General features: G+C 43.9%; 9 protein-coding genes and 1 long non-coding RNA gene across 15 annotated transcripts; 3 read left to right on the forward strand and 7 right to left on the reverse strand.

Moving 5' to 3' along the window:
- Window positions 1-3553: 3553 nt before the first annotated feature.
- Window positions 3554-7151, reverse strand: LOC122612590 (organic cation transporter protein). Its single transcript, XM_043786304.1, has 4 exons — window positions 6956-7151; window positions 5486-5891; window positions 5276-5419; window positions 3554-5213 (listed from the first exon to the last, which is right to left on the reverse strand). Exons 2-4 carry the CDS (start codon window positions 5878-5880, stop codon window positions 4244-4246), a joined length of 1509 nt encoding a protein of 502 aa, XP_043642239.1. The 5' UTR covers window positions 5881-5891; window positions 6956-7151; the 3' UTR covers window positions 3554-4243.
- Window positions 7152-25070: 17919 nt separating this feature from the next.
- On the reverse strand, window positions 25071-25804 carry LOC122613374. Its single transcript, XR_006325684.1, has 4 exons — window positions 25647-25804; window positions 25492-25583; window positions 25304-25436; window positions 25071-25245 (listed from the first exon to the last, which is right to left on the reverse strand). It is a non-coding gene; the product is annotated as an uncharacterized LOC122613374 (long non-coding RNA).
- Window positions 25805-27149: 1345 nt separating this feature from the next.
- Window positions 27150-32229, reverse strand: LOC122613372. Of its 3 annotated transcripts, none has more exons than XM_043787518.1 (4): window positions 32070-32229; window positions 31915-32006; window positions 27379-27511; window positions 27150-27320 (listed from the first exon to the last, which is right to left on the reverse strand). In XM_043787518.1, exons 1-4 carry the CDS (start codon window positions 32155-32157, stop codon window positions 27247-27249), a joined length of 387 nt encoding a protein of 128 aa, XP_043643453.1. In that variant the 5' UTR covers window positions 32158-32229; the 3' UTR covers window positions 27150-27246. The 3 variants fall into 3 exon arrangements, 2 of the variants coding, with proteins under 2 accessions (XP_043643453.1, XP_043643452.1); XM_043787517.1 differs by lacking the exons at window positions 31915-32006; window positions 32070-32229 and adding exons at window positions 27567-27658; window positions 27722-27883; XR_006325683.1 differs by lacking the exons at window positions 27150-27320; window positions 27379-27511 and adding an exon at window positions 31704-31859 and having other exon boundaries at window positions 32070-32225.
- LOC122613371 lies at window positions 29971-31253 on the reverse strand. The gene is made up of 4 exons (XM_043787516.1): window positions 31084-31253; window positions 30925-31016; window positions 30717-30870; window positions 29971-30658 (listed from the first exon to the last, which is right to left on the reverse strand). Exons 1-4 carry the CDS (start codon window positions 31187-31189, stop codon window positions 30549-30551), a joined length of 462 nt encoding a protein of 153 aa, XP_043643451.1. The 5' UTR covers window positions 31190-31253; the 3' UTR covers window positions 29971-30548.
- Window positions 32230-33967: 1738 nt separating the features above from the next.
- Window positions 33968-34488, reverse strand: LOC122613373. Its single transcript, XM_043787519.1, has 3 exons — window positions 34358-34488; window positions 34210-34301; window positions 33968-34156 (listed from the first exon to the last, which is right to left on the reverse strand). The coding sequence occupies exons 1-3, from the start codon at window positions 34437-34439 to the stop codon at window positions 33968-33970; spliced, it is 363 nt and encodes a 120-aa protein (XP_043643454.1). The 5' UTR covers window positions 34440-34488.
- A 1877-nt stretch (window positions 34489-36365) lies between these two features.
- LOC122614653 (dynein light chain roadblock-type 1) lies at window positions 36366-36954 on the reverse strand. The gene is made up of 2 exons (XM_043789270.1): window positions 36825-36954; window positions 36366-36769 (listed from the first exon to the last, which is right to left on the reverse strand). Exons 1-2 carry the CDS (start codon window positions 36843-36845, stop codon window positions 36446-36448), a joined length of 345 nt encoding a protein of 114 aa, XP_043645205.1. The 5' UTR covers window positions 36846-36954; the 3' UTR covers window positions 36366-36445.
- Window positions 36955-40376: 3422 nt separating this feature from the next.
- Window positions 40377-41076, reverse strand: LOC122614050. Of its 2 annotated transcripts, none has more exons than XM_043788512.1 (2): window positions 41034-41076; window positions 40377-40948 (listed from the first exon to the last, which is right to left on the reverse strand). In XM_043788512.1, the coding sequence occupies exon 2, from the start codon at window positions 40937-40939 to the stop codon at window positions 40472-40474; it is 468 nt and encodes a 155-aa protein (XP_043644447.1). In that variant the 5' UTR covers window positions 40940-40948; window positions 41034-41076; the 3' UTR covers window positions 40377-40471. The 2 variants fall into 2 exon arrangements, with proteins under 2 accessions (XP_043644447.1, XP_043644448.1); XM_043788513.1 differs by having other exon boundaries at window positions 40377-40734; window positions 40798-41067.
- A 195-nt stretch (window positions 41077-41271) lies between these two features.
- Window positions 41272-42033, forward strand: LOC122614051. Of its 2 annotated transcripts, XM_043788515.1 has the most exons (5): window positions 41272-41353; window positions 41405-41546; window positions 41594-41688; window positions 41741-41897; window positions 41963-42033. In XM_043788515.1, exons 2-5 carry the CDS (start codon window positions 41447-41449, stop codon window positions 42031-42033), a joined length of 423 nt encoding a protein of 140 aa, XP_043644450.1. In that variant the 5' UTR covers window positions 41272-41353; window positions 41405-41446. The 2 variants fall into 2 exon arrangements, with proteins under 2 accessions (XP_043644450.1, XP_043644449.1); XM_043788514.1 differs by having other exon boundaries at window positions 41285-41546.
- Window positions 42034-42206: 173 nt separating this feature from the next.
- LOC122614565 lies at window positions 42207-42989 on the forward strand. Its single transcript, XM_043789131.1, has 4 exons — window positions 42207-42475; window positions 42523-42617; window positions 42670-42826; window positions 42888-42989. The coding sequence occupies exons 1-4, from the start codon at window positions 42379-42381 to the stop codon at window positions 42956-42958; spliced, it is 420 nt and encodes a 139-aa protein (XP_043645066.1). The 5' UTR covers window positions 42207-42378; the 3' UTR covers window positions 42959-42989.
- Window positions 42990-43089: 100 nt separating this feature from the next.
- Window positions 43090-44070, forward strand: LOC122614559. 2 transcript variants are annotated; one of them, XM_043789126.1, is made up of 5 exons: window positions 43090-43229; window positions 43292-43386; window positions 43447-43597; window positions 43663-43754; window positions 43817-44070. In XM_043789126.1, the coding sequence occupies exons 1-4, from the start codon at window positions 43130-43132 to the stop codon at window positions 43731-43733; spliced, it is 417 nt and encodes a 138-aa protein (XP_043645061.1). In that variant the 5' UTR covers window positions 43090-43129; the 3' UTR covers window positions 43734-43754; window positions 43817-44070. The 2 variants fall into 2 exon arrangements, with proteins under 2 accessions (XP_043645061.1, XP_043645059.1); XM_043789124.1 differs by having other exon boundaries at window positions 43663-44070.
- The last annotated feature ends 23765 nt before the right edge of the window (window positions 44071-67835 follow it).

The following is a 67835-nucleotide window of genomic DNA, read 5'->3' on the forward strand; positions in this document are numbered from 1 at the left end:
AAAAAACGCATTTGGCCTGGCCAACATCGTGGCCCACCTGTTTTGGCCCTGCCGTGCTGCACTTTGTGCCCTTTTCGGAAACTGTTTGATGTCGGCAGATTTAGCGCACGTAGCACATTTTAATATTGTCGACAATTGTCATATTTGTGCAACCAAAAAGGCTGCCTCTGCCACGGATCTGTACTACGCGATCTCTCGCTTTTCACCAAATTGCAGCAATTACTGGTGACCAACATTGGGAACTGTAATCGCCTATGTTTGATAGCAGCTAAGTTTATGAAAAAACACTTTGTTTTAGGATTTCCTATTTATTTTATCATTAGGTGAATATTCAAAGCAAAAACATGCTATTATTTTATTATGCCTTACTCCTTATCCAGCCACTCCCACGACATTCGTCCTCAACTCCCAGACAAATTCATTTTGATTGCCAATTTTTTACATAACCGCCACCCGCCACCCGCAAGTCTGCAGTATGTCATATCAATTGTCAATTTTAATTGCTGGCAGTTGTCATAACTCGGTTGTTAATTTTAAAACTGTTCGGATCCACAGAGCTGTCACTTGATAGCGCCCACGACACATTTTGTGTTCCTGGTCTCTACTTTTGTCCTTTTGCCAGCCATTTGTATGGTTACACAACAGAAAGCTGCGGAATCGCCGAGGCTGTGGCCATATTCGATGATGAAGCCCGGCTACTTAATATGCAACTAGCGGCCATATTGAATCATCTGAGGGGCCGACCGCCCGTGGTTTCTGTCATTAATGAGTTTGCAACTGTGCAGAGGAAGAACTCAGAATATCCTACTGGAATTATGCATCAAAAGACCTATAACAATACATATTTTTGTTTGGAAGTAATCCTTTCCGAGTTTATTTCTCAGCTATTTTAATTTCAAAGATTATTTATTATTACATTAAATTTTTGATTACAGTTTTTGGAAAATAATCTTTCGACGCCTTTTACCTTCAATATTACAGATAGCTGTTACTCATTACTGGTTTGATTTGTATCTCGTTTTTCCTAGTGTAACTTGTAGCTTGGAAATGCCCATGCTGATAAGGCTGAGCCAGAGTCACGTAGATATGATTTAAAAGAAATCATACATTAAATCGCCGGACTGGATGACGGCACGTTTAATTGCGGCCGATAAGGTGTTCCGCGGAATCCTCCGTGTGGAATACCCACACCCATTACCACCATTACCATCTCCATACCCCATACCCCATATCCAATCCAGTCCTACTCTCATTGCCCGGTCGCAATTAGTCAAACGAATTTGTAGCGCCCAGCTGAGGAATTAATCAGAAGTCGTCGCCGTTCTTCGTTCGCTGCTCGCATTTCAAATGCAAAATGCGTACGCTAAATTACGGCGAACTGAGAGCCACAAAAGCCTAGGCATTTTTCAGCATGTAAAGAGCCGGCTCTGCTCGGCTCGGCTCCTTTGTGGCCAAAGAAGTTGGCCCCTTCCAGAGCTCTCAGCTCACAGCTCACAGCTGAGATCCCAGTCCAAGTCCAAGTGTCGTTGCCTGGCAGATGATGATGACTCGTTTTGGCGTCGTGCTCGCTGGCGCGTCCACATTTGAATACTAATTGCATTTGGCCCGTTTGGCTCACAGTCCGCCAATCTCTTTCTTTCCCGGCAGTTGCGGTAAATATGATAAACAACAAAGCGCGTCATTTTGACATTTGCCTGCCTTATGCGCCCACGTTGCCACCACACCGCCTCGGAGTCTGCGATCCGAAACTCCCACGATTCTGCCCAGTTTTCCGCTCTATCCTCTATGCTCATCTCCATCCCCAGCCTCATCCTCAGCCTCATCCTCATCTGGAGCCCAAGCTGAAACTGAGGCTGAGAGCCAGCTCGGCGGTAATCGCAAATAGATATGCCGCTCAGATAATGATCGTCTTGTCGGTTGGCTTGCTTTGAACTTAAATGGGTTTTGTCTCCGTGCTGCTGCTTCTGCCGCTTTGGCCGCTTTTGCCTGTCTGCGGTTTTGGCCCGGCAAATTTGCCATGTGCTGTTGGCCAAAAGGTTGCCTCTCGTTGCACTTTTGAGTGGCAGTTTTGCCTCTACAGCTCCGCTCAAGTGTCGCGTTTTTGAATGGCTGAATATGGCAATCCATAACCCCCGTTGTTACCCTTTGTTTATCAGCAAAATGACTCATTTCCGCGGCCCTTTTAACTTTTAGTTTAAATATTCTGTTCAGAAACGTTATCGCCTCATAACTTGGTATATTTCATTAGGACCCATTTCTTATTTATGTTTTTGCAGCTTATTGACTTAAAGTTTGTATTACTGAATACAGAAATAAATATCATATCGTATTACTTTTCCAAATAAGGATGTGATGGCTTTATTTAATTATAACTTCTACTGTTTGTCTCGTAGGGACGATTTGAAGTCACAGTTGGCCTGGGAGCCGTTGTCTCTTTGTGCTACTGAGGCAATTAACTTTTATGGCATTCCCCTCAGCGCTGTTTGTCGCCTGTTGCTCCTTAATGGCTACCAGAATATCAACAAATTGCTTCCAGTCGATGGGAGGGGAGGGAGCGTTGTGGGAGGAGCATTGGGGCATCGCAATGAATAATCATCGAGCGACTACAGTGGAGCCGCTCTGGCCATTCATTTGGCCACATCTCTCATCTCTCATCTCCCAGCATCAGCGGGCGGCTTTGGGCAGCCACAGTGCTGCAAAAATGCCTGGTAATTATCACTAAGACACGCCGCCGCCGCTGATTAAGTATGCGACACCGGCCGTCGGTTCGAGGAAGCAACCAGCTTGGAAACGGCCAGCCAGCTAGGAGCTCCTCTCGAATTCTGACAGTTTGCGTACTGCTGACATGACAACCTGCCAGCGCCGATGACGCTAAAAACTTGGCCCATTCTGGACATCGCTTTCGGACTGGGAATCGGACCCAGTCCGAATCCGCAATTGGTGTGCAACTGCAGCTCCAGCTCCAGGCTGAGTGGCGATGCAATTTCGAAGGATTGGGCACCGCTTTATGTTGCCAAGTGCCGACGACGGCTAGCTAGATGCACAGAAAGAAATTTCGATGGTGTTTACAGAACATATCAAAGATATCAAAATAAATCAAGCTATTATTATTTTAATCTTCAACAAGAAATTAACCTACATCAGAGTTTTTTGTATTATTACGATACTTATTTGACTATCATTTTGTAACTATAATTTTTTCTTTTGCAACCAAGTACATTTATACCTTTTTTTCATCGTGGAAAAGGGATGTTGAATGAGCAGCGAGGATCCGAGCCGAGAGCCGCATACAAATGAGGCGTGCCCAATGTTGACAATGAATATTAACCTTGAGTGCTGCTCCAGCCGGTTTTTGCCTGGCCAAGGTCATCCCATCTCATCTCATCCCATCGCGATGCCAGAGGATGTGGATGTGGATGCGGAGATGGGAGATGGTGTGATGGTGTGATGAGATGGTTGCCGATAATTGCCTTGGGCATCGACTGGAATCGACCTAATGGCATCGCGGTGAATGTCATTCGCGGTGATGTGTATAATCGATTCTGCGGCCGAATGTTGTTTTCTTAAATGCAATGCTAAAATGCCATTTATTCGACTCAAAATTACATTGTGTGGCTCTTAAACTATTGACGCAACAATGCAGTTAATGTTCTACACGTCCTTGATGCTACAGATTTGGCCGGACTTATGGCGACATCTGGTGCAAATATTCCAGTTTAAAAGCCTCGCTTTTGGCTACAGATAACTCATGAGATGCACTTCTTGTTCGGTTTCCACTGCCGCTGGAATTGTACTATATAATTTCATTGGTCCTAGCTGCTATCGATTGGGTTCACATGCGAAGTTTGCATTACCAGTCACCTGGCGGGTTTGCCAGTTAGCTATTTGGCTGCTTTGCACCTCGACATTAAGGCAGTTGGATTGAGACTGGATGCAGACTGTATCCAACTGTAGACGGTAGACTGCTAACCCAGTTTTAATAATCACGAAGTGGAAGTTACTCCGCGGTAATTACCTTTTGCATTCGCTAGATTTTTCAATTTTTTTCTGTTTCTTTTTCCTTTTGCGCCTTTTGTTTGCGGCACGAACTGCAGTTTGCAGTTTGGCTTTTCGGTGACTGACATATCGCATCGTATAAATCTCAACTTAAGGCGAAATTTAATAATTTTAGAGCCCGGGCAATAGGAGCTAAGCTGGGCCCGAAAATTTTAAATTCTGGCCTTACAACACTGAGAGAAAAGCCCTATGCCTGCGTCTTCTTCTTGCGGCCGAAAGTCTCTCCATCCTCCAGGGTTTCCGGCAGCGGAGATCCTCGCGTCTCCGGCAGGAAAATTGTGGCGACGATGGCCAGAACGGAGAAAATTCCGAAGATCAGGGGCGCCAGCCACAGACCGTAGGCAGCCAGATCGACGATCAGCGGCGCCACAATGGAGCCCACTCGCCCCACCATCGAGCAGAGACCCACTCCACTGGAACGCACCACCGTGGGAAAGAGCTCTCCGCCGTACAAGTAGACATTCGGAAAGGTGACCGAGGCGCCAAAGAGTCCAATGGTGGCGCAGGACACGCGCACCACCTCCGCCTGGCCGGACAGGCAGGCCAACAGGAGCAGGCCGAGAGCACTGCAGGCATTGGACAGCAGCAGGGTCATCTTGCGTCCGAGGTACTTGGTCATGAGCACACAGAGGCAAGTGCCCGGAATGCCCACGCCGGCGGCTATGGCGTTGCTGATGAAGATGTTGCCGCCCAGCGCCGAGACATACTGCGCGGTGCCATAGTAGACCATGCAGACCACCAGCCAGTTGATGGCCATGCAGATGGTCTTCACCCGCATGTAGGGTGTCCGGAACAGGTCCACGACGGTGCCCTTCTTGACCGGCTGACGGGCAGCCAGTGCCGCATAGGCCGCCTCGATCTCCGGCCGAATGGTTTCCGTCGGCGCCCTGTTGCACTTGGCGATCTTCTCCAGAATCTTGATGGACTTGTCCACCCGGCCGGTGGTGAAGAGCCAGCGCGGCGACTCGGGCACCAGCCAAATGTAGATCACGAACACGACCGAGAAGATGGTGATGCTGAACTGGAACCAGCGCCAGTCTCGAATAAAGTAGGCGAACAGGGCCAGAGAGGCGTGGCCGAAGTTGAAGGGGATTTGGTAGAGGATGGCCACCAATTCGCGCTTCTTGGGTCCCACGATCTCCATGATCAGCACAAAACTGCGAATGGGATCGAACGTGTGCATTACTGAGAATCTCCAAGGTAGTGCTAGGGAACCCACCTGGTGGTCATCGTTCCCGCCGTCGCCATAGCCACCAGGAATCGAAAGACGCAGTAGAACCAGTAGTAGGGGGATACGCAGACGATGAGGCCGGTGATCAGCTGCATGAAGCAGCAGGTCAGGAAGGCAGGGCGACGTCCACACCTGGTAATGGATTAGAATCATAGAATGTCAGACATCAGATTTAACCTATCAATATGGGATACTCACCGATCAGCAAACATGCCGAACAGAATGCTGCCGAACAGGATGCCCAGCATGACGATGCTCTGGGACAAGCTGGCCAGCCGCTTGCTCTCGCAGGTGAGATCCCACTCGGTGATGATGGTGGACTCGAAGACGCTGGTGTCGAACTCGGTCTCGGAGCACTCGTCACTGCAGGGATCCGTGACATTCTCCGTCCGGCAGGACAACGGCGTGGGGGCAGCGAGGAAGATGTGGCCCAGGGTGTGCCAGCCCGTTCCGAATTTGCACAGCATGACGAATAGGATGAAGAACAACTGGTAGCGCCGGAGGTCGCCGATCTGCGAGATTATGGGGTCGCCTGTCTTGGTGACGGGCTTCAGTGGCTTTGGGGCCTTCGCATCCGGCTGTCGATCGGTCATGTTGCTGGAAACTAACGATTTTCGGCTGTCACTCAAATGTACGTGTGTATGTGTATTTATTTTGGGTTTTGTAAGTGTGTTTCCCAAATGTCTTTCTCCCAGTGCAGAGGCCTACCAAGCCGACTGCTTTCTTAGTGGGTGGACTTTCTCAAATATTTGCCGGCCTCAGCGCAAATTGGACATATCGGCCGGTGCGGCTCAGTGCAGACTGGCGTGAATTATGGAACCCGGGCAGATCGAGCACTTGGAGATTTCATTTGCAACCGGCCACCAGCAAGGAACCGGTTTTCGTGGAGAGAGAGCTCCAGTCGGTGGCAGCGTGACAAGTTGGAGCTCGAAGACATAGAAACCAACGGGGTTGGGGGCATTAGCACTTGGGGGCCACTTGAAGCCACCGCCAAAATGGCATTTGAAAATAGAAATAGAAATAGCAATAGGAATAGAAATAGGAGTACGGCCTCCATGCGCCGCTGCAGTTTGTCAGCCCAAAAGGCCAAGAGACTGGGGCCGAGACTGGGGCTAAACTTTTACTCTTTAAGTAGGTAAATGAAGTTGGCTGCCTGGTTAATTGAAGGAAGGTGCGCCCGGGGACCAGGCCCGATGATGCTGGGATCTAGCTGGCAGATTAAGCCATTGTCTGCCCGCAGATAAACGAACGAGCCCCAGTTACCCATTAAGATGGCTTAATTAAGGAAGCACTGCCATTGCCCCAGTGAAAGTTGAACCGCCGATGGAGAGAGAGGGAGACGAAGGTCTGAGATTTCTGGTCGGAGATTCCGGGCAAAAGTTCCCACGGCAACGACAACCTGTCTGGCGAAGGCATTTGGCGCAGTCGTCAGTGGCTGGCAAAATTGCAAAATGTCACAACAATTGCAAATACATTATATATGCAAATTGGATGGCCAATGCATGGAATAACCGCTGACAAAACGTAGCGTTATAATACGATCGCCACATGCTAAATCTGGCATTGTCTGCACTCTTGATCTTTGAATGTTGTCCTGCTCATTTCGAATAACATATTTTAACTTATATATAATATATCTTTCAGTAGCGTGAGACAAAAAGCACTTACCCAAACACCCGATTCAAATGGCGATCAGTAGGTCAGCACCAATTCTATTTATAAGTCGCAGTTGGAACTTTCCGGGGGCTTGTCTACCGCCCGAATTATATAACTCAGCAAGTTGATTGATAACACTCGCGATTCGCAATCTCGCACTTTTTGAACCACGTCTGGAGGGCTTGGGTGCCATACTATCAATGGCAGAAAAATCGCATCTCGTCTCGTCGACTGAGAAAAGCAGCTGAGATGGAGATAAAGTCGTGTTGTGTACTTTAATCCCAGATGATAAGAGGCGTTCGACAAGCGTCGCGAATATGACAAATACTGCCAAATGCCCTGAACTTCTTCTCAACTGGTGCGAGATAACACGAATATTTTGTTTACAAGACTATCTCACCTGCAGAAAGCCTTTGGAGAGATGTCAATCATATAATCAGTTGGGCAAACACTCGGCTTAGCCTACCTCGTGTAGCTCCTGTATCTAAAAATAGCTATTTTTATTTATAAATTAATGGAGATGTCTCGCGGCGAGTGGATAGCAGATCACAATAAATTCACAACATAATCACGCAGTGTTCATCAACGTAGCACGCGTTTCTCAAACCTGCAAATGTTTGATTTACTCACGATATTGGAAATCCAAATAACAATAAAGCGAGTCGCGTTGTTGACTTTTTGGCGAGACGATAATTGAGTTTAATCTTACTAATCTTTTTAGTTCTTAAACGTTTCATATAAATAAACCTTTTTTGGAACTTACTAATATGTGAAGGTAATAAATTATCTTCAAAAAGCCATTTAACGCACACGTGATCGATTTTTAAAAGATTATTAATAAATACATTTTTTTATTGAAAATAAATGGGCAAATTTTAACGATGTGCTGTTTATCTTTCTATTTATATGTACGATAAGTGCAATTTCACAAATCAAATGCTATAAATTTAACAGTTTTACTTTTGCAATAAATTAGCTTATACTGTTAAGTATCTTATTTAAAACTAGAACTAAAATTTCAAGGCCCAGCCGATGTGACGTGCATTTGCCAAACTAAATCCATTTAAATGGCCCCATTTAATATTTACATTCGGTGGCCTGACAAGTGTTCTAAGCCGCTTTCAGTGCCCCGAATGGGCCGGCAACCGGACTGTTTGAGCCAGATATTTTCCAGGAAATATATATAAATATATATATATGTATATATATGGCCCGACAACGCTCCAATTAGCACACAAAAGGATTACTGGGGAAATGCCAAATTTCTGGCGCTCCACAGAGAAGCACTTGGCAAGGCCAACAAATGTTTTGGGCCGGCTTTGCAGCGCTTTGCGGTTTTTCTTCCATAATTGCCGCACAGAGCAGGCCAGTACCAAGCCGAGCTGAACTAAACTGAACTGAACTGAAGTGGACAGTGGTCGAGTGGAAAAGTGGACGAGGATTGCGAGGAATCCACTTGAGGGCCAGCGAGCAAATCAAGCAGCAGGCATTTAATTTCGAGCTGCCCCCTCATCCAGACACACCATGGTGCAATCAAAATATTTTATAGGTTGGCCATAAAGAAATTCATAAAGCGAACGGCAGCAGCAGCAGCAGCATCAGCAGCAACTGCAACTCTGGCAATTCATACGAAAATTGCTAACTCAGCGCTCACATATATCATTTTTATGCGCGGCCACGCCCCTTTCAGCTCGTAGTAAATTGACAAATGCAGCGCGCCAAGTCTGTGAGATGTCTTTGCCACTATTTAAGGTCTTCCACGAGGGGATCGAGATGGAGTTGGATCTAGAGTTGGAGCTGGAGGTGGAGGTGGATGCTGCATAGCAATGAAAAAGCGCACCGAAAACTATGAGCAGCGCTTAGCGAAATAAAACTGCTTGTAATATGTAGTTAAAATCCAAGTAAGGCGATTATCGCAAGAGCAAAATGCCGACTGTGCGATGCTCTCCTATGATAACACATTTATTATCTCAAATATGCGGAAATATATAGACATATAGGCAGAGCAAACTTACCTGTGCTAAGAATCGCTCCCTTCAGGATCAGCACTTCACACCTGCCAAGTGTTCGTTTGCAACTGCGAAAAATCAATATACCCACCTTACTTTATAAATGGAAAAATTGCCAAACCACCCTTGGAGCTGAAACACACCTTAAACTACCTGTTTACTTATCGAGCATCTGCCCGTCTGTCTCACTGCAATTAGCTACCTGTTCCAAGGGAAATGCATGGAAGTGTTTGAAAGTAATAAGGTGCCTGTTTCATTGAAAACTATATTATACATTAGGAACTAAAATTGATTAAGTAAGATATCAGATAAGTTTGCTGAAATGCCCAGTCGCAGTTTGCAGGGTATGCATTGTGAGAGGAAGCAGCTAGAAACAAAGAGCCGCGTCAACGGTTTTGGCCCTGGTTGCCTTGGCTTCTTACCCCGTCCTCGGCAGTCGCCCCTTAGTTCTTCTCTAAATCCGCTTTGATTAAGTGCTCAGTCTTTTATGTGGAGATTTTTTAATCGTTACCTCGTCCTCCCAGGAACGAGAAGGACCGCAGTCCGTAGTCCGAAGTCCGAAGGGCGTCCATGTGACCATGCCCCGTAGATTAATCGCTAATCTGTCCCTAGAGGGCGTACTGACATTTTTAAAAACTGCGCACTGCCCAGCAGAGCCAAGGAAGCTGCCTCATGGCTGTCCACTTCATCCCGGGCCATTTGGAGATGTCTTTGGTTTTTATTGTCGGACGCCACTCGGGCACTTCCATCATTCCCATTCTCGTTTCTGTTGCGGATCCGTAGGATGCGCATTCGCACCTCTTAGTCAGTGCCCCTTGCAGCCGCCCTTTTTTGGCTTTATAAATAAATTAATAAATTTAAGCCGGCATTAATTATTATGCTGCTTGGTCGGGTGCGCAGATTAATGTTTTAATTTCACTAGGCTAGGCTTCGATTAATTTATGCGCGCCCTGTTTGCAATTTGTGCGCCGTTTTTTGAGTCATTTCGCCTGGCCGGGGGCGATAAAGTGCATTAACATGGAATGCGGCTGCCGCTGCGGGCAGCTAAAATTGTTAATTTCGAAGCATAATAAAACGCGGCAATATGTTGCAGTTGCAGTTTCGTTGCCGGGCCCCATTCAATTTGCACCGGACGACGAACTAGCCGGTCGTCCTAATGTGTGTCACATAAATCAGCGGATTTCGCTGGTTCGTTTCGGGGCTGTGGATTAATCCCAGAAGCCGGTGGGAATGATGATGAGCGGTCTGCCAACACTTTACAGATTGATGAGTGAGCTGATCATTAGTTGCCGACCAGATCGTTGTTTAGGCCAACTTAAATTAAGTGTCTTATCTCGCTGAAGTCATTTATACACTAATCACTTTCGGGAAAACTATTAACTCCATTAAAAGAGTTTTCACGTAATAAGCTTGATGCCTGCGAAGAATGCTGTTAGAAGCAGCTCACTAGATAGGGAAGTAGAAACAGTATTGCTATTATTTTAGTTTCCTAGAAACTTATGGGTTTTCAAGGCATGTGTAGGTAGGCATTGGCTGTGTTACCTTGTGTTACCTGATTTACGCGTGACGGGCACGCAAATCGAGGCGTTTAATTTCCGCCGCCGACAGCCGTTCTCACCGCAGCCTGTCAGTCAGCTGGGCAGCTGTCATAATACCGCTCAGCGAATCACCACCCACCCACCACCACCCACCCATCCACGACCGCTGATGACCTCCGAACCAGGAGCACCAGAGCACTGATTCTCGGGGCTGTGGCAAAACAGCTGCCACTTGGATGGATGGCAGTAGACCAGAAGGTAAATAAGCGTCGTGTCAGGGCCGCAGCTTTATGCATAATTAGCTTTTGTCGAGCGAAACTGCGGCTCCGTGCGAATGTTGCAAAGTTTTAATTTATGCCTGGGATGGCGGGAGGAATCGGTTCGGTTATAGTTTGCTGTTCAGTTTGCTCTACAAACTGCATAAGCAAACATATTTTAATTTAAGGTTGTGTTTACATGCCGCTCTGTGGCACGCTTCAAGTCACACAACACGGCAGCTGAAGCCACGGCAACAGCAACAGAAACAATAATAAGGTTCTAGGACAACGGAAACAACAGGATCAGCAAGACCACGCTACACTTCGCTACAAAAAGAAATTCCAGCCCAAATCCGAAATAGTTATGGGGCAAGCTTAGATGTTAAAGCAATCTACAGAAAAGCCAATGAAGAAATGTTCAGCCTTCTAAACCTTTTGCTTGCTGATCAGTGTAGTTGCTGCGAGGCCGAAAACGCATTCAGTGCATTATCGCCAGTGTCATATCAGACACAAACATAAATGCAAACAATAATATTTGCTTAAAATTGGCTCCGCCCTGGACACGAGGGGGCACTAACCGATAACGGGGGCGGGGGCGGTATTGCCGATGGCAAAAGAAATAAGGGGCAACATGTGTTTTACATCAGAGAGAGAGAGCGAGCGGAGTTGGAGTTGAGCCACTGGACGACATGTTTGCTGTTCAATCAGTCGTTCAGTTTATGGATCCCTCGAATCCCGATTCACCCGTTTGGCCATTCTACGTATATGTTGCATACTGCATGCAGCATGCTGCATGGGGCTACTGCCCCGAGTGTGCAACTTCACAGCCTTGTTTACTCTCCAGTTTGTTTTCGCTGCTGCCGCTCGGCACACTCTGCATTGCGTATACGCCGCGTTTGCAGTGGCTGCCCATTTTGCACCTGACATTTTTGCACTGCCTTTGCCTTTGCTTTGGAGCTGCTGCAGAACTTTATGCAAATGCAGCCAAATATTTTGAATGGCCCCAAAACGCTTGCCACTTTTTCCCATACGTGACTGCGGGCCCCACCTCTCTTTGGTTTTGTGCAGCGCAAAAAGTACCTACATGTCCGCTTGCAACACAGAATCCAGTTCAAGTGCCAAGGCCTATTGTTGCTTTTGGCCGCTTTAAGCTGAAATTTAATTGTTATGTGCAAAGTTGAACAACACAAATGATATGTTGTCAAGTATGCAGCCTTCTTATAAGCCTTTATTATAAGTAATTTGTTTAAATAATTTATTATCAACTTATGTGCCGTTCCAAGTGGAATCTCTCCACAGATCCATAATTGTTTGCAGCCTTTCTGTTTTCCGTTTTCCATAAATAGGTGCTCGGACAAGAAATTGGCGGAAAGCGGTGGCGGTGCAGCACATGGATGGCAATGTGGCAAAGTGGCAAAGTGCCCAACAATGATTTAATCCCTTGTTCGGGCAAAATGCATTTTAATTACGCGCACACAGCGAGCAGTGCACTTTAGCATACTTAACAGGGCCACTTGGCGAGATTTTACGGCTCCTGGATGCCGGCACTCTAACTATCCTCCTTCTTTTCGGTGGCTGCGGGATTTTAAAATGCACATCATAAATGCATTCATTTGTGACACTTGATGTAATTTGTTAGTGCGGTAATTACATAAAAGTGCAATGGCCAAACAATCACACACTTAAAAGCCTTTCCCCGGGGAAAAGGGGGAAGAAATGGTGATGGGGGCAGGGGCAGGGGGCAGGGAGCAGATTGGGAGCACTTCCGGTGCATGCGTGTGTGCGAAATCGCATTAAAATTAATGTAATTTACAACAATGACCATTAACTTAAATTAGCGATGAAATGCAGTGGCTTCTCCCCAATGGCGTGGCTCGGCTGGGGGCGTGGCCTGCATGGGGGCATTACCGCACTTGTCCTTGCGGCATGTGTGGCATGCAGTCACGTGCATTGCAGTCCGGCATTTTGGCCAGTGTCCCGTTGTCGTTGTCGTTGTCGTCCGTTGTCTGGTCAGTCAGCAGCCTTTGTTTTCAAACAGGCACCAAGGAAACAAATCATTTGCACACACACACACACACACACACAATGGGGACCTGTCCCTCCCCCCAACCCCTCCCCTTTCGACTCTCCACCGACGTTGCCATGGCCAACAAATTAACGACCATAAAGCGATTTTCAGCGGGTGGCAGTCGTCGAGGGCAGGGGGAAATTTACGAGCCAGCTCGCACTGTCTACTGCCGCCCCAAAAATTATAGCGTACATAAATTGTTAAATGCGAAATCCTTTGATTTTAATTACGCCGAGAATTTTTATTGCCAGACATGCGGATGCCGAACTCGGACTTTTGCAGCATTTTCCAGCATTTTGCAGGATTTTCCAGCTTCCGGTGCTGCTGCTGCTGCTGTTGCTACTACTGCCTTTGGCCGAAGATACTTTCCTCTAGACGGGCAAATTAATTTTAATTGTGGTTTGGCTGACGTAATTAATTGAATGTAAAAGAAGGCCAAAAGGAAGCGCAAAGAAATTCATCTAAAATATGCGCCGTGCTTGACGGCCTATCAAAACAAATCAAATGAAACGCATATTTCTGCTTCAATTAATGGAATTAATTGAAATTTAATGAACTTAATTGTTATGCGGCGCCCGTAAGCCTTACCTTACCTTGCCTTACCTTACCTTACCTTTTCACCTGTAGGCCCGACTTGGTTTACTCGGGAAATATGCAAAAACGGTGGAGCGGAAATGGCAATGACTTCCAAAAATGGCGGCGAATCGAAATCAAAGGCGCCGGCAAAGTACTCAAAGCATTTCCTGTGCTGAAAATTTAATAAAGTCCCCTTCGAGGCGCAAAGACAAAATGGCCACGCGCCTGTCAACGATTCCCACAGGAATCCCACTCTTGGAAAGACTCCTCTTTTAGCCCCCTCTGAACCCCCCACCCCTCCAGTCATGTTGCCTTGGCATCTTTTTGCCAGGACCTCCAGCGCCTCGCTGAAAGTATATGTAGCTGCCCCTCGGGTCGCAGGCATTTTTCAATTTCTTGTGATTTTTAGTATGGCCCGGCAAATGACAAAGTCTCAACATTTTAACAACGTATTATGGCTAAGCAGGATAATAACACTTGGACTTCCTTTCCGCCTTTCAGCGCGAGTGTATGTGTGCCAGTATCTGTGTCCTGCCAAGTGTGTGTGTGTGTGTGTGTGAGTGTGCAAGTGCAAACAAAGCTGAAATAAAGATACTTCCGGGCCGTGACCAGTGACAAGCACTTTAGTTGCGGCCAGCGGACAATGGAATCGGATCTGGGAGCCCCAACGATTGGAGCTGGGAACTCGGAGGATTTTCAGCGCAAATTCCCCAGGAATTTGGCCAGCAATTTATTTGGAAATTTACAAGATTTTTGGGAGACCAGAATATCTAAGCAATTTGTATTGTACCATAAATTTGTTGGTCACAGTGTAATGCAATGTGATTCCAGAATGTTAACCTTAAATGCATTCAATAATATTTTATATTCTACAAAAGATTAAAACATAAACAAAGAAATATAAAATACTAAATAGTGATAATACATTGTTTAGTAAAATAAATAAAATGTATTTCTTGTACTTGAACCCCGAGCATTTTCTAATTTGTTGATTTTTTGCCAAGTTCATTGTTTGGCTCCTTTGCGCTTAACTTTTGTTTGGGCCAGCGGAATTCGTAGACGCCAACTTGAGTTGGCCTAACCGTTTGTTTGAGTTGGCCGTAGTGTGTGAGTTTTTTCTTCTCGAGCGTTTTTCCTTTTTTTTTATGAGCTGCCACGAGGATGCAGGACTTTGCTGGTCAACACTACACAAATTGTTGATGTGACCGGGTCCCGTGTCCCGAGTCCCGTGTCCTTTGTGTGTGTTTGTTGTTGTGCGTCATCATCTTCTCTGCTCCTAGTGGTTGTTTGTTGCTGGCTCGTTCATTGTGTTTGCACCATAAATCGCTTCCGTTTATGTTTTAGAGCCACACAATGGCATGGCCAAGTTGGTGGGCAGCGGCAGCGGGAGTGGAAGAAGGTGGTCAAAAGAGGAGCCATCGTCCTGATCACTAGCGTAAACAATAAAGTTTAAAACAACTAAGCAAGATACAAAATGTTCTACGGAATTTCATCTCGGACCGATGCAGTGAAAAAGTCACATCGCTCTTTCACGCACTTTTATTAATTTGTGGCTTACATTACTTAGCTATTTTATTTTATATCAAAAACAAACTATACATTCTTGAAGACACGAAACTTCCTGGGACGTGGCCATTTTGGCTCTTTAATAAGTTAGCTTATAACTATTATTACCCTCCACATTTTTGATTTTCAAAGGTTTTAATTCAAATGCAGTCCCAAATTGTCGCTGGTTATTTTCAGTGTGTCTCATTTCGCCTTTTGTCCTGGATCGCTATGTGTGTGCTTTATAGCCATGGCTCGCTTCACGCTCTTGACCATGTGACCAGCTAGCCGTGTCAGTCATTTTGAGCGCCGTTCCGCTTTTGTGCCCCCGGAGAAGAACAAATCTCATCTTTGTGTTTGCCCCATCTCAGTTCCATTCCCCCCTCCGCACCCCTCCTCCCCACGGAGCCCTCATTGTCCACGCCCTGGACCGGCATAAAATAAGTTAGTCCTGGGCAAACGTCCTGTCCCCGGACACGCAATGGCCCAGCTCATGTTGACTTTTCCTATTTTAAGTCCGTTTATTTCTTTTACACTTGCTCCATCTTTGCGCTCTCCTCTCCTCGCACCTCTGACCTTTGCCCCGCCGTTGTAGTTGGTGGCAAAGTTTTCCACTCGCCTGCCAAGTGCCAGGAAGCAGAGCAGCGGCAACAATGCCGTGAAAAACTGTGTTCTGTGTTCTGTGCTCTGTGTTCTGCATTCGCTTAGCGAAAACTTTTAATGATCCGAGGCCGTGGAGCTGGTTTTGATACCAACCGGATCAGGAATAGCATCTGCTTTATAAAGGGAACCAAGTGCCAGCGACTAATTAATCACATTTGGCAGTCCGACTATTGTTTCTGTCTTAGATGAACCTATTTCATTTAATCCAACAAGAGGGAACAAAGTATGGCTGAACATTTCTTTAAAGTGCCATTTCGAATAGCTATCTGAATTAGACCAAGTTTTTAGCCATGTGAAGCAGCTTATCCCTGGAACCAGCTTCCCATTACTTCGTTCATATCGCCTCTTATGGCGACGGTTTTTAATGTCCTTTTGGGGCTAGGATCGTAAGCCACTTCTATCTGCGCCGTGTTGTCGAACATAATCGAACTAATCAATTTGCGTAAATAAACTGCTCGGGGTTTATTATCGACAAGGTGCCACGTGCCGCACTCGATGGCGTCCCCGTGCAACATAAATCTTTATTTACAAAAGTGTAAACAAAAATTACTCACTCACGCGCATTCACAAGGGGAAAGCGCACAGCATGGGAAAGCGGAAAAGTGGGAAAATGCACAGAGAGGAAGTGTGTAAAAGGCTGAAATGCGAAAAATCAACGACTTCGACGCAGGGATAACAATGGGGGCTAACCCCTCCCCCTCGAACTCTAACCCCCATCGGATGCGAGTGGGTGTGCGAATTAGCATGTGAGCCGCTACAAAGGCCACGCCCACTCGAGCGACCGCCCGCCCCCTTGGCGCCTGCTAATGGCGCTCCCGTGAGTCTGGCGCTCCCGCTGAAAAGTCAACGATTGCCGCGCTGCGGAAATTAACGGAAAATCAGCAGCGGCGCACAAAGCGAACGGAATGTGGGCGACAGAAACAGTAGAGCCTCGCTAAGGAAAACGTCAGCAATTGATTCTTAAACATGTACATCTTCACCAATACTGGAAGTATGTGTCATACCCTGTTTCTTATAGAGTTTTGTTAGTAGCACTGGGACTAACTAGTCTAAATGCTCGAAAGATGTTGCTTTTGATAGAATTCAAATAATTGAGGCAATAAATATCTTAAATAAATAATAATAAATAAAATAAATAACGTCAAAGGATACGCCTAGCAATTGTTTCTTAAACATTTACATCTTCACCAATACTGGAAGTATGTGTCATAGACTCTTTCTTATAGAGTTTTATTAGTAGCTCCAGAAGTAACTAGTCAAAAAGATCCTAAATATACAAAGGGAAGTTTTTTCTTAGGCAGAGTGCAGATTTGAATTATAAATACATGAAATGTTGCTTTTGATAGAATTAGAACATTTAAACCAATAAAATACCTTTTTATGCTTTTTTTCTGCGTGGGTCCAAGTGCCATTCACAGGTGTTCCACTGTAGCTGACGTTAATAGCAACAAATGGCGAAGGATGCTTGATTTAATGTACAAAAGTTTTTGATGTTTCTCCGTAGGTCGATGATGGCGGCGACGCGGAGCGAAAGGACCTTCGCTCCTTTTGCCCTTTGGCCCCTATGTGTGTGTGTGAATGTGTTGGTTAGCAGCTCAGCAGTCTGCTTACTTCAAATTGTAATTATGCCGTCCTTTCGCCAAAGGTTGGGTGTCAGTATCAGTCGCCTGATACTAGAACACTGGGGGTCCTGCGCGCAGGACTCAGTGGAGCAGAATGCAGCAAATCACGGCAGCTCCGGAGCCTCTGTGTTTCGCATAAAATGTATACAAATTATGCGTATTTATCGGGCAAATTCAATGAACTGTAAATGGTGTGGAAGTTGTTCGGCGCCCGGGTGTGTGTGTGTGTGTGTGTGTCGGCCAAGGTGTTTGGTGTGCCATTGTTGTTACGCGGTTGTCTCTCACAACATTAAGACCCGTGGAATGGGTCCTGAGAAAGCGCACAGGTGTGTGTGAAAGTTGTGAAAGGGGGGCTGAAATGGGTTGGCTTGGGATTGGGTTTTTTGGGGTAGGCGTTGTGAATCGAGTGCACACAAGCATTCTCGATAGGACTTGGGTTGGGGGTGCTGAGACAATTTGTTGCCGTTTAATTCCATAACATAATGTAGCCCTTTGGGCATTCGGTTGGTTTTCCGATTCGGTCATTCCACAATTAATAATTACTAATCGCTTTGGCAAGCAACTAGCATGGAAACGTGAAATCACGCTCTATATTGGTACTGATTTATTTTGGTATACCATTTAGTCATTTACCATAAACCACCACCCCGAAGCAGTTAGCAGAGCCGAGTTCATTGACAACCTTGAGCCTTGACCCCTGACCCCTGACCCATTGACAGGTGGCAGGCGCATAAGTATTTTATTGGGGAAAATGGGTAAAAGTTTTATGGCCAACACATCGACCCACTGCCGCGTGCCGGTTATTAGTTAATAACTATTTGGCCTTTTGTTTATTTATAATGTCTTAATTGTCGGAACGTGGGCCCAATCCATCCAGGCATGGCAATTTAATGGTCGTCGCACAATTATTTTCCAATTCACAGCCCAATCGGGCAAGGGGATCCGGATCCGGAGCTGGATCCGTTGGATACGTTCGTCCAATTTAAATCCCCAGTCTCCCAGTTACTGGCCTCTCTTCCCAGCTGTCAGGTTAATTTGCTTGCCGCACAGCAGGTGTTGAGTTTGGCTAATTAATAGGCTGCCCGAGACTGCCTGGCTGGCCCACAGATTTTTAACGACAGGTTTCCAGGGGGGATCGGGATCGGGAGCAGGAAACAGGGAGCAGGGAGCTGGGAGCTGGGGATCCGGGAACGGGTAACGGGTCACGTCCTGGACCGTAAACGCATCCACATCCGCATGGCAAACTATGCGGGCGACAGCTGCCGCTGCACCGGAAATAAATTCGAAATAGGTAGTTTCCACATCAAATTAACATCTCAATCTAAATGTTACCTTTTCCTTACCCTTCTGAAGACGTTTTAGTGTAGCTTTCACTATGAGAAAGACCAATAGATACTTCAAGTTCCCCTTTCTTTCAGTGTGCTGCTCCTTTTTTATGGCTTTGCGTGCCTGGCATCGTTTTGTTTGGGGTCCGCGTTCCCCAGTTATTACTAATTTTTAATTTATGTGCATTTAATTGAAATTCGGCAGAGGCCAGCACTCAGCGACTCTTCCTCTGAATCTGGCTGCTACTCTGACTCTGCCTCTGACTCTGACTTTGACTTTGACTTTGGCGCTGCCCCTGCTGTGGACTGCGGACTGTGACTCTGACCCACTTGCCAGACAAACACGCATCGCATAGCATCGCATTGCATCGGAGGCGGAGGCCTGGCCAAAATCGCGCCTCGAACATGGCCAACAAGTTGCAAACAAGTCGTCGCCAAAATCGCAAGCAACATAAATTTTCGCACATTTTCGGCCAGCGTTCGACGGCCACATGCAACCAGAAATCAACCAGCAGGCCAGAAAAAAACAGAAAAACCGATGAAAAAAAAGGACAGAAAGAGTTGAAAAGGGGAAAGAGTTATATGGCTGCACATTTCTGCTGCCTGCTGGCCGCAAATATATTACGTTAATTAAAATAATTCTTAATTAATCAGAGGCAAAGATGCGGGCAGTGCCACGATGGCCACAGAAGATGACCGAGCCAAGTTCACCGATGGGGCAAGAACCCTTTTGATGTCACTCTTCTTCTGCCTCAGCTGCAGCCAGTTTTGTCTAGTAATGCATGGCGCATCAATTATGGAAGACTGCCCCCATCCCCAATAATATTCCCCCCAACCTCCCCAGTTTTCCACAGCCCACTGGAGACGCGCCCACTTGGCGAGTTTCTCACGGGACTCGCTTAAAAATGTATTTAATATGCTCTTTAGTTGAAGTGAAGGAGCTACGCTTTCATCAGCCACCGTGGAATGAAAGGTGTGGCATACGTTATAAACCTTAGATGGAAAATCAGGATTGATGGAGTTAAATAGTGTTGTAAGAAGTACTCACCATGTCCATAGTTAGTTTTCTAAAACTATTTTCTAATAGAAGTTCTCTCTCCAAGACGTTGTGCCCACTGTACCTCCAGCGAGCGACCAAGCTGCACTTGTCCTCCATTCGCTGCAACTCATTACATTATTTTCGTGTGTTTATTGTTTCTTTGCAGTCTCTTGCCGCCAAAGCAGCAGCTCCACTGGCGCCCTATTGTTCCCTGTGGTCCCCCCAGTCCGTCTGTGCCCCCTTGCCTGTTGGCTCGATGCAGGATTCCCGCCTCCTGGCCAGCAGTTTATTATGCAGCAACGCACCCCCAAAGCGGTTTGGATCGGTCGCTTGGTCGGTTGGTCGGCTGGCAAACAGACAGCGCCTGACAATGAGTTTTTAGTTTGTGCAGCGTTCATTTCGCCGCTTATCTGCGCTCTGGCAATGTTTGCTGTCATTGCAAATTTCCGAGTTTGACAGCTTACAAGCAGCCAGCTCCCCAGCTCCCCCTCCCCCCTTCACCGCTTCCCCGCCCGCCCGACGTCTATGGCATCCTCCGTTCGCCGACCGCAGGCTCAGTGTCCGTCGGCTGTTGGCTCGCCCGCCGGACTCTGCGGCGCTGCTTGACGCACAGCGTCTTCGTTTAAGTGGCGCTATGCGTCGGACGTCTCATCGACCTGGTACACGGAGAGAAAAAATCCCTAGTTCTGCACTTAGAAAGCGCCAAATGGAGCAAGCAGCATGTAAAGCCATTTGAAATTGCGATGGGTTATATTTGCAGTGCATCCACTCCTCGCTCTCATTCGCATTCTCATCGTCGGCGGTTATTAGTTGGCCACTGCGTCGAGTGGATGTGAGTGTGGATGTGGATCTGGATCTGGATGTGGATGTGGATTGGATGTGGATGTGGATCCGTCGTAGATACGTGGATATGTGGTCTTAATGATGTCAGACCGACGGGGTGAACGGTACAGTGAACAATGCCAAACAGCAACGGACCTGATTAGCCATGTTGGCCCCTTTGGGTCTTGGGGACTCGCACTGGGCACTGTGTCTTGGCACCGCATCTCGTATATTGTTTGAAGATACACGTAATTAATGTGGACTTAGCAGTTTGGCACTCGGATAACAAAAGATATTGGCCAGACGGCACGGGTGCTGTTGCGGGAGGATGCCATGTCGGCAACGGGTAATGGGTAATGAGTTCAATATCTTGGCACTGAGTTCCACCCGTGGCTCTTTCAAATTCAAGTTCTGCCATATAGTTTTCCATCCTTAGATTTATTTTATTTATTTTACTTAAGATCCTCAAGATATATCATTTATAATATAGTGATTATCATCGTTATTTGTATCAACAGATAGCTTTCATAAATCCATCTGCCTTTCGAACAAATGTAGATGTTTATTTTACCATTGCTAGGTATGGGACAATTTTCCTTTTTCTAACAGCCTTCAAAACTTTGTGCTAATAGTAATGACCATGCAATTCTGCCGATACTCTTGAAATTTCCCCGGTTAAGGAGTAATCATATTAGCAGCCAGCCTGGCTGCCCCCGAAACCCAAATCCTCGCCCATTTCGCCCCTTTTAATATATACGTCGATGCCAATTTAGCTATTACATAAGTGAGTCAGCTGAAAAGGAAACCAGCTCCAACTCGACTACGAAATGATGATGGAACGCAAGTACAAGTTGGTTAGACGTCTCAAGCTGTGTTGTCAGAAAGTCGGGAAATCGAGAAGCGCACGGAAGGGGCAGAGTCATCATTACGTTGATTTGCGGTTCAAAAATGCATGCACTTATTTGCTACTGTTCATGATTGTAGCTGATTTTCCTCCAGCCGAATCGGGATTGGTTCGGTCAATTCCCTCAGGACTGGCACATTGACTGACTGACTGGCTGACTGAATGACTGAGTGACTGGTCCTTGACTTGGTGACCCAGTTGGCCTTTGTTTTAGCCACGCCAATAATGTTTGCCCGCAAGATATTTATTTGCCTTGCTTTTCCATTTGGAATTTCCAATTTTTCTGCTGCTTCGTCTGCCATTTATTGCTCTTGAGATGTTTTCACTTGGGAGCTGGATGACGACGGGTTCTCCAAAGGTCATCCGTTGCAGCAACGCAGCAACACAGCAAGGCAGCAACAGTTCCGACTTCATCCATCCTTTGCCAGTCATCGAGATCCCCTCCACCAACTTTCACATTAGTTTGTGTGGGTCGACGTGCTCTATCGTTCATCGTTTATATTATCGGCTCGGCATCTGCATCATCAGCATCATCATCATCATCATCATAGTCGTCATCTAGCCCGTCATCGCTTTTGGGCCATGGCGCTGTGTTGGCCTTATCCGCTTGGCCCAATCGCCTCGCCCTCTCGCCTGGCCAATTCCTTTGATTACCGCACCCTTTTCGGTCTTTGTTTGGTCTTAGGTCATCATAAATTGTTTGCTTTCAAGTCAATTATTGATGTAGGATTTGCAGCCGTGATTAAGCTGCCTCTTCCTTATTGGCTAAGTGGGTCAGTGGAGTGCGGAGTGTGGCCATTGGCCCGTTTGGGCCATTGTTTTAGGCCTTCGTCTTCGTCTTCGTTACGGCGAAAGTTCAATGCCAACGCCAAAGGCGACTGCACGCCAAGTGCATTAGCTGCCCCCATAAACATTGATAAGCCAGCGATAAGGAGGCAGATACCCACTCTTAGACCCAGACCCATTTCGATCCCATTACGATCCGCATTCTCGTTCCCCGGCAAATTGTAGCACTCATAATTTGTTTTTGATTGCCTGGCACTTTGGCCGCCTCCTCGGACCTAAGCAAACCGAAATATAAATCCAAACAAGTGCTCTCTGAGCCGTCTAGGGGACACTCGAAGCGCCGGGGCAAACAAAACAGGACCGGGCACAAGGGTTTTGGAATGGGCAATGGGACAGGGAATCAAGGGACAGGGAATCCGGGACCGAAGTCCAGACCGTCAGACCCTCAGAACTCAGACCATCTTTTCCTGTTTTGTCGGCATCTTTTGCTCCACACTGGCGCTTCCGTCGCTGCAACGAGAGATGCAAATGGTAATGTCTGGCCAAATACGCTTAGAGAAAAAACAAGTACCAAGCATGAATATCTATGTTCATCCATGCTCACAATAATTTCAAAAGTGCAAGTAAATGCTTATAAGCGATTATTAAATATTTACTTATTGCTTTTGGCATTTTCTAAAATGGGAGAAATAGAAAAAGTTTTGATATTTGTAATATTTGTTTACAAAACGTTGCGGCTTCAATTCCCTTTTTTTTGCTGCGTGTATAATAGAGTGGAATGGTTGGAGTATGCTCAAAAGTCTTTTGACAATATTTGCGCGCCCTGACAATAAAACGCAAAGTGAAGTCTGGAGCTGCAGCTCCTCCATCTGCATCGGGGATGGATTTTAGTATCTCCGTGTTCCAGTATTTGTGTATCTGTGCGGCGGGTCATTTAAATTTCATGGTAAATCAAAAACGCTTGTGTTTATTATTTGTTTTGTGTGCTGTGCCGCTGAGCCGAGGACTCCGCGGTTCGCAGTTCGCGGTTCGCTTTTCCTGTTTGTCTTTGGGTTCCAGTTCATTTCAGCCGAGCGGCGCTTGTGTGCCAGTCGATGTCTCTTCTTTTGTTAGCCATGAAGGCGCCCTTTCCCATCCTTCGGTCCTCATCCCTCATCCCGTAGCCCCCTGCCCCTGCCCCTGCCCCTCCCACTCAACGATGGCCGGCGGCATCCTTTGTGGCCTACACAGGATGTCGATTACATTTGTTTACTGCACTCGGCGCACTATAATTTCCCCCTCGTTTAATGAACAGGTGCCCGTGTGGTTGTCTCCTCTGCTGCAACTGCAACTGCATCCCTACTCCCTACTCCCTACTTCATTTGCCCAGAGCAGTGTGCACTGGAATCCGGAGACATCGGAGACAAACATGGCCATCCCATTGCCGCACAAATGGCATTTAATCGCAAAAGCGCATCGCCAGATTTACGCTCAAGACAAGATCAAAGCGTCAACTTAGCATTCAGCAGCCCACCAATCAGATGAACTGCGAAATCCACTCGAGATGCAAGTGGCTATCTGGACTGCTTCTCTGGAGTCCGCAACCCTTAGGTAGAGAACTGCAGTTAATGCCACGCGATTTGCATTTTATTAGATATGGCAGTGATTTACAGACATTCGAGGATAATTATAAATTTACATTTAATTTAACAACGACGTGTTGTGTTTGTTCTTATGCCTTCTTACTTTGTCTCGAACTTATTCCCTTAACGCAGATGTAAATTACCGCAACAATGTTGCAGCTGATATTTGGCCAAGTTAAGACGCAAGGTATGCATGTCGGTAAGCACTCTCAGTCTGCAGATAAAAAAGCGATAACATTTTAATGACTAGGACTCGGATCGCAGGGATCGTGGGTGTCGGTGGAGTGGAATTTCAGGCATTACTCAATCAGCGGGCCATAAATGCAAGCTGATTAATGCAGCTGCCTGTCCGACGACAAGTGCAACATTTCCGGTGACAATGATGGGGACTTATTATACGCTGCGAAAATTTCTATACTCTTAGAATGGATATCCTTCCATCTTAAGCAAACTGTTGCAAATACAATTTAAATTTGTTCCTCGGGCTGACGGCAATTTTTTTACGTGCAGCTTGGATTGGGGATGGTGCTGAAGTTGTCGGCAATGTAGAGGACGTCATGCAGTCTGCGGATCACGGAGTAGCAATCAAACGGAGGCCACATTTGGGGTCCATGACAACGGCAAGTGTCAAAACGCAGGTTGCACTCATTTAAATTGGCATGATTTACGTTTGCCCCAACCAGCAGCCTCGCCTGTCATCCATGTGGCTGCCGCTGTGGCAATATGGCAAATTCCAACAGCACTTAACAAGCGGCAGCCGAAGGAAATGACAAACAGCGGAGACAAGACGCTGACATGGCCAAAGGGACTCATCCGGGAAGGGGTAAAGGGGGCAGCTGTAAGCTGTAAACTGAGAGCTGGGCAATACCATCCGATCCGATACGATCCGATCCGGATTCCAGAGTGGGCATCAAGTCGCAGCAAGTCGGGTGGGGGGCCAGAGGGTCGCCAGTCGCCAGTCGCCTCATGTTGTCCATGTTCATCGCCCAGTCACCTCCGTCTGCTCGGCCATTTGGTGTGCATGCAAAGTGTTGAATAATTTGTTGCGAAATTTTTCTAGATGCGCAATGTCGGCTTGCCATGTTCCCTTGCACCCAGCAAAGTCGTCGATTTGGCTTTAAATGTATATCAAAAATGTATACGAAAAAAAATGTATCAAAAGCAAGATTCTATATATTTATTAAATAAATCCAAATGTTTTTATTTCTGTGCTCATTCCAATGTGTTCAATATCAAACCTTAATGAAACCTAGCAGTCGGAAAAGTGCAGAGTTAGTTATCAGAAAGAAAAGCTCGAAAATCCATTTTGTTCGCCCTTCAAGTCACGCCAAATTCATATCAAAAAAGGCAGTTTGTTTTATCAATCTAAAGACAAATTTATATAGCTTTTAAAATGGTTTCGATAAGGACACAGACAATTTTACAAATTAAATTAAATAGCATTGGAGTGTTTCAGTCATGATCAGTTGATCTTTTCAATCGTAATGCATATATCACTGATAAATATAATGTATACAATAAGGCAACTACAAGAAATCGAGATTAATTAGTTACACTTTCTATTTTTAAAGTAGAGTGGCTCACCTGGCCACACTACACCGAACAAAAAGTATATGAGATCCCATTCCTTGGCCAACTGGAGCACAGTTACGATAAAAGTTAGAACAGCTCCAGGAAGCAATATAGCCATCCAAGCATACAGAAGAAAGAGGTTTTTCTAAAAATCAAAAACGAACGAAATAAAATATTTAAGATACGTATCTTGCACGCACCAAGATTACTCCAAGCAATAAAAATATTGCAGCTAAAATTAGAAAGCTATATCCACCAAGAAGTATTTTGAGGTATAATTCAAGTGTTTTCTCTGTGGAAAACATATAGATTAGAGTTCATCCTTTTAAATTCATGTATTGAAAACTATATTTACCGATAGACATGATTGTAATTATAACGGCATTGCCTATTATTATGCCGAAGGCGTCAAGACCGAGTTCAAAACGATTTCTCAAACACATTTTGCTTTTTTATCACCTTAGAATCAAATAAATATTGAACGAAATTTTTCGTTAGACTCAACAGAAAACTAAAGAAAAGCACGATTCGTTAAAATTTTGAAACAAGAAACAATATATATATTTTTTTAAAGTCTTTTTTATTTCTTTTCTCTCGAAAAACCGCGCAGACTTAAATTATCAGAAAGAAAAGCGCGAAAATTCCTTTGTGGGACTGTTTTTATTTTCGTCTGCAGTCGGGACCGTCTATATTTATTTCCTTTGCCGTTTTTTAAGGCCGCCCAGTTGGCTTTGTGCGAAGCCTGCCGCCAGATTAAGCCCTCAGCCCAGCGATTTGGGCATGGAAATCAAAAGTCGCCGTTAAAGTGTCTAGGAAATTGTGCATGCATTAAATAAATGAAACTCCCTTCATCCCGAAGGACGGCCAGAGTGACCAAGGGTCGACCGGCAACAACCTCGGGTCCATGTGCAAATTAAAATGGGAATAAGGGGAGACTTGCAGTTGGGGGTTGAGCATAAAAAATTAAAACAGACTGGCTGGAATAACTTTGGGGAGAGGGTAAGCGATGCTGAAGCAAGAAGTGCAATCAAAGGTAAACATTTAAAATTAGTGCAATACACATATCAAACTATACGTGTATTATTATTATTAGGAATTGGTATTGTGGACATGGAAATGTTAATTCACATGATATATTTGGTGCCTCTAGCTAGATATGCAGCGCATCGTTTATCATTTAGCTGAATTCAAGAATATTGAAATGTGAACCATTTCCCAACCCCATCTTATACGTCATTTGCCTGGCCGATTATAAAGTTCGGCTGGAGATCCAAACTAGCGCCAAAACTATGGAAAAGCCAAAAGGAACGTCGATGAGCTCCGCACGTAATTCCATCTGGGCAGCTCAGTAAACTGAGAGCTGGGCAATACCATCCGATCCGATACGATCCGATCCGGATTCCAGAGTGGGCATCAAGTCGCAGCAAGTCGGGTGGGGGGCCAGAGGGTCGCCAGTCGCCAGTCGCCTCATGTTGTCCATGTTCATCGCCCAGTCACCTCCGTCTGCTCGGCCATTTGGTGTGCATGCAAAGTGTTGAATAATTTGTTGCGAAATATTTCTAGATGCGCAATATCGGCTTGCCATGTTCACTGGCACCCAGCAAAGTCGTCGATTTGGCTTTAAATGTATATCAAAAATGTATACAAAAAAAAATGTATCAAAAGCAAGATTCTATATATTTATTAAATAAATCCAAATGTTTTTATTTCTGTGCTCATTCCAATGGGTTCAATATCAAACCTTAATGAAACCTAGCAGTCGGAAAAGTGCAGAGTTAGTTATCAGAAAGAAAAGCTCGAAAATCCATTTTGTTCGCCCTTCAAGTCACGCCAAATTCATATCAAAAAAGGCAGTTTGTTTTATCAATCCAAAGACAAATTTATATAGCTTTTAAAATGGTTTCGAAAAGGACACAGACAATTTTACAAATTAAATTAAATAGCATTGGAGTGTTTCAGTCATGATCAGCTGATCTTTTCAATCGTAATGCATATTTCACTGAATAGCATAATATATACAACCAGAGAACTACAAGAAATCGAGATTAATTAGTTACACTTTCTATTTTTAAAGTAGAGTGGCTCACATGGATACACTACACCCACAATAAAGTATATGCGATCCCATTCCTTGGCCATCTGGATCACAGTTACGATAAAAATTAGAACAGCTCCAGGAAGCAATATAGCCATCCAAGCATACAGAAGAAAGAGGTTTTTCTAAAAATCAAAAACGAACGAAATTAAATATTTAAAATACGTATCTTGCACGCACCAAGATTACTCCAAGCAATAAAATTATTGCAGCTAAAATTAGAAAGCTAAATCCACCAAGAAGCATTTTGTGGTATAATTCAAGTGTTTTCTCTGTGGAAAACATATAGATTAGAGTTCATCCTTTTAAATTCATGTATTGAAAACTATATTTACCGAGAGACACGATTGTAATTATAACGGCATTGATTATTATTATGCCGAAGGCGTCAAGACCGAGTTCTAAACGAAGTCTCAAACACATTTTGCTTTTTTATCACCTTAGAATCAAATAAGTATTGAACGAAATTTTTCGTTAGACTCAACAGAAAACTAAAGAAAAGCACGATTCGTTAAAATTTTGAAACAAGGAACTATATATATATTTTTTTAAAGTCTTTTTTATTTCTTTTCTCTCGAAAAACCGCGCAGACTTAAATTATCAGAAAGAAAAGCGCGAAAATTCCTTTGTGGGACTGTTTTTATTTTCGTCTGCAGTCGGGACCGTCTATATTTATTTCCTTTGCCGTTTTTTAAGGCCGCCCAGTTGGCTTTGTGCGAAGCCTGCCGCCAGATTAAGCCCTCAGCCCAGCGATTTGGGCATGGAAATCAAAAGTCGCCGTTAAAGTGTCTAGGAAATTGTGCATGCATTAAATAAATGAAACTCCCTTCATCCCGAAGGACGGAAAGAGTGACCAAGTGTCGACCAGCAACAACCTCGGGTTCATGTTGAGCATAAAAAATTAAAACAGACTGGCTGGAATAACTTGTTCCCTGGCACCCAGCAAAGTCGTCGATTGGGCTTTAAATGTATATCAAAAATGTATACAACTTTTCTTTTTCTTTAGTGTACTTAAAGCTTTCTGTAAATTTGGTGCGTTTCATAAATTTCTAATATTCAGCAGCTTCTTTAATACTATGTACTTAGATTTTCCTATATGCGTACCAAGTATTTTTGTCGGGTGCCCCGCGGCTTCGATGGGTTCTGGCACAAGGCTTTGCTGCAGGACCGGCTTGTTAGTGTGCAACATGCTGTTGCAACGCCGGCGAGTGCAACTGCAACTGTTGCGTTGCTGCGTAATTAAGTGGGCGACAGTCTGGTAAATGCAAATTTCTTGGCCTTGTCGCGCTGCTCGCCGCAGGACATGGCCAAATGCAGATACTGCCGACCGATATGGCCGATAAGCTCCAGTGTGATGGCGCTGTTAGCGGGCTTCTGTTGCCGTTGCTGTTGCTGTTGGTGTTCTGCATCAGCTTGTAGACGGCGATAAGCGCTCGCCTATGATCTATGATCCTGACCTTGGCTGGCAGATCAGAATGCGCATACGCAATGTTGCACATTCTTAATTAAAATGTCAAAACTGGTTTAATGGCGTTAATGAACGAACAGCACTCAGTTCGTTAGTCGGGCGAACAGGTCGCTTGGGGTTTGACAATATTGTTCCTTGGATTCCTTGGATTCCTACGCTTCGATGCTCAAGGCCTGCGGATCGCTTTCTGGCTTTTGATCTGCCTGGCGATCTGGACTTTGATTTATCGCTAGGCTTGCTGCGTTTATATACAAAAGCTGCCGCCGCCGGAAAATGGAAAGTTTTTCCGCTGTCTTGACAGTTTGCGTAGTGACGGTTGATTTATAGAAATCAGAGCCTGGTCCCGCAGCCATTGTTAAGTTCGTTATCGTGTCTGCAAAACTGTTAGCTGAGCTATGCCAAACTGATCATGGATATTACATAACCAAGCGCTAGCTGATTCATTATCGATCTGAGATTTATATTTATTCGCTTTTGATTAGGAAACATTAAAGATTTGTAATTATGTTTATTTTCCACCCAACTCCACTCGTTTATTAGTTTTAAATGTGAACTCGACAGTGAAGGACCAATGCTACAGCCCGTCCAATTCATTGCGTTTCCTTCTATTCAATGCAGGCGCCTCTGCAGCACAGATACACTGGCAAAAACTCTCAGATGGCTCCAAGTGCATTTCGTAACTTTTAGTACATGCTAGAAAAAATAGCCAATTGTAGACCTCTTTGAATATCCGCACAAGTTATTCCAATTTATGAATTAAAATTCTGCATGCTACATGACAGATGCAAAACGGTTTTCACAGTGCACCGAGCCCAAAAGCCCGACTCTTGGGGGTTCCCTTGTCTGCAAAGTTGTGTGATTTATTTGGGCGGCTCGGGTGTTTTTCGCTCTTTGTGCGCTGCGCTTTTTATTATGGCACAGTTTTTATTATTTTTATTGGTGCGCACTCGAGTGGATTTCGCCGGAGTGCTGGAGTGGAGCTGGAGGAGTTGCAGGCCCATGAAGCACCACCCGCACCACCCGCACCACCCGCACCACGCGCACCACCCGCACCACTTTCCTGAGGCTGTAAACAGAACTGCATTGGGTATATGGATATGCATATCCAGGCAGGCACACACGAATATGTGCATTTATTATTTTACTTGGCTTGCTCGCATTTTGCAACAACGATCTGTAGACACAATAAATTACCAATTATATTTTCATTTCATATTTCTGTCATTGATTTCGCTTCCAGACTGAGGCTCCATGCCTCAATGAAAGCCAACGGGGGATGTCTGCCCCGCCCTTCAAGTCAGGCGAAATTCATATCCAATGTAAAAGGCCGTTTGTTTTATCAATCAAAAGACAAAGTTGTATAGCTTTTAAAATGGTTTCGGAAAGGACACAGACCATTTTACAAATTAAATTAATATACATTGGAATATTTCAGTCGAAGGCAGTGCACACTGAAATGGTCCTCTAATGCACTTTTTGTTTCTTTTTCTTCGTTTTCAATTTCAATACATATCCCACTGATAGGGCAACCAAGTCCCTTTGCTTGCCCTGTATATCACGCGAAATTTATATCCAATGCAAAAGGCAGTTTGTTTTAACAATTAGCCTTTACAATTTGTATAGCGTTGAAAGTGGTTTCGAAAAGGACACAGACAATTATATAAATTATTTTAATATACATTGGGATATTTCAGTTAAAAGCACCACAGAATATATATACCGACACGGTCTTCCATTGCATTTCTTGATCTTTTCAATTCCAATGCATATAACACTGTTAAGGAAACCAAATACAAACAGAAACCTAAAACAAATTGATATTAAGTAGTTACAGTTTCTATTTTCAAAGTCGATTTTCTCACATGGACTAATTACTAAACCGATAATCGTGTATACTCTAGCCCGCTCTGTGAAGAACTCCCATTCTTTGCACAACTTGATAATATATGCGGTAGTAATTAATATAACTAGCGGAATCATTATAGCCACCCAAGTCCACACAAGAAAGCGGTTTTCCTAAAATTAAAAAAGGGTCCAAATAAAATGTCTATACACGTATCTTCTATATACCAAGATTGCACCAAGCAGAAGGAATAGTGCAGCAAAAATTGCAAAACTGCCTCCCCCAATGGCGATTTTGTGGTATACGTTAAAGGTTTCACCTGTGCAAAAAGATAAACCTTAGAGTTAAACTTTTCTTGAAATGTATGTATTCTAGAGTAGACTTACGGGTAGACACATATATAATAATAACGACACTTAGTGTTATTACGGCGATGGCCGAAATGCCGAATTCTAATCGAGCGGTAAGTTTTCGAGAAGAAAAGTTGCACATTTTGCTATTTTTATCAGTTTAGAATCAAATAAGTATTGAACGAAATTTTTCGTTTAACCTAACAGAAAACTCAAGGAATTTATGATTCATAAAAATATCGTAACTTATCAAAAGCAAGATTCTATATATTTATTAAATAAATCCAAATGTTTTTATTTCTGTGCTCATTCCAATGGGTTCAATATCAAACCTTAATGAAACCTAGCAGTCGGAAATGGGCAGAGTTAAGTTATCAGAAAGAAAAGCTCGAAAATCCATTTTGTTCGCCCTTCAAGTCACGCCAAATTCATATAAAAAAAGGCAGTTTGTTTTATCAATATAAAGACAAATTTATATAGCTTTTAAAATGGTTTCGATAAGGACACAGACAATTTTACAAATTAAATTAAATAGCATTGGAGTGTTTCAGTCATGATCAGTTGATCTTTTCAATCGTAATGCATATTTCACTGATAAGTATAATGTATACAATAAGCAAACTACAAGAAATCGAGATTGATTATTTACACTTTCTATTTTTAAAGTAGAGTGGCTCACCTGGACAAACTACACCCCAAAATAAGTATCTCCATTTCCATTCCTTGGCCAACTGGATCACAGTTACGGTAAAAATTAGAACAGCTCCAGGAAGAAATATAGCCATCCAAGCATACAGAAGAAGGAGGTGTTTCTAAAAATCAAAAACGAACGAAATTAAATATTTAAGATACGTATCTTGCACGCACCAAGATTACTCCAAGCAATAAAAATATTGCAGCTAAAATTAGAAAGCTAAATCCACCAAGAGTCATTTTGTGGTATAATTCAAGTGTTTCCTCTGTGGAAAACATATAGATTAGAGTTCATCCTTTTAAATTCATGTATTGAAAACTATATTTACCGAGAGACACGATTGTAATTATAATGGCACTGCCTATTATTATGATGATGGCGTCAAAACCGAGTAGTAAACGAGGTCTCACACACATTTTGCTTTTTTATCACCTTAGAATCAAATAAATATTGAACGAAATTTTTCGTTAGACTCAACAGAAAACTAAAGAAAAGCACGATTCGTTAAAATTTTGAAACAAGAAACTATATATATATTTTTTTAAAGTCTTTTTTATTTCTTTTCTCTCGAAAAACCGCGCAGACTTAAATTATCAGAAAGAAAAGCGCGAAAATTCCTTTGTGGGACTGTTTTTATTTTCGTCTGCAGTCGGGACCGTCTATATTTATTTCCTTTGCCGTTTTTTAAGGCCGCCCAGTTGGCTTTGTGCGAAGCCTGCCGCCAGATTAAGCCCTCAGCCAGCGATTGGGCATGGAAATCAAAAGTCGCCGTTAAAGTGTCTAGGAATTGTGCATGCATTAAATAAATGAAACTCCTTCATCCGAAGGACGGCAGAGTGACAAGGGTCGACGCAACCTTGCTCCATGTGCAAATTAAAATGGGACTTGAGCATAAAAAATTAAAACAGACTGGCTGGAATAACTTTGGGGATAGGGTAAGCGATGCTGAAGCAAGAAGTGCAATCAAACGTAAACATTTAAAATTAGTGCAATACATTTTACTGCAATATCAAACTATACGTGTATTATTATTATTAGGAATTGGTATTGTGGACATGGAAATGTTAATTCACATGATATATTTGGTGCCTCTAGCTAGATATGCAGCGCATCGTTTATCATTTTGCTGAATTCAAGAATATTGAAATGTGAACCATTTCCCAACCCCATCTTATACGTCATTTGCCTGGCCAATTATAAAGTTCGGCTGGAGATCCAAACTAGCGCCAAAACTATGGAAAAGCCAAAAGGAACGTCGATGAGCTCCGCACGTAATTCCATCTGGGCAGCTCAGTTTTTCTGGGCTCTTTTAGAGGGCGCACCTTGAAGGGGTGGCAGGTGGTATAATTATATTCTCCAATTTTCATGGGTCGAGGGGATTCGTGTGGCTCATTTTCTTTGCATATTCCAGCATAATTTGCTGTTCTTGTTTGTTCTGCCAGTTGTTGGCCTGGCGAACAAATTGGGAATTGAAAACTTCGAAAACTAACGGCAATTACAGAATTTTACAAAAACCCAAAACCAAAAACGAAACCAAACGAAACGAAACGAAAGGAAACGGGTACGAGCCCGAACCAGAAACCAAAACTTGGACTATTTGGCTGACTGTGCGTGTAATTATAATTTTCTTTAAGTCGGTTTGCGCAAACTTTCCTTTATGTCAAACTTTCGTCCTGCTGCTCTTTCCATCCTTGCGACCGCAAATAATTTTGTGGAAAACTTGCCGCTCTCCCCCCCCCACTGGCACTGAATTACTGAATTTTCCCGATTTTTCCATGTTGTTGGTAATTATGCTCTTTGTGCGACGCAAGCAAACTTTCGCGTACATCGTCTGAGTGTATTAGTTGTAATGTGCTTCGGTTAGCCCAAGGAGCAGCGCCAAGTTGCCAAACTTACGACAACAATAACAAGGAAAACAAGCTTCGACGGAGTCAGAGGAGTCCTCTGCCCCATGCCAGTTGTATTTGGGGAACTTACCTCTCGCTTTGGCCATATCCTTCGGCTAGACAATGTGTCTTATTAGAGGCGCTTGCCAGCGGTGAACTTTCCGCTGATTTTCATTCATCAAAAGTTTGGCATCAAATTTTCAGCTAATCACGTTGTCGCTGAATGGGATTGTAACTTTATAAACAGTTTTCCAACGTTTTCACCAGCCGGAACCATTCATTTCATTTAAATAGTAGGCGATGATAAACAGAATCCAAAAGCATGAAAACACTGTTAACTTTAGATATTTGTTTTACAATAATACATTTGCTTACCAATTAAAAACGTTAGGTGCAAAATGTGAGCGATTTTCTTAAATATTTCAAAAGAATTCCAATCCTTGAGCAGAGTGTTTATCTTCAACACAAATACGAAGGCACAGCATATGGGTATGACACAAATAGAGAGCAAAGCTAAATGTATGTACTCCTAGAAAAACTAGTTTACCGCAAATGTGTAACTGAAAACTATTAAGTTATTACCACATCCGACATAACTTTTATTGCAAAGGCAATGCCAATGAAAACAACAACCGGAGTAAGCAAAATAATATCGTATGTGCTGATCTTAAACACTGTAGAAATACTAAAAATTAAGAAACTTTTTTATTAAGTATGATTATTTTAATACCATGTCGCAGCAGTCCTATCAAAATGAATACGAAAGCAATACCTCCCAGAATCCATAAAATAGGCGATTTTCTTTTACACATTTTTCAAAATTTTAAGATTGTTTTTGTATACATTAAAATCCAAGGTGACTCTTGCTAGGATTACATAAAGTTAATTCTTAACCCTCTGCAACATATCTCTCGCATATTTTCACCTAATGAAATCCATCCATAATTCAGGCAAACAAATGAAAACTAATTTTTGTTGCCTGCCACTTAACACCAGCTCACGACTTGTCCATTTCGGCTAATGACCAGATATATTGCCATACTGAAATCGTTGCTGGGGGCTGTGATTTGGCTAACTGCCTCTGCATGATTCTCCCTTTGTGGCGTATGAAATGCCATTTATTGGGTTACTCAATCAAATATGTGATGCGGCAACTCAGGTTACCTATGTAACCATGTAGGGTGCAATATATTGCAGTTAATCAATAGCCTCATCCTTCTTAAACGAAGCTGATTTGTAATTATCATTTTGTTGGGAACATCTGCTTCTAAAGGGCATACGATGAATTGATATGTCAAAACCAACAATCGCAAGTAAATACTTTCATTTTGACTTTGTGAAAATATATATAATATATTTAAACCCCATCAGCCCAGCATTCCAGCATTCCACTATGCGATGCTAATTCGAATGCAGGCCCTCGAACATCCTTGAGAGTTATGCAAAGCAGGAGCTGCCGAATGCCAAATGTGTTTTCACTTTTGTTCGTTTATCAAACGGGTGTCGGACTGACTGGTTGGTTGGTTGGTTGGTTGGTTTGTTTGTAGTTTTGTCGGGTTTTGTTGGGTTTTGTTGGGTTTTGCTGGGTTTTGTGGGGCTTGTGGGGTTCGTTGGCAAGGCGCCATGGTTGGACTCCAACTGACTGGCTGCAATATGACCAACGGCAACAAATAGCTGACAGTAACAACGGCAAAGGCGCTGGATACAGCTGAAACCTGAAAAGGACCCGGGGCAAATTCACGACTCGCATATTGAAAACAAAACTGCAGTCTGAGCGCAGTGAAGACAGGCACACGTGATGGGGGATATTGTGTGATTGTGTTAACGGTGTGGCTACATGGATACATGGCTACATGGCTGCATGGGTGCATGGATGTGGAGCGGGTGCAGCTGCCCCAAACTCGGAGTGAAGCCAAGTGAAAATGAAAACAAAGTTTAACAAACCGAGGCTAACGAGCTACATTATTAAAACTTCAAAAATGCATAAATTTGCGGGAGACGAATGGAGCGAACTGCAAACTGCGGCATTATAATAATATAATGCATATCCCGGCCAGGCATTTGAAAGTTATTGACACCTCCTCCGATCTCCGATCTCCGCGCTCCCTACTCTCTACACCCATCACCCAACAGCCAACAGCCGGGAAAACTCGTGACGCGATCGGTTTTGTGGGCTCCTCCGAAGGAAGGTGTTGCAACACAGGCCAGGTTCCACCAGAGCTGCACGATCTGGGCACTGGCACCCGCTCCCCATTCCATTCCTTACCAATCCATTCCAATCCCAGCCCAACTCGAGTTCGCGACTCGGCTGCCAAGTGATTCTGCGCATATTAGTTGGCCATTAGGCGCACACCATTGTCAGCTGTGAACGAACGGCAGTCGCAGGCGCATTAAAATTCAGACGGTGTTAAATATTACAAGCGCCCCCTGTTGCAGGAAAGGGGAAAAGGTTTCGCGCTGATTTGCAGCTGCCACTCAAGAAAGGTGGTAGAAGGGGGTGGTGCAGCAGATCGCGTAGGAGCTTGTGAAATGTATTGGCGACGTGATATGTTAATCTTGCAGGCGAAAACGTGGAGCGATTCGGCTGCGGATGTTCGGCAGACAGAGAAACACTTGTCGCCAAGACAAGTGGCTTGAAGTGGAGAATCATCCTCTTCATGTAAATAAAATTTAATATAATATTTTTTGAGGTTTTAAGAAAAGTTTTCCATTATCTCAGAGGTTTGCTTTCATTACATTTTATCCGCATTAACGTTTGTAATAGCAAACGTCCAACTGAAAACTTTATTTAATACTTTTGTGGTAATCAACATTTATGCTAACCCTTGATGTTAATAAAAGTATCCTTGGCATTCTGAACCACCAAAACGGTGATCTTGGCATCTGGCGTAATGAGCACCTCGTGGAACTTGGTACGCACTCTCAATTGAGTTAAATTTTGAGCTGGCTCCATTTTGGAGAGGAATGCCTGGCACTTCTCCCGCAAATTGTCATACAGACAGGCGTACTGCAGGCCATCCTGGCGATCCATCGAGGTCTTGACCGGCACACCCGAGTGATTCATGATCAGTATGTCCTCCACGCCGGGTTTCGCCTCCACTTTGCGGAATACCTCCTCCACGTAGCTTTTGGTTCGCTTTGGCTGCGTGAAGTTTTGTTCTATCAGTTTTTAAATAAATACCAATGTAAAAACTTACATCTGTCTCTGCATCCTGCATTTTGACTTTGGTTTTGATTAAACGTTTTTCAAATTTACTTTAAATTAAATATTTTCCTCATCAATAACTGCTTGGCTTGCTTAAATTAGTGTTTGTGGGTATGACATTTGAGTATTGGAATACCTTGATTGTGCTCTTGTGTAAAGTAAATGTATTATAGTTAGCAGTAATTGCGCACCGTTATTAGAACGCAGGCTGCAGATTAATAAATTCCTTAGGTATCATCCCTTGACGTCATAATCACGGGCATTAGATGATTAGATGATTTAGTCGGATGCCAAGCAGGGCCAAATTAGGCGGGAGTTATTTGCCAAAGCGGGCCGTAAGTCAGCGGCCAACTCTAATCGGCTCCTAACTCAGCTGCCAAGCACCATGGACGGCCCACTTTCGAGGCCCACTGCTCGCTCCCAGAGCATAAAGTGCAATTATAGCGGTGCACCGAGGAGCAGCGAGGAGCACCGAGGAGCAGGGCCATGAAATACCAACACCCGACAGCTGTAAACAACAATTTGCCGGTCGCAAAAGCCATAAGCGCATCTCGCAGCTCGCATCTGAGACCAACTGCCAATAACTCGCCGTGCGAGAGCGCTTATAAAAAAGTTATTTAAAAGCCCAGCCAACTCGGCTGGAGTCCAAGAGCCAAACGCCAAACTCAAACTCAAACTCAGAGGCAAGCCAAAACCAATCCAAGCCCACAATGGCAAATGATGATGAGACGTCCAGTCGTTTCAGGTTAAACGCTAAGCGTTTCGGCAAACGGCAAACGCGAAAACGCGCAAAAAGTTAGACGCGACCAAGGAGTCGACTTCACTCAAGACTCCAGACTCAAGACGGATTGTGGATGGAAGAAGCTTGAATGAAAATACCTCGGAACAGGAGAAGCGAACGTAATGAGCAAATTTATGGCCAATTGATAATTTACAGGCACTCGGTATCATCAATAATGGAGCATACCGCTGCGGCTCTGGATTCGAAGATGAGGCATTGTTATTGGGAGCAATGTGGCGCAAATTGTGCTAAATGTTTCGGCAGACAGACCAGACCCTACGCACTCTCGCACATGAAATATATTTATGTGAGCATCTTAAATGCGGCCCTTGGCCATATTTTATACAATTCGACTGTCAAAGCCGAAGAACTGGGTCAGAGGTTCGTTGCGAGCTGGAAATCTCGCAGCGCTTTTGTTGTCTAGGCCTTCTTGCGCCGCAATTTAAGTCGCTAATTGAACGCTTTGTCTGACACATCGAATAAATCACACGATTGCCAGCTTGCACCTTGCAAGCCAGTCGCCATTCGCCATTCGCCAGTCCAGCGACGGAGGTCTGAACCTGAACCGAAAACCCAAACCCGAACTGCACGTCGCCATGTTTATGCCAATAATATGCCATAAAATATAGAAAGAAGCCGGCACAATGGAGCACAGTGCAGTGCACATGGGGTCCCAAAACGGCTGGCTGCCGAGGAGCGGCTTCCTCTGATAAACTTTATGACATCGAGAGGGAAGTGGAAGTGGAAGTGCAGCCACTTTGTCAGCGGGCATCCGCCAGTTCCTGCTCCCAGATCCCAGGTCCCAGGTCCCTGTTCCCTGGTCCGTGGTCCTCCGAGTCCGAGTCCGATACCAAGCCATTCCCTCTCCCCGTCCGCGGGCACGGCGCTAAAGTTTAAGCATTGACCGAACTTTACGCACAACTTGCACACATAATTTACGTCCCATCCTCCGCTCCTCTGCGTAATTATTGGCCAGGAGCCGGGCTCTGAATGTCGAAGAAGTTGGGGGGCATGGGCATGGGCATGGGTTATATGTGAGTGCATTAGAGGCGACCACAAATTGTTTGCTTTGCTTTGGTTTAGCGCAAATTGTAGTCATAACTTCTTCTCCGGCTGCCGTCAGTCGAAAAATCGGGCTTATGATGGCTCAAATGCACCTCGTTTGGCGGACGGAATGTAGGAAAGGTTAACTGGTCTCGAACTCCTCTCTATTACGACGTCATTCAAGTGATGGCTTCAAGTGATGGCTGCTCGCAAAAAACATAAGCTTAAGCTACTAGCGTTGGCTGTCCATTTATAGCTAAATATAGTTTTGGGTTTTAAAGTAATTACGAACTATTTACATTTGGTCAATAGCATTGCCACCTAAGCCAAGTGCAAGGCGTATCCATATCCATTAGGAAGACCTCGTTGGCGGACGAGTCTGTTTGAGAACGCAACTGCCGCAAATCCCACATCAATCAAATTGTCCGTTGCCCCAACAACGGTAACATATTAACAACTAATGTATCAACAAAAGCTTTGTGTGTGTGCTGCGGGTGCAGCAGAGGCAAATTAAGCCCGGCTTAAGTAACCACTAAGCACAATGGCGCACAGCACGTGGAAACTATATTGGCCATTAATCGCCCAAGTCAATCGCAGTAGGTCTGTGGATTTCCACCTTTAAAGTGAAAGCTGAGGAGATCGTAAACTAAAATTTAGATGTCATATATGTATGTCTATATGGAGCTGAGGAGATCGTAAAATACATATATGGGTTTGCTGCAATACTTTAAATGTTTCCTTTCTTCCAACGGACAATCATTTTGTTAAGTTCCAAGTTCCATGGTCGTTTCAACCAGTGTTTCTCTTTTATAGGGCCTGCAAATGCATTGCATGCAGCATATAATATCGTGCCACGCCCCCCACAGCACTCATACATGCTCAAAAGGACACCTGAGTCCTTGCTCGGGAATATAAGTTGTTATAGAACAGGGAGCGGGACTTGGCTTGGAGCTGGACAAACTTCCGAGCCACCAGGATGTGTCCTATGCTTTCTGCATTGATTTTGAATTTCCAAGGAAGTAGCGCGGAAACTTGTTAGTCGGCCTTCCGCCCATCCAGCCCCCCTTTCTACCCACTATCCCCATTGCCACCCATTCCCCACCCACATAATTCGCTTTGCATGCAGTTTGCAGAAAAGCAGGGGAGACACGAGCCTGGCCCGGGCTATTACGCTGGCAAATTGCAATGTAATTAGTTTTTACATTTCTATATAGTCGGCGAACGTATAATTGTGGAAAATGGCATTTCTAGTTAATTAATGGCCTCCTGCCCTCGCCCCCGCCTCCGCCCTCCCGGAGTCCCGGAGCTGTGCGAAAACTTTCTGCACATTTGTTGCCGCTTCTCGGCGTGTGCAGTCAACAAAAAAAAGTGCACCTGCCACGCCCCCACCCGCCCAGTGTCAACCATTGGCAACTTTGCTTGAATTGCTTGAAAAATTTAATTAAAACGCTGGCATTTCGGAACCCCCCAGTCGTAAAAATATCATTTCAACCCATGCACTCACTGAAATCAGGGGGAAATCCCGGTTGCTCCCCGAAGTGCAGCAAACTTCCACAGGTTGCGGATTAAATTACCAATATGTTTGATTAAAATTGGAAATTCAATGTGCGAAAATGCACACATTCTTTGTGCTAGCACTTAACTTATTTGAAAGCACTGGCATTTAATATGAACTTCATTAGTTAATGCTTACAAAACAGTAATTGTAGTATGCAGAAATAGTACTACTAATAAATTTTAATTTCTGTACAAAGAAACATTGCAAATATTAATATAAATTCTGTAGATTCCTTAATAGCTTTCAACCAAATATCCTATTCCAAAGGAGTTGGTTCGGAAAATACGAAGTTGCGCCTGGAGTTAACTGGTTTTAGCGGAATTGGCTCCGAGAAAAAGAATGTTCGCATTACTGGCTTCTCAAATGACCATTGCGATTTCTCCAGCTCCTTTTCTGAATTATTGACCATTTTCCGATATTTTCTGTACATTATTTCTTTCTGATTTAGAAAAGCGTACACACGACGGCGTTTCGACTCTGTAGACTCCGAATAAGTTGCAGTTTCTCCAGTTTTGTTGACTGCCGAAGAGATCATTCTGGTAAAGTTCAAATGCTGCGAATTGCGAATAATGTCCGCATTACCGCCAAAGGTAGTGGCTCCCTGGTAAAATGGCGAGCTTAACGTGGAACGTGGCCTAAACCCGGAGGATGTTGGGTGCAGTGACTCGTTGCTTGAGTCGCTGCTCTTTTCCTCCTGAGAAAAATCCAAATCTTTCGGCTTCATCCTGGCTCACTTTCGGAAGTAGAATAAAAATCACTACTGAACAAAGTTCCAAAAAAAATCGGAATCGTTTGGAATTGGAAATATTTAAACTTGCTACAACACAGTCGTGAACTTATGTGAAACAAAATTTTACTTATTCCCTTAGATTTCAAAGGCAACTAGGTGAGACACCAACACATGGCCAATTTCAGACTGCTAAGAAATGAAGCAAATTTTTTTTTTAAATATAAATATAAAACAACAAAAATGCATTCATTTGGCTAATATGGTTTCCAGTGTTGCACATAGGTAACTTGTGCTAAAAATTGAATTAATATTAAAAATAGAAACCAAAGTGTCTTCGCATTAAATGTCACTTCCACTAATAAACAGTCGCAAAATCATGAATATTGATAATGCATTTGATATAATTCGGTAAAAGGCGTAAATTGCATAATGTGTTTAACGTTTATACCTTTTTTTCAGTGTATATAATCTTCTTATTTTATAACTCATCCAAGAGTTGAGATGTGTTGCAATGCGAGCCGCCAAAACTGTTGCATCGTTATAGGATTCCTGGCAATTATTGTAGGGTTCGCCGATCTAGGATACCGAACCCATCTGATAGGTAAAAATGTCCCTCATGATGCATTTCTATATCTGGTGATCTTGTAGTCACATATGGCTGGAATCGTTGGCTATTGGTGTCTGCGATAGGCTGGATAGTCATTATCTTGGCAGCAGTTTTACTGCTCGTAGGCGCAATAAAGGCAAATAATTGTTTACAAAATTAATTACACATTTTATCTTTATTTATTTTAGCAAAACCCCACTCTTCTGGTGATTTGGATAATAGTCGTGCTGATTTGCGGAGTTATTCAGATTCTTGTAAGAATTGTATTATTCACGCCAGGCAAAAAAATGTATTCACAGGACGCGTACCATATTGTTGCTGGAGGCATTATAATAATTCTTATACGTAAGTTAACTTAAAATTGTATTTTTAACAGTATTATTGTGATGAAAATTACTCTGTTTCATCAGTATTGGTATTTTCTGCCGCTTACTATCCTTATGCATACAAACGAGAACTTGAAGAAGAGGAATACGAATAAATCAAATTTCGAAAATCAATATGTCTTTCCTTAAATCACTTATTATTATTATTAGTAATAAATGTTTTTTTGTTTATTGATAACTCTGTTGGTGTTTTATGGAGAATTCTACATCCAGAACTGTGAGATGTATCTATGGAAACCAAAGTGATTTGGAATTAAATGTCAAAATATTCAGTTTATACCAACATTTGCTTATATATATATATGCATACATATATATATATTTTTATTTTCATGGCAAAATTCATAATGGTGAATAATAAAAGTACTACATCGCTTGCGGTCGTTTTTGGATTTTTAAATTTTTAAATTTTGGCTATATTATCGATTGAACCAGTTAAGATGTGCTGCACTGCCAACCGCCAGTGTTGTGTCTTTATCGGAGTGCTGGCGATACTGATAGCTACTTTGTTTATAGGATACACTCTTTACCGGCTAGGTACAGTTGTGCTTACTAAAAATAATCTACTATAATTATGCACATAGGCACGACTGGTATAACCCATTGGGAGGAGGCGTCCATGATAGCCTGGACAATTATTATTTTGGCAGCGATACCTCTTATTTTAGGCGCATTAAAAGCAAGTAAACGTGAAGGAATATGTATCTATTATAACCATTGTCCTGTTGTAGGAAATTCGCTATCTTGTAGTGATTTGGATCGTAGTCACACTTATTACCGGTGCCGCTCTGATAGTTATTGAAATACAAATATGGAGGACCTTTTTTTATAAGAGCTCTGACTCAGCATTACATATTCTCGGTGGCATAGTCATTTTTGCTTTCGTATGTTAGTTAACTATAAGTTGTATTTTAATTTACATTTCAATGATGATATCTTCATGTTTCAGTACTCATGTGCTGTTTCATATACTTCCCATATACATTTGCGCGTGAGCTGGAGGGAGATTATTACGAATAAAATATTTTGCTATTAAATAAAACAAACCAATGTTATAATACTCTTAAAGACTGATTTTTACTCCTCAGGGGACACCTTTTTATAAGGCTTTTTGCTTCTAGCAGTAGGCGCTTCATTGTAATACTTGGATTTAAATTTCAAAAATAAATTATAAAATTAAATAAAATCACAATGTGCTTGAATGCAAACCAAAAGCCTTGTTGCGTCACAATAGCTTTGCTTGCGATTTTGGTCGGGGTTATAGAGTTCTCTTACGACTGCTTTCATTTAGGTAAGAATTATATCAACTAATTATAAAAACTAACACATTTATACATATATCTGCATATAAAGCCGTGTATGGAGCGAACAATTGGTTGGTGGCAGCGTTGATCGCATGGATTCCCATTTTTATTTCTGCTGTTTTTCTGATTATAGGGACACTTAGGGTAAGTACTCGCTAGTAAGCGTAATCAATGCTTTATCAAAAAGACATATTTTTTCTCAAGGAAATACCCAGTTTTTTGCTCATTTGGGTAGTAGTGTCACTGATTTGCGGAGTGGCTTTGATTATTATAAAGATCGGCTTGATGATATACCTACCTAGGCTTGGTTTACATGTAGATATTCTGGTCGCCATTTTGAATGTCATATTTCTATGTTAGTCAACAGGAACTATGATTTTCAGGAGAATTTCCATATAACAAGCTTTGTTTTTTTTTTAGTGCTCGTCTTCGTTTGGGTCGCCTATCCGTATGCATACATGCGTGAACTGCAGGGACAAAAAATGATTTAAAATGATAAATTTTGGCATTTGGTAATCCAACTAATATAGTCAAATTATCTGCGCTATTTAGACGGTACAAATATCAAACGAAGGTAGTGCCAAAAGTTAGTCGTTCCATTCTAGACTAAAGTGAAATCGTTGACTGGTGCGGATGAGATGGCGATGCAGTAGTATTTTTTACTCGGCTTTTACTGAAAATCAACAAACAGACTTTGCGATATTCCGTCTGTGTTGCATGACTTTGGTTTTTTATTAAACAAATAGCAGCCAGTGACCAGGGGATGCGAATTTGCATAAAATAACAGAGGCAATAACAATGGGTGACAACAAATCAAATGCAAATGGTAAACCGACCGCAAATAGAAAGTGAAAATCAAATACAAAACGCTACCGTTTATTTCTGTGCTTTCGTATCTCTGCATTTTCTGACCGATTTTTTGTTTATTTTTTTGTTTTGGGTCTTTTGTGTTCATTTGTCGGGCGTCTAATTTAAATAAACATTTGTTTGCACAAAGGCTTTAATACGTTTGGCAAATGACTTCCTGCATTGTGCGCTGCATATAGCAGAGTACCAGCCCAACTGCTGGCTATTCGAATTGCATAATCGGTGAGACAAATGCCGTGGATTATGAAATCCTTCGCTCACAGCCTGCAACACAGCCAGCCGAAAACACGAGCACACCGGAGACGCCACCGAGCTGTGCAGCAACCTGTCGCATATTTAAAGCGATTAACGGCACGATTTCAGCCGCTGCCTTGCAGCAGAAGCAATATCGCAGCAGCAACATTGCTGCAGCAACAGCAAGGAAAGCGCAGCAGCAACACGGTGGCAAGGTTCGAGCAAAAAATTGAAATTGAAATGCTTTCGGCAGTGCCAACACTCTGTGGCCTGAAGTTGGGCCAACAATGCTCAGTAGTAGTAGGGGTATTCCCAATCTGATAATCCTTATCGGAATCTGTAATGGTCGAATGCATGCTAAGTCTCTTAGGTTATAATATAAAAATACAAATTGAAATTCAACAGAAGCCTTTACTTTTTGAGGAATATTATTGTATTAAAACAAAGTAAGAAGAATGTTTTCAAACTCTGCGTACAAAAATAAATTGGATTTTAAATTCGATTTTAGGCACTCTGTTCGGTGATGGATAACATAAAATAGCAGCAATTTCTAACACTTTTTTATATTTTAATCTAAATTTTACATATACCTTCGTAGTGTATTTCGCAATCAATGCACTGCAACCTAAGCACTTCCTGCTTTTTTGAGGTGTAACTCGTGTCCAAAGTGGATAGAAAAAAACGTTTGTATGTACCTACGAAGCATTTCCAGCAATGAAACAAATACAAAAAAAGGCATCGCGGCCGCTGCAATTGGAAAATTGTGAAAAATAAAATAATATATTTTGCACAATACTTGCATACTTGGCCACAAGCCATTGTTGTTGTGAATTCCCCCTCCATTCCGTATAGTTCCACGATGAATGAATGACCTATAAATAAAGTTGGCAGCCGAACAACTGAGCCCAGAAATGGCAAACAGCGTGAATTGTGAGCAAATAAATAATGTGAATATAACAACCACGAGAGCCAGATTTTCAATTGGTTTTCTATCCCTTTTGATTTCCCATCATCGTTGCTCTGCCTCTTGACCTTACCAGTTTTATATTTACAAGTTGCTCTCAAATGGAAAGCACAGTTTGTAGGACAAATATATAGTAAGTAAGGGTGCCTATATGGAAATTATTAAATATTTCTAGACTCCTAACTTTAATTACGCGTTACGAAAACTTTTGCTATCCAAAACAAATCTCCGCAATTCAGCCTTGAAGTAAGCTTTTTATAGCTACAATCTCTTGAGTTCCTGCGCCACGGTATAGAATTCCATCCCCACTATCGCCCAGTGACCCCGGGCACTGGGAACGTCCAAATAGCAAAAGCTTTTATCAGCTCCGATTACACACTTAAAGCACACAAACAAAATTGTCACTTTAAATGCAGTGCAGGCGAACAGAAGGCGGCCTCAAGTGGATGGACACCTGAGCGGATGAGTGCTGTGGTTGCCCCACCGCAACATTGTTGGTAGAAAACCACCGTAACCCAAGCCAGCAGGCGGAAGGTAACCCGCCCAGCACGCCCAGGACATCCAGGACATGCAGCGAGTGTAAGCTAACTCAACTTAAATAAATTTAATTTAATTACCAGTAAAAACCGCATGAGTAACTTCAGCCCGGGATGAGAACATTGCAGAGCGGACCAAAGCGGAGCAGACGTCGTTATCCGGCGAACTGAGATGCCAAGTGGATGAGGAGCACCCGACCAGCAGGTGGGTGGGTTTATTTAGGAAATAACATTTTTGTGGCAACACATTTTTGGATTTTATTACGGGGCCCGTGTCAGGATGCTGAGTGCTCCCCACTTCCCACTCTCCGCTGCTCCGTTGAGGTCAACATGCATTTTATCATTTTAAATAGCAAAATGTGGAAAAGCAGGAGAGCAAAGTGGGAGAGCAGCAGCTGGAGGGCACTCGACACTCGGCGATAAATAACCTTAATGTAGTGCCGGGTTACATGTTTAATTACAAGCTGCAAAATCTCAAAGCATACTTTCGGGCGGCGCTGAAAAAAGTGCTCGTGAAAGTGTAGTAGAAAAACGGGCTGCAACAGGCTGTTCGTGTGTGCGTGCGTATCTGTGTGACTGTACTCTTACAGTGTGTGTGTGTAAGAGGGTCGCTGTATGTGTGACAAGGTCAAGTCGTCACTACTCCCGATTATAATGCAAATTGGCCTCGCAGTGTTTGCACATGTCGGCAAATACTTGAGCTGTGCCACCGAGGTCCTTGAGACGCTCTATACACTTACACACACACACAGGGGCACAGGACACCCACACAGACACCTATACACTGGGTGAAAGGTCCCAGGCGGCCAAATCAGAGGACTAAGCTGTATGCGCACACACTCACGAGTAGCATGAGTTTAGTCAAGGACTTGAGCTAAGTTACATACCTAAAACGTTGTGTTTCGAAAGTAAATGCTTTAAAAACGAAACTGATGTTATTATAATAGGAGAAATATTTATTACCAAATCAGAATTCTATCAATGTTCTAATAAGGCTTTAAAGTTGCGGTATAACTCATTTTTAATATGATATGATACGAGTATTATAAAGATATTTTTACAATATAGCTTTGAATGGAAAATTCAGCAGCTAACAGCCATATTATATATATATATTTATTTTACTGTTCTCTTGTGTAATCCGGCTAAGTCGCTGCTTAAATGCATTGCATTCCACGTTTACCAGTCCAGCCTTGGGAAAATCCATTCATCCCTGCCCCGCCCCTCACCGCCCCTTCACCACCCTCGTGATCCGTTGCCTGGTAACCTAGTTTAATAAATAAATCGCAGTTTTTTCGTGCCTGCGATCCGAGTCCCTCCCCCAGGACTCCTGTGTCTTTTTGTCTTCGGCAAGTCATTCATGTGTGCAATCTGTGGGTGTGACTAATTCAATTACAACGCCCAATTGTGCATGCCTCGCCGCCCGTCTCCACCCCATCCCGTGTCCTTCTGCCACCTACCCCCGCGCGTCCCTGTGCATCTCCAGCGTGATTTTTCATTTCGTTTTCACGCTTTCGCCGTGCATGCAGGTATTATTCGGTATGGGAACTGGGAACGAGCATTACTTGGGCTTTGGATTGTCGCCTGCGACTCCCGACTCCGACTCCGACTCCAAATCTGTGGCCCACTCCCTGATTTCTATGCAGCGGGACGTTTGCATTCACGTTTCGTGTCACCCCGGGCACTTAATTGTTTTTTGTCACACGAGTTATCCTTTTTGGGGCGTATCATGTTCAAAATTGAAATTAACTGACACAGAGGCGGTGTGGCCGGGTAATGAACATGATTTGTGCAGTGCGAAATTCTGGGTGGGAGTCGCACAATCACTCGCAGGGCAAATAACCCAGCAAAGGTCTGGGAACCTAAATAAACAACAGTGGTTGGGTCTTTGACAGTCACGAAATGGGATTTGTTACACAAACACTGTCCAAAAACTGAAAAAATAAAAGGGAAGAAAAACCCATATGACACTAGGAATATTGGCAACGTCAATCAACTGGAAAACCATTAACTAATAGTGCATTACCGACGGTGACTACCGAACCGAGTTCGTACTGTACCATTGCAATGGTGGCGGAAAAGCCTCCGGCTGAGCCAGAAGAAGACCGGTGGCAACACCTTCGAAAAAGCCACATTTTCCTGGGAGCCGTCGCTGCTGGCACTTCCCCATCATCATCGTCATTATGGGAATGCCTCCTGGTGGGACTATCGGCGGCCCAGCATCTTGATGATCGGAGCAGGAACCAGAGCCATTGCGAAACGTGATTTGTAGGGTCATCATTCAAAAGGCATCGACTACAAGCGCGGCGAGATCCCATCCCATTCCATCCCAGTTCGCAGGCGAAGGAGTCGCTATCCCTGGCCAGGCTGGGCCTAAAATCCAGATGCCCGACGATGCCGAGCAGCAGCCGAAAAGAAAATTAAAATGGTTATACATTCATGTAATTTAACGAAATTCAATTGAATGCCAAGTCACAACAACTGCCCGACCAGGGGCCAAACTAAACTAAAGCGAACTAAGCCCAACTCCCAGCTCAGGTCGCATCTGGCTGTACAGAGAGAGAAACAAGTGGAATTAAGAGGCTGATCAGAAGTAAAGACTTTCATGTTGATTACTAAAAGCACCACTTTTTGTAGGCCGGAAAAATGCCAAACAATAATACAAGTTTAATACCCTATTTACTTGCAGGGAACCAACGAACTCTGTGCAGATTTCTCCCAGTGCGGATGCGCTGTCTGCGCCGATATTGGCGATGCCAAGCGTGAGATTATCGGCGATTGTATGCAGCGATGATGATGCTGATGAGGATGAGACCGCGGCCGGGACTGCAGTTTTGGCCAGGCCGAAGCCGCCTTGGCCCATGGCTCCCGTAAGTTGGCAGTGCACTCGAGTGCCGGCTGCAGTCAAGTTCACTTTTCATGCCGGATAAGGAGGCAGATGGGGTTGGGGTTGGGGATCGGATCTCAGACCGCAGTGGCAGTCATTGACTTGGGTTATCGCACGCCAAAAACGACAAAACAGTTGCATGCCCAAGCCCTGGCCCAAGACCGAATCCATAGCCCAAGTTGAAGCCCAGAACCTTGGTTAACTTGGAGTCGCAGGGCCCAGAGCGCTATCTGCATGCGATCAAATTTCCTGGGCTTCTGTTGCGGCAAGGCGGCGGTGATCATATTGAGCCCGCTTTTGACATTTTGGACACAATTTGAACCTTTTACTTTTTGGGCACCAGTGTGCGAGCACACGATTTCCAGCTTCGACTTGCGCTTCCAGGAATCGCAATGCAGCCTGAAAAGCAAAGCGGCTCTGCTCCGACGTGTGTTTCGTATTCGCCCTGACATTGATTGAGAAATTGATTTGAAAATCGCTTTTGCTGCGCTGATTCTGACTCTGATTCCGATTTCGATTCCGATTCCGTTTTCGACCGGGCCTGAAATGCAGATCCCGGCTGTGATTACATCTCTGGCAGGCGCTTCGTTGACTGATCCGTCCAGTTAACTGGCCGCGAGTGCCCTTCAAATCGCTGAAGTTTTCGACGTTTAGCAGTTTTGACTTAAAAACTTTTTCAGCTTAATTGAAAGGCCTGCGAATTGAATGAGCTTCAGCCAGCGATGGCCCCAAGTGGTTTTGTGAAGAGTGCATTCACCTGCCAATTGCCTGTATGAAGTGGTATGAAATTCAAAAAAGTATTGGGAATTTATGAACTTTAATGGAAAGAGTAGAATTTATTTCTGTATAGCTTAAGCAGCAATATGTAATATATTATATATTCAAAGAAGAACTACTGTTAACTATATTGTTACTTATGTTAAAATAATGAAGTGAACCATTTGAATTTAAGTGCTGCTATCAAATGCAGTTCCCACCGAAATTCCCCAGAACGGAAGGTTAACAGGCCGCATCCCATAACTCAAACTATCAACGAGTATGATGAAAAGAGCGCAGATACATATCAAATGAAATATTTTGTTATGCTCATTAGGAACGAAAAGGCCGCAGACAAAGCCGGACACTCAACACCCCCGGCCCAAATAATTTATAATGTCTTAATTATTTCTTCAGCAGTCCCAACAAATTGTTTATGAAGTCGCTGAGCGGCAAACTAACATGGCAACACTTCCTCTTGTTGTAAAAGGGGGCGTGGCAGCAGGTACAACTACGCCTGCGAAAATGATATGCAGCAGATTAGTGGATGTGATAATTCGTTCGACGCGCTGCTCCCGGGAAACTTTGCTTCCCGTTCCGCTCGAGTGCCTCCAATAAGGCCGAGAACAGGCCCGAAAATAAACGAAAAATTAGAGAAAAACTGAGTGGGAGAGAGGTGGGGTGGGTGTATATAAAAACACAATTTTTCCAGAGCGACCAACTACTAAATTGAAAATTAACATATTTCGGCAGTAGATGCTATCGCACTTTGGACTCTCGACTCTGGACTTGCATTTGTTTTCGGCCAGCAAACAAAACATGGAAAGCTGGCAAGAATCGAGGGAAAGGGAGAGGGAAAGGGAATAGAGAAGGAAAAGACAGCAGCAAAGGTTAATTTAATTTTCCATTTTCCGGCCACTGCCAAGGCAGAAGGAAATTTTTCATTTTTTAAATTGATGGCCGGAGTCGTTGGCTTCCTGTCTTTCTTGGCAATTGTCTTGGCACAAATCTCAAGCCCACCGCAAATTGAAACTACAACGAGCCCTAGCCATTGTCCTTAGCGATTGAATAAGAATTATGCCAAGGATACCACACACACACACACACTCAGTCGGGGACCAGGGACAATTCCTCGTAGATGCCTGTCAAGCCGTTTTGGAGCATTGTGATTAATGTGCTGCTGCTGTTGCCGTTGCTGCTGTTGCCGTTGCTGCTGTTGCTGCCTTTGTTGGCCATCCTGCTGCTCCTTTTGGCCATTGTCTAGGGCTGTAGCCGTTTTGGCATGTTTGTCATTTGGGAAATTGTGCGGAGGCTCTAATGGCAAAGACAAACAGGCAGCAGGTAGCCGAAGGGAGTTGGCCACAATGGCTGTTAAATTCAGGTTCACCTCACCAGCAGCTGAGTCGTTCATTTAGGCTCCTCCAGACCGAAAGTCAATAGCTGTGAGCAGATCTTGCAGGACTCCTGAGGGAAATTCTCGATGGCTATTTTTAGCAAGAATAAAAAGGGAACATTTATCATTCTAATTATAATTTTTCCCAACAATATTCAAAATAATGTTTAACTGGCTTAGCATGAAACCACTTCTGATTAAACAAGCATAGAAATTGTTTTGGAAGTGGAGTCCTAAAAATAAAGATATTAGAGAAGTTTAACGCTTTTTAGACCCAATGACGGAGAGCTCTGATACAATTTCCAGTTTTCAAGTCTAGGACCGCCCTTTGGAGTGCCTGGTGTGCTTCCTCCACTCACTAGAGTGCCCGTCATTAAGTCGAGCAGTCAGTGAGTCGCAAAGTCTGACTGATGGCCATTGCCATTCTGATCTCCATGGTCGTTGCGCATGCGCATCGAGGGCAGTCATCGCCGACATTGTAGTCGAAGTTCGGAGCTGAAAGCCATGTGGATGGGGATTCGGATGGGGATTGGCATGGCGATGAGGATGAGGCAGCTCCTTGAAAGCAGCGACGTCGTTTTGGTGCAAAATGTTTGCAGCGAAACCTGCAATTACCATCGCCAGCTTTGATAGCTTCTTGCCGGCCATTTCGTGTTGCAGCGCTCTTTGCTAGGTTTTGCAGGCATTTAGTCTTTGTTTCGACAGCACTGGGTGCCCCAGCCGACAGCAAAACCAGCAGGATGCAACCCAGCTCAGTCCTAGTCGGAGCAGCTGGATCTCTGGAACTGGAGCTGGAACTGTAGCTGGAGATGGAGATGACAGCCTGGTAGCTGGCCAGTTGATGTGTTGTTGAGTACTTTTAATTTGCATGCTGTTAATGGTGTTGCTTCATATTAGGCCATGGCCAGTGGAAAGCAATTCAACTGGCAAGGCACCGAGAAAAAATATAGAAATAATTTAAAAAAAGTGTTTACGATTGCCATACAATATAACTACATATAATAGTTATATGGTATTAAGAACGTAAGGTTGTATATTTTATTTGCAGCGACACTTTGAAAAAGATATATAGATATAAATTCAGATAGATTTTGTTTATGTGTGGAAAGCCTGGAGGACACCAATACAATATGACAGGATTGCAATCGAAATACCTCAGTTCGAAGTAAATTAAGCAGAAGTAAGAAGTAAAGAACTCAGGACTCAGGCGCTGCAATCCCTTTACTACAATGTACTAGGTAGTTGTTCGAAAATGCGAAGAGTAGTTGTTCCCCCGCTTTTCTCGCCCGTTAAATGAATCGCAAGGCTCTTTCATTGGCCATTAACAGTTATCCCGCCTGGGGGGCATTATTTCGCAGCAAAACGGCAATCGAATTGCGAGCCGATCTCCCCTCGCTCTGACAGCCAGATTGCCGCTCTAATGGCCACATCCATGCCTATATGCACATGTCAGTTGGCCCAAAAAGATGCGGCAACGATAACCCAATGGAAATGACACAAGTTTTTGGAGGAGTTGCAGGAGGAGCCAGAGCGGCTTGAGCACGGCGAGAACTGAACAGAACTGAACAGAACAGAAATTGCAATTGAAGTTAATTTCAACAAATTGCATGCCAAAATGTGTTAAAGGGAAGAAATTCCTTATCCGAGGGAGCGAAGAAATGGCGATCGCAGCGCTAACTAACTGACTACTTTGGGCCACAAAATGCAGCAGCAGCGGCAAGAGCAGCAGAAGCAGCCGAACGGGCAAAAAATTAAATTACAGGCTTAGTCTTCGATTCGAGAAGTCTGCGAAGTCGGGGAGCTCGGAGCTGCTTCCTCAAGTACACAGAAAAAAAAGGATATACTTCTCAGATAATAAGAAATAGAAATAATCAATCAATGGTAAGTGGGGATATACTCTTAGTAATGTATTATAAACATATTTAGTGTGGATATTTAACAACAAGCTAAAACAACTGATCTTATTTAAGGTCATTCTTAAACAGATAAATGTTTATTAACTAGAATTAAATGTTTTTTATTCTAGTATTTTTATGTTCAATAAACCCCTGTCTAGATATAAGTCATCATATTTTGAACTTTTTTTTCATGTTTAATAGAGACGGCATATGTTTAATAAAGACCTCATTTTATCAGATATGCTGATTTATATTTTAAAATATTTTTCCATGTGTAACAGAGACGGCATGAATGAGTGACCGGGCCAACTGACTGACTGCCTGACTGACTAACTGACTAACTGAGTGAGTGAGTGACTGGCAGGCCCCTGCGGATGCCCATGGACGTGCAGCGGACTGAGGACGGAAGACGGCGGACGGCGGACAGCGGACGAGGCATCACTTAAGTATCTGCGCTCGCGGTGCCCAGCAGGCTCCGCCCACCAAGCTGCAGCCGTCCTAGCCCAGCCGTCTTACCAACTTACCGTCTTACCATCTTACCGTCTTACCATCTTACCGTCTTAACCCGTTCGCAGGCATCGGGGCGCGAGATTACTCACGCGAATGTAATTTGGCAATTGCTTATTAGCGCTAACGCGCCGCCGCCGCCGACTCTGCGCCAAGATCGGTGGCACAGTGGTTTTACACAGTCATGTTGCTTAGATAAATGAACAAAAAATGTTTAAAAAACAAAGTTCTTTCCGAAGAAATGATCTACAATCTCAGAAATATGAAATATATGGCACAGTGGTTTTACAGAGTCTTGTTACTTAGATAAATGGACAACAAAAAAGTTTTAAAAAACAAAGTTATGTCCGAAAAAATGATCTACAATCTTAGAAACCTGAACCCTCACTAAATAAAGAGAAACTATGCAAACGAACTGAAAGCAGATATGATTAAAATAAAATAAAATTCAAAGGTTGTATTATGTATTCTTTATACTCAAGCGAATACCATACTTAGTTGTTTCTAAAAGTAAGTTCCTAAAATAGTATAAAAAGTGATGAATTTCTCATTTGAAAGCAGTGTGCAATGGCCGCGGCAATCGAACCACTTATATCACCTTCTTGTTAGAACGAGTGGCGGACCAGTTGGCTGTCGATCCTCGATCCTCAATCCTCAATCCTGGGCTCTCGATCGGCGGGTCTGGACGTCTTGGCCTCTTCTGCGGAGTGGAGGCACCCATTGCGCAATGTGAAGTGCAGGAGAGGCGGGATGGCCGCCGGCAAAAGATGGCACTGTCCGATGACTGTGAATGTGAAGTGCAATAATTTCGTTTTTTATTATTATTACATTTTTCTTGCTTTGGCATTGCGGCGCTTTTCGCAAACGGGAAGGAGGACGGAGGACGGAGGATGGAGGACGAAGGAGCTGATGCCGAGAGTGTTGAAACATTTGCGCGTCATTTGCAGATTCTTTTAATATTGTTAAGTTTTGGTGGCTCTTTGGCGGGGCACTTGAAACGAGATTGCAGCGACGACATGGCAGCAGAAATTTTGAGGCAACATCGATCGCTGAACGCCCCTTGGCAATGGGATAATTCAGTTTTTAGTGTGGGTCTGAGTGGCAATTTTACGGCCTCTTTTCAGACCATTTGATAATTTAAGCAATGAGCGCGCTGAACAGGGATGGCCATAGTTAAGTTCTACGAACATACATATATATTCGTCTCTTTCGAGCCGAGCTTCCCACAGAGTTGTAGGCCTAAACAACCCCAATCGAGTTTTGAAAGAGACCCCGCCCCGCTATAGAGAATAAGGAATAAAGAATGATATTTCTAGCCGGAGGCGTGGATCCCCCCAACCGCCGATGTTCCGCCCCGGAGAGCATTAATCCAGAACAACTGCAAATTATCCTAACTGGTCCACTTTGAACTGACAATTAAAGAGACGATGGCGGCCTGCGGTGTAATTCAATCTGCATATGGAACTGCGAATCTGGTTGGGGCACACCGGCAAATGGAATCGCAGGGCGACCCAGCCAACAATGCGCTAGACAAAAGAGGAACTTTGCTCGAAAATAGAGCGAAATGCAAAAAGCGTGTACCACAGTCAAAGAACCAAAAGGAACCATAAGAACCAAGCAAAATCCAACGAACCAAGGAACAGGGCCCAAATGGCTGGAAATTCTGTCAAACGAAAATACGGGCGTAGATTTCTATTAAAGCGCTTCGGACGGACAATCGACCTTTTGTCTTTTGTAATTTTATGCGACACTTTTTTCCATTTCCAAAGGAGCGCCCGCCTCCTTTTCGGAGGTAAATTAGAATACGGCCAAGTAGGCTCCCGTGGTCCTACTACAAAGCATTTAAGGAATGCTGGGCCGAAAGTATTGAATAACATTTTGATATGCTTAGAATTCTCGGTTTGAAATGCGAATGGATATGCCAAATGTCAACGGCAGCTGCGTGTTTCCCGCTCAACCTGCCCCTTATTTCCAAAAAAATAGAATGGAATGGAATGAAATGAAAGGAAAACCAAATTAAATGGAGAAGCCGGAAAAGAAATGGACGCTCAAGTGCAATTGAATGGAAATGAAGGCCACGCCTTTCTTTATTTTCGGAGGGGGCGGAAAGCACTAGAAAAATTATAAGAAAACTCTAACCGCTGACCACGCAAAACACATTAAAATTCAAATGCTTTGATATACCAATTAATTTTTTACCCTCGAGAGCCAACTTGAAGAACTTCGGCATCGGAGTTTGGAGTTGGGAGATTGAAGCTTGGAGCTTGGAGCCTGGAGTTTGGAGCTTGGAGTTTGGAGTTGGCTTGCCTCAATTAAATGCAACGAGTCGCGATAACAAGATTATCCGCCGCAGACATCTTGAGACAATATCTATAAGCCATAAAAAGCCAGGACAGCACCGCAACAGCATTTCGCTTTCCCAGTTGCCAAATTGGCGTTTTGGCAATGAAACGCAAATGTTGCCGGCAAAGTTGTCCTCATCCTCATCCTCGTCGTTGTCGTCGTCGTTCTCGACGTCTTGTCATTGATTTGAATTTTATGCGCACGCAAGAGGCGAGCAGGAAAAAGCGAATTTCCTGGCCAACTCACAGCCTTATTTGTCAGGCCAAGTTGCCCGTTGCCCGTTGCCTGTTGCCTTTTACCAATCCCGGCGATCTGTTTTGACTGCTACAGTTTTGGCAAGTGTCCTACGTTGAACTCCGAAGTGGGCGACTCTGAACTGGGAAGCCATGACTCAGCCGCAGTAGTGCGGATAATTCCAGTCATCGCAAACTTTAATCAAATGCAGATTTGGCCAATTGGGCATTACATTTTTGACAAATGTCAATTATTTCAAAATCGAATCGATTGGCCTTTAATATCAAATAAAGCAACTGTCTCCGTTTTAGTGACAGTTATTAATAATAAAACAATTTATTCAGTTCATAATGTTTGAGTGCAAGTCGTCTTTTGATTAAAGCAAACATGAAGTATTATAAATCGAATGTAAAGCCTAAATCATTCTCCATTCTCTCTGCTCGTAAGCCAATCCATTTGGCCAAGGTGTATTTACCCAAGCACAAATTTAGGCATTATTCTTGGCTCTAAATCGGATTAGTGCCCCGGCAAGTGTCATGTGCAATTGTCTCCTTGTCTGCTGACCTTATCGCCGACTTCCTCCGACTTCCTCCGACTTCGGCTGTCTTGCGAGCTGTGCAAAATGCAGAGGAGCAGTGCTAACAACCTTAGCCAATCCCAATCCCAGGCTTGCCAAAACCCAAAAAAAACAAAAAAAGGAAGCCGACAGACAACCGCGAAAAACTAGTTTTCTGCGACTTACCCAACTCGAGCTGCCGCCAGACATTGCTTCCCTCGAATCCCCTGCTCAACTTCAACTCAGGGCGCATCAAGTGTTCGCCGAGGCTTGTTAAAGTTCATTTTCGATGCAACGAGCTGCAATAATGCATAATTGTGCTCATTAGTCTTTTTGGGGCCAACGATCGTGTATGAATTTAAATTTTAGCGCGGCCAGCGGAGCTGACAGGCCACAATGCCTGGCAAAAGTCAGTTGAGCGGGCCCTAAATAAATACAATTGGACAGCAATGGTCTGGTCTGGATCGGCTGGAAATGAGCCGAGCTCAGCTGAACCAAGCTGCACTTAAGAAAATTTCATTCAAACATTATATAAATGTATATTACCATCAAATCCAATCAAGTTAAAAGAGCAGTATTTTCATTTGCCAATAAAATTTGATTAAATCATAACTGATCCTATCTTTGTATAATTTGTAAATGTAGTAAGGGAATGGATTAGCTGGCAAGAAATATTTTCAGCATAAAACCACACACACTGGATCGACTGCAAATTATTTGCAGTGTGATCTGAATTGGCGATCGCGTCGTCGGCGCGAACTTGAAACATTTGCGCACAGGATTTACGCGTCCAGTTAAATTTACGACTGCGCACCTTTGCATGAAATTGACGTGGCATTTTATTTAACTCCCCACTCCCTCGACTTTCTGGCGGTTTGCCAGTTTGGAAGTCTGGAGGTTTGGAGGTCCGGAGGTCAGGACGAACGTGGGCCGGATCGAGTCCGAGTGTGTGTGTGGGTAATATCCGCGGAGTACAAGGCTTGTTAAGTGATTAATCAGCGCCAGATATAATTTGTGTCTGCGTTAATTTTTTCCTGCGAATAAAGCCTCCTTGTCGGATGTGTGAATGGGATGATGCGCCGGAGGGGGGTGTCGTGTAAATTAGGACGTGGCCACCAGTTGGCTTACGAAGTTTGAAGTTGGCCCAGGAGAATTCGCAGGCCGAGTGGACGTGTGAAATTACCACCAGAATTATGCCTGCATTTTGGCAACTTCTTAAGCCCGAGCGGCTCTTTTGTGGCAGGGTCTAATTCGAGGTGGGACTATCACTCATGTCGGCCAGTGTACTTGATTTGGCAATGATAAGGGACAACTTCAAAAAAGATTCTTAAGTAACTTCCTGCCACTAACTTGCAGATGGCTTTATTTAATTTTAAGATAAGTGCATCCTGTTTGTGGAGATTAAACTGAGTTAAAAACGGAACTAAATAGCATAAAATCTAAATGATTATTTCTTGTTCCATTTTATTTCTTCATATATTTAGGGTCCTGTCAGAAGTTTAGGGTAATATTGAAGAAACTAAACAATCAAGCTGTTGACAGATGTACGATGGGCGCTTGAACAATTTCGATTTCCCAATAAAGTGCGCTAATCAACCACGATTGCCATTAAGCAACAGAAGCGGCGCAGTACGAGTATATTAAACGAAATGCAATTATGGACTCCTCTGAATAAATCATCGCATTAGCAATGAGATTCCCTCGGCCACTTCGCATATCCGCATATGAACGCATTGAGAGAACGCACTGAACTGCGCGGAGTTGTGTAAAAGGAGGTCCTTGCCGGAGGATAACTGCTCATTCCTTGGCCGGTCGAGCGATTTGCTTCGAGTTCGGATCAATCGAGCTTGGGAATTTGCGGTGCCGCATAAAAGGCAACTGAGGCATGAATTTCGGATGCCTGCAAGGGAAGTGCAGTCAGGCGTTAGATGACATGAAATCCTTCAGAGGGTTGCAGGCGCCTGAGAACCGCTGGCAAAATCGTCACAAACAAGCAAACAAAGCCGGGCAATCTTGTTATCGAAGACGGGGCTGTATAAACTACTTCAGGTAATCTAGGGCTTAGAAATGCTAATCGCCTTTATTTCGGTATATATACACGAGTACGAGTATATACGCCGCACAACAAACAAAGGCGACCTTTTCGCTTTGTCACCGTCGTCGCCCGGCTTTTGATAATTGAAACCGTAGAGTTGGCCGGGATGGCAAAAAGGATTCTTTGGGTTTTTCCTCTGTTCGATGGGGTTCCTCTAACCCCCCTCCATTTGAGTGTCGCTCGTCGAGAGTTATTCGTGCGATTATTCCTGTATCTGTGTACCATATTGCGGTAGAGCTGGGACATTACCAGGACCACTCCATCCCACTTCCAGGCACTTCCTTTGCATAGGAGTCAGCCCCTAAAACGATGCTCGCTGCTTTTTGATATCGCCTCGGATTTCACGGCGCACCCTTTCCACTTTCCACTCTTCCATTTCCCATTTCCCTTTTACTCGAAATCGGAAAAGGCAGGCAGTTGTCCTGGTTGCTGTCGCATAATTGCAGGTTGCAGCCAAGGTACTTTGATTTTCGGTTGCTTTGCCGCGGTTTTTCTCCTTTTGCCGTGTGTTTCGGATTTCAGTTTGTCTAGTGATTCTTGTTCCCCGGCATCAGATGCGTTTTTATTTGTTTGCTATCTTTGTCTCTGCGCCACCATCATCAGGAACGACGTCACCATCACCATCTCCATGTTCATCTCCATCACCATCGTTTCGCTCAACAATTTTCCGCTTGACATTCAAGATTTTAATCGTTCGCGTTTGTCATAACTGGATTCTTGGGGTTTACCATTTGAACAGTCTCAAGTTTCGCCTGCGACGGAAAAATCCACTGCTTTGATTATTGACAGGAAAACACTATCAAGGTTGTTTACTTTATTTTAGGCACCTATATTTATGAGTTATAATTTTATGATTATAGTCTTATCTTTCTACCAAAGTTATATGAAGGTTTCAAAGCTAGAAGCAATAAGCTTCGTTTATGATATGCGTGGTGAATCCCTCACTCAAAGCACCTAATTTGACTTCCGGTTCATCCTGCAAAAGTCTTCTAAAGCCTTGACAAAGGATCTCGCTGCTGTCTCATTTAACCCAAGTGCCCATTTCCGCGTTACGTTTTGGCCAAGAGCTCATTACGCGCCCCATTATATAAGGGGAGGTCACAGCACAAAGACAAACACAATGGCAAAAAATTAAAAGCGAAATTAAACACATTCAATTATATTTCGAGAGCAATTTTTCGCAACGCAAAGTTGGCCGGCATTTATCCCCTGGGCGAAAGGTAGAAAGTTAGCCCTGTTGCCTGTTGGGTTGCTATTAGCGTTACGTACAGTTCGCCACCCCCGATTCTGACCCGGAATTAAGCTTTGTTTTCGGCGGCTTCCGAGGGCAGGTGGGCACCCCAAAAATATGGAAGAGTAATGCCGAACATCAGCGCTTATAACTGTGCCGATTATGAAGTTAATTTATCAGCAACGGAGCGGATGAGCAGCCTGCAAGTCAGTCAGCCAGTCAGTCAGTCGCTCATTCAGTCATTCATTCATTCATTCATTCAGTCAGTCACTGTCAGCCAGGCGGGGATTATGGCCAGGTTTTCAAAGACAAAGCATGGGGGGAAAAGGGAAGTGGTTGGCTTTTTGGTTGCCATTCTGGATTGAGCCATTTGCCGGGGCGGACATTCATTAAGCCATCAAATTGCTGAAGACAAATTTACCCAGTGAAATGAATAAGTGAGCAGGTAACGAGGGCAGCTAGTACAGTTTGCAAAACCCCATCGCTGGTATTGTATAAAAGTTGATGGTGCTCCCCCCTTCTACTGCTTAAAGCTGCCCCAAATAGTTGTGTGGGAAGTTCCTTTAACTTGTAAGCAGTTGGCAAAGTTCTGCTCCTTGGCAACTTTTTGTGACCGCGCCCACCCCCCGCTCTTTGTTCACTTGCAGAAATTCCTGCTTCAATTTACTTTCAACATGCTTTTTCAAGGAGTTTTCCTCTCCTTTCCTTTCCTTTCCTTTGCCTTTTTTTTTGTTGCTTTCCGGGTATCCTGGCGCACACACACAGACACACATACATGCGGGGACTAGAGCCTTAACGATAAGACGCACGCACACTAAGATGGCTGGCTGGGCGGTTTTAGTGGGTGGCTGTGTCGTAGACATTACCGCAGCCACGAGCGTGTTTCACGTTCATCTGTCTACTTAACGTTGCAGGACTCATCCCCAGATCCTGTTGGTAGGACCTCCCCTTTCCTCCTACTCATTCGCCCTCGCTCTCGTCCTCGTCCTTGTCGTCGTCGTCTGCGTTTTAACGTACTAATCCTTGCTTTTATCTCTTGTTTGACTTTTGCTACGCGCACTCCATACACTGGCTCATTTAATGTCATTGTCGCTGCCGCCTCGCCGCCATTTTCCTCGTTCCTCCCCGCTCTTGCACCTTTGCACGCTTTTCCCGCTTTTCCCACTTTTCCCGTTTCTCCCACTTTCCACTCCGCTCGCAATCCTTTCCAAATATTTGTCAATTTGTATGCGCAAGTTTCTTTTCAATTCGCGCCACACGGCGTATGCGTGTCATAAGCGTTTCTTAAAGTGTTTGTCCTGGGAGCCTTGATTTCGCCGCTGCTGGGAAAGTGTTTGCTCGGGTTTTCGCTCATCGCATTTGGATTTTCATTTATTTACCTTTCATCTTTTGCAACATTTCAGCACCGCCTCTGCTCGTATATTTCATTAATCAACGGCACGTGACCGAGTATTAATTTTTAAACCCATCGGGAATTCCGGAGTGGCTAGCTGTTTACTTACCTCCCGTTTCGATCCGATGTTAAAGCACAGGTTATTGCATTCCTTTAAACAGGAAATATCCTTATGTATTCTACAATGCCTTCACACACAACCTTTAATTTGTAGCGCATTAATGTTGATTTTACTTTGGGTTACACGGCGTATGCGCGCTAAACAATCAATTGAAGTCTGTGTATTAAATTAAATTAGGTTTTTTGTTTACTCCCGCAAAAAAGGGATAAGCCTGAAAAGTTGGGAATTCATCTCGGTTTCAGGTTGCTTTTCCGCAGAACACATGCAACACAATAAACCAAATAAACCAAAATCGCTATAGAGACTCCATGGCGTCTTTATCATAATTCGGAAAAATTAAAAGGGCTTAAATGTGAAATTGTGCACGAAATGTCAGGAAAAGCGGATGTGGATGCGGATGCGGAGCTTCAGGTTACCGCTGTCTTGTGTGTCTTGCCCTTATATAATAGACATTATCAACGCTAATTCAGTTACTTCTTAATTATAAACTACTTACGCTGCGAGCGTAACAAATTTTCTAACTCAGCGTGAGTTGGTAACTGGGAAATTTGGGTGGTGTTGGAAAAGCGGATGTCGCGGAAAACTCGGGCCACGTGTGCCGTTGTCTCAGTCACAGTTTTTGTTGCATAATTAGCCAACTTGTGTGTAGTTATGATAGATCGGATTACGCCACCACTGTGCAACTTTGTACGCCTCCTGCGATGGCCAACCAAATGCGGGAAAACAAGACGAAAGTGCCCGGAGGCGAAGGGTCGGGAAGTTTGTTTGCCCAATGTGCTACCCTTTGAGCCCGCGAAACAACTACAATTGGCAACTTACCCGGCCGTCTGGCGAAACACTTCAAGCAGCGAACTTTGATTGAAATATAAAATTTTAATGAGGCGGCGGCTGTTGATCCGAATTCCACTGCCAGCAGAATAGTCGTTTCATTTCGCTCCTCTGGTATTGTAAAAATCGAGGGGAGTACGCAAACAAACGGGCAAACACAAACAAATGGAAATGGAACTTGAAGAAACAATGATGCTGTACCCAGAATCGAGTTAAAAGTCGGGGGGTTGATAACTTCCGGGGGTTACCCCGATGGCAACTTTTAAGACATTTTCGATCAGACAAAAGACAAACAAAACGGGGCAAACTGCGTTGTGTTCTATTGCTACTTTAAAATTTATGATGTTTGTGAACCCCATTAAACGCCGGAAAATTCGTTAATGAATTAAGTGTTTACATACTAATTAAGGGGCCATAATACAAGTGCATAACATCTTGTATTTGTTTTTTTGTACTTTTTTTTAACATCTAAAAGTATTGCATCAATCACATTCCGTTGCTCCATTTCTTTGCTCAAGCTTTCCCCTCGGTAAAGTATTTTTCTCAGCAGTTGTAATAAAAATCAAATCATCAAACCAAAGAGAATTTGGGTTCTGGTTCAAAGAGCACAAGCGAATGTTAATGGTAAATGAAGTATTAATTAGCATCGAACTACTGTGGGCCACACAACCACACAAAGAGAAAAAAAAACACAGATATAGAAAGAAAACCCCAAATGGGAAGGCAAATGGGGCGTGGCAAGAATACAGTGAATTACTGGAAAGACGAACGAACACACAATACACACAACTGCGAGAAATGATTAATTACGCTCAAGAGTTGCCAGAGTTGCCTTTGAGTATGATTTATTGTAATTTAATTGTGGCACATTATGCGGTCGATTTGGGGTTTGCATTTGAATGGCATTTTTGAGCATGGAAATTGCCAAACAAGATGGAGCAAGATTGAACCGACATCAAAGCCGCTGGCGAAAACTTTTACTTCTCTCGTCGTGGGCGGAGGCGAAACAAAAGCAAATTATCATATCAACGAAACTTGAAGGACCCACAGGAGTTGCCAGGCAGCCGCCAGGCAGGCAGTCCCAATGATGAGGAATGATGCCAAACTATAGGTGAACCAAGTCGAGGTATGAGCAAACCAGCTAGCTCTCAAACAGGAACTAAATGTCTGCTCTACCAATACGAATCTATATATGTGTGTATATTTATATGAATCATAAGCATTCTTTATTTATCTCAAGCATCTGTAGGAACTTTCTGCTAAAAAGAAAAGCCGAAATTTGGCTAGACAATAGCCAAGTTGGCGCCTCCTGCAGCGCCCTTGTTTTTGTTTGGCCGTCCGTCTGCCAAGGCAGCCAGGTGAAAGGAATTATATATTCCCCTGATTATAATTTCATCAGCGGCAACACTAAGGAATCATCGAAGGCACGCCGAAGACAGCCATCCACTTCACTCCGCGCGATGTGGTTGCAATGATTGAGTGGTGGGGCTGCAGGATGCGCCTTCCCCAACATTTTGGCTGGTGGCAGGGAGGAGGGAGAGGGGCAGTGGCAGGAGCAGGACCTGTCGTGGCAAGAGCTTCGCATGCCCCAACAAGCTGGCTGGCTGGCTGGCTGGATGGCTGGCAGAAATCAATTGTTCCCATTATTATAATGAGATTACTTACCTACTGAACGACAAAACGTAGTGCCCAGAAAGCAAGCAGTCCGTCTCCTTTCTTTCTCGACTTTCCCAATAGATATAGATATATATATAGATATAGATATATAGGTATAGATGGGAATAGATGTGTAGATGGCAGCTCGCTCTGTGCCGACGTTCGCCTGCCAATATAATGACTTTAGTAGTCAGCGGAAAATGCTGGAAAATTGCTTGGCAAATGCTAGAGTTGAACGTTCGTTCGAGTTTCAGGTGCCCCAGTGGCAGCCACCTGAGCAGCAGCAGCAACAGCAGCAGGAAGCACATTTTTACCTGTTTTCCTTTTTGTTTTTCCCAATGCTGGGACATTTTCCCCACCCGCCTGCATTTTCCCCAGCAGCGTTTATCAGTTTTGCATTGCATTTGAGCTGAGATTAGCGGCAGAGATCGCTGTGGATGGTGGAAAGGGGGGCCACAACGAAATCGAATCGGTAAGTCGTTTAATGTGAATCTGATTTGTCTGAAATTCTTGAATAGAGAGTGGTGGATGAGAGTTTGCTGCACTCTGATTGAAAATTAATAAGCCACTTCCCAATAAACTGGCAGATACCGAAAGTTTGATTGGGTTCTGGTGCTGCACGAATTAAATTCTATTCAATGAACTTCTACTTAAAATTGGCACTGAGAGCCATAAGAATTTTCTGTGTTAAACAAGGTTGTTAACCATCAGTTAAGAGCGACTGATAAAGTGACTGATAAAGCCTCTTTAAAATAATCAACGGACCACTATTTAGTTTTTCATTTCTCTTGCACTTAGCTCTAGTTTTTCCCCTCCTTTTAAATTTAATTATTAGCTGAATGCGCCATTAAATTCTCGTTCCCAAGACATTTTTCATCTGCAATGAACTTACTCAACTCCATTGTGGCGATGCCCAGACCGTACTTTCTTCAGAATGGCACTCATACTGCTTTGTAGTTCACATACTCTGACTTCCAGCAGAATGAAAGCGGAAAGATGTGTGTCAAATGCTCTTTGCCTCAGACAATAGAAAGTGAAGCGCCGTCCATTAGAGAACAAACAGCTTGGCGTCGTCGATGGAGAGGAGGAGATGCCACAAGGCAATAGATACTTTGGAGCAATGTCTGGAGTGTTTGCTTTTTGATCTTAACCCACATAGCACATACGCAGCCCGAAAAAAAAAAATCATCGGTCCCCTGCATTTCCCAACCGAAGGTGTGAAGCGACTTTCGATTTTCACAGCCAAGTAAACAGCAATTGAAATGAGTAAGGCCCAAGTAAATGGAGAAGGAATGGTGAGTGGTCAATGGCCTGGACACGGCTTAATTTCAGGCCAACGAAAAGAGTTGGCAGCCAGCTACAAACACTTATGGCCATATCGATTAACGAGTCGAAGATGGAACTCCATTTGGAGCCATCATCTCGTCACTGAGAGAAAAGGAAGAGAACTTGTAGTTTCCTATATTAATCTGAATCAAATCAGCTTATTCAGAGAATGGATATAAACTGTGCCTTTGCTATGTTTTCCACACTTTGCCAATGAGTAAATCTTTGTTGACCCTACAAATTGAGTGGAATTTTTCCATGTGTACAGCTTGAGTGCCCTGCAACATATTCGATGGAACGCACAGGGGAAGCGGAGTGTGAATATCGCATGTCGGTAGAGGTATAATTAATGCGGGTCAGACGCCGATTACAATGCGCCGACTGACAGCTTGAAGTGTCCATATGTGCCCGTCTAGGAAATGGCCAACGGGCAATGACAAGCCGAATGAAGAAGAAAGCCGAAAGCCTGGCCAGAAACAAAAAGAAAAGCAATGATAAGCGAATTTGGCCCGGCTCAGCTTAAATGTATCACTCCACCACTCACTTTCTACACGACATGAACTCTCAATGAATTTAATATTTATGGTTCAACAGCCGCAAGAATTTGTCTAACAATCCGGCTCCCCGTGGAAAATTAATGAATTTCCTATGCAAATGCCGGAGCGCGAAATAAAATTTAATGCCCAGCAAAAAACCCAAAAAAATGCTCCAAAGACGTGCTGTGCGCTCCAAAGGAGCCGAGGAGCTGGCAAATTGTTGCAGGAGAAAAATTAAACGCATTAGGGAAGGCGCGTCCTCAGTGTCTCGCGTTGTCCTTAAAGCGCAGCAAGTAAACTAGCGAGTGGCTCTATCGATTTATGCTAAAACCCAGACTTGCCACCGCCCCAAAATGCCTGTCATTATTGTTGTGTTCGTTTAGGCATTGTTGCCTCATCCATTGTTGTTGGCGGACTGTGGGCTTGGTTCTGTTGCCGCCCGTGACAGCCATTCACAGTGTTTGACTTTGGAGACAGCCACGAACTGGGTCACCGGCGGATGGATGAGCCACCAGCGTCGTCCTTGCCCCAGTCCCCATCACCCATCACCCAACAGACATTCCCAATTCCAGCCCATTTTCAGCTCCGCTGACGCGCAACTGTCGGCGGTGGGCGAAAGCAAATCAATTGCCGTCGATAAAAAGAAATTGCGAAATATTCAATGCATCCTGAAGAAAAGCCACTCAATAAATAAGTCGCGGCCTGTTTACTGGGCCCAAGGACCTTGGCGGCGAGTTCCTAATGGAATTGGGTTTGGCCTGGAGGTAAACTACTGGCATTGAGGTCTGCAAAATAAGTCCTTTGCTTATCAATGAGATATTACAAAAAGGTAATTATAATTACGAAAAACAGCTTTCAAAATATAACAAAACTAGTTAAAAATTTAAAGTTACTCGTTGAAATTTCCATGTCGTGCAACCGCATTATCTTTTCATCGAGTATTGAAGTCATATTGACATGTTCTGCATGCAATTTTAAGGCCATTTGGGAAATCATGTAATATCGCTGAAAGGGAACTGCAACCTGTGTGCTGCGTTGCACCACCAATTTTTCCATGCACCACCCCCACCCACCACAAACAGACACTATACACTATAAACTGCACCACAGGCGCCGTCTTGCGGTGGCATTTAGCATAAGAACGGGAGAAGACAGTTAATATGCTTAGAGCCTGGCCTGCTGTTCCTGGCACACAACAGCATAAATTGGCTAATTAGGCGCAATTAAATATCCCTTTTGATTGCGGTTGCCACACTCACACATACACACAAACGCACACATACACTCAAGAACAGACACATACTGGTGGGCACACCCACACACTCTGTCATAAGTTTTTGTTGCAATTTTTCGCCCTTTCCGGAAAATGTTGGACCAGGGGAAAAGTCGAGAGTGTTCGTTGGGCAACGCCCGGTGTTAGATGGCTGCAATGTCCTCCGCCCACTCCGATGCACAGCAGTGTTCACAAAAATAGTACCAATTGGGCAAGGTATTGCAAATAATATTCTATATTAATCTTAAATACTTAAGAGAGTTACTTAACCTTAAATAAAATATGTTTATCTTCAGATCTGATTTCAGAAATCAAGGCTGTAGAATACTATTATTTGGAAGACTGCTGTACACTCACAAAACTTTAGCCGCAACGTGGAAAAAGTTTTGCCGTCGAGCACAAATGTTATTTTCGTCGCTGTTTTTGCCCCTTAAGGATAGTGCTCTGGTGCGGGAGAGAGATAGTGCTAGCGAGCGTGTGAGGGAGAGGGAAGGCGGAAGCGGAAACGGAAGTCAGGACTTGCCAACCGCAAACTTTTCATGTAGCAAAAAGAGCTGAAGCTTTTTGCACACCCGCGAATGTGTGTGCCCAAATAATTGAGTTGGCATTGGTCTCTAAAAACAACATAATTACCGTAATTAATTGTAATTAAAGTCAAATAAATTATGTGCAATGAAAAATTTGCCTATTCTCTGATGCTATGTTGTTGCTGCTTTTTATGTTTCTGCGAACAACTGTAGCAACCTCTGGCCCAAAAAGCCGTCTAGACCCATTGACACTTACAAGCGCCAACGCAGTTGGCCTTCTAACGGTTTCTGGCAGCACGCACACAGCGTCAGAAGGCCCACTAACCACCAGCAACACGAACTGAAAAACAGCAAGCAAAACCCAACAAAAAAATAAATAAAAACAACCAGGAACGTCTAAAATTTGTACCTACAACTATTTCAGCTAATTCT

The sequence above is a fragment of the Drosophila teissieri genome, chromosome 2R, assembly GCF_016746235.2.
Source record: "Drosophila teissieri strain GT53w chromosome 2R, Prin_Dtei_1.1, whole genome shotgun sequence".
NCBI classification, from domain to species: domain Eukaryota; kingdom Metazoa; phylum Arthropoda; class Insecta; order Diptera; family Drosophilidae; genus Drosophila; species Drosophila teissieri.

Excerpts from the sequence above, each read along its gene's own strand:
- LOC122614051 (XM_043788515.1), top strand. The coding sequence starts at position 41,447 with ATGTGTTGCAATGCGAGCCGCCAAAACTGTTGCATCGTTATAGGATTC. Across the intron at positions 41,547-41,593 it reads ATACCGAACCCATCTGATAG|TCACATATGGCTGGAATCGT; the intron begins GTAAAAATGTCC and ends GTGATCTTGTAG. Across the intron at positions 41,689-41,740 it reads TGCTCGTAGGCGCAATAAAG|CAAAACCCCACTCTTCTGGT; the intron begins GCAAATAATTGT and ends TATTTATTTTAG.
- LOC122613372 (XM_043787518.1), bottom strand. The coding sequence starts at position 32,157 with ATGTGTGTGAGACCTCGTTTACTACTCGGTTTTGACGCCATCATCATA. Across the intron at positions 27,512-31,914 it reads TATTGCTTGGAGTAATCTTG|AAAAACCTCTTTCTTCTGTA; the intron begins GTGCGTGCAAGA and ends TTTGATTTTTAG. Across the intron at positions 27,321-27,378 it reads TGTGGGTGTAGTGTATCCAT|TTCTCTGGTTGTATATATTA; the intron begins GTGAGCCACTCT and ends GATTTCTTGTAG.
- LOC122614559 (XM_043789124.1), top strand. The coding sequence starts at position 43,130 with ATGTGCTTGAATGCAAACCAAAAGCCTTGTTGCGTCACAATAGCTTTG. Across the intron at positions 43,387-43,446 it reads TGATTATAGGGACACTTAGG|GAAATACCCAGTTTTTTGCT; the intron begins GTAAGTACTCGC and ends TTTTTTCTCAAG. Across the intron at positions 43,598-43,662 it reads TTTGAATGTCATATTTCTAT|TGCTCGTCTTCGTTTGGGTC; the intron begins GTTAGTCAACAG and ends TTTTTTTTTTAG.
- LOC122613373 (XM_043787519.1), bottom strand. The coding sequence starts at position 34,439 with ATGTGTAAAAGAAAATCGCCTATTTTATGGATTCTGGGAGGTATTGCT. Across the intron at positions 34,302-34,357 it reads GATAGGACTGCTGCGACATG|TGTTTAAGATCAGCACATAC; the intron begins GTATTAAAATAA and ends GTATTTCTACAG. Across the intron at positions 34,157-34,209 it reads TAAAAGTTATGTCGGATGTG|GAGTACATACATTTAGCTTT; the intron begins GTAATAACTTAA and ends TAGTTTTTCTAG.
- LOC122613371 (XM_043787516.1), bottom strand. The coding sequence starts at position 31,189 with ATGTGCAACTTTTCTTCTCGAAAACTTACCGCTCGATTAGAATTCGGC. Across the intron at positions 31,017-31,083 it reads TATTATATATGTGTCTACCC|GTGAAACCTTTAACGTATAC; the intron begins GTAAGTCTACTC and ends CTTTTTGCACAG. Across the intron at positions 30,659-30,716 it reads CGGTTTAGTAATTAGTCCAT|GTTTCTGTTTGTATTTGGTT; the intron begins GTGAGAAAATCG and ends AATTTGTTTTAG.
- LOC122614565 (XM_043789131.1), top strand. The coding sequence starts at position 42,379 with ATGTGCTGCACTGCCAACCGCCAGTGTTGTGTCTTTATCGGAGTGCTG. Across the intron at positions 42,476-42,522 it reads ATACACTCTTTACCGGCTAG|GCACGACTGGTATAACCCAT; the intron begins GTACAGTTGTGC and ends TTATGCACATAG. Across the intron at positions 42,618-42,669 it reads TTATTTTAGGCGCATTAAAA|GAAATTCGCTATCTTGTAGT; the intron begins GCAAGTAAACGT and ends GTCCTGTTGTAG.
- LOC122612590 (XM_043786304.1), bottom strand. The coding sequence starts at position 5,880 with ATGACCGATCGACAGCCGGATGCGAAGGCCCCAAAGCCACTGAAGCCC. Across the intron at positions 5,420-5,485 it reads TTCGGCATGTTTGCTGATCG|GTGTGGACGTCGCCCTGCCT; the intron begins GTGAGTATCCCA and ends ATCCATTACCAG. Across the intron at positions 5,214-5,275 it reads GCGGGAACGATGACCACCAG|TTTTGTGCTGATCATGGAGA; the intron begins GTGGGTTCCCTA and ends TCCCATTCGCAG.
- LOC122614653 (XM_043789270.1), bottom strand. The coding sequence starts at position 36,845 with ATGCAGGATGCAGAGACAGAT. Across the intron at positions 36,770-36,824 it reads TGCAGGATGCAGAGACAGAT|CCAAAGCGAACCAAAAGCTA; the intron begins GTAAGTTTTTAC and ends AACTTCACGCAG.
- LOC122614050 (XM_043788512.1), bottom strand. The coding sequence starts at position 40,939 with ATGAAGCCGAAAGATTTGGATTTTTCTCAGGAGGAAAAGAGCAGCGAC.